The 72,089-nt window shown below is 44.6% G+C and overlaps 1 protein-coding gene, 1 long non-coding RNA gene and 1 pseudogene across 2 annotated transcripts in view; 1 reads left to right on the top strand and 2 right to left on the bottom strand.

The window, feature by feature from the left end:
- LOC140511161 (uncharacterized) overlaps window positions 1-1,304 on the bottom strand; it is a 4,398-nt gene extending 3,094 nt beyond the window's left edge. The window contains exons 1-2 of the long non-coding RNA XR_011969452.1: window positions 846-1,304; window positions 339-467 (exon numbers count right to left, since the gene is read on the bottom strand). This is a non-coding gene — a long non-coding RNA (uncharacterized lncRNA). The remainder of the gene's footprint in view (window positions 1-338; window positions 468-845) is intronic.
- An 11,405-nt stretch (window positions 1,305-12,709) lies between these two features.
- Window positions 12,710-56,697, top strand: LOC140511159 (uncharacterized). The gene is made up of 2 exons (XM_072620176.1): window positions 12,710-12,763; window positions 55,170-56,697. Exon 2 carries the CDS (start codon window positions 55,957-55,959, stop codon window positions 56,620-56,622), a length of 666 nt encoding a protein of 221 aa, XP_072476277.1. The 5' UTR covers window positions 12,710-12,763; window positions 55,170-55,956; the 3' UTR covers window positions 56,623-56,697.
- Window positions 56,698-64,422: 7,725 nt separating this feature from the next.
- On the bottom strand, window positions 64,423-68,185 carry LOC140512558 (BOLA class I histocompatibility antigen, alpha chain BL3-7-like; annotated as a pseudogene).
- Between the last annotated feature and the right edge of the window lie 3,904 nt (window positions 68,186-72,089).

Here is a 72,089-nt window from a genome sequence, read left to right as displayed (position 1 = left end):
AGTTTCATAAATTCCCATCTATCTATCTCAAAGGAAATGATCCCTCCCTCCTCATATTTCCCACCATACTTTGCCTAGATCTATCTCTTTTCCACTTGTCTCACTTTTTCTGCTATCACAGTTATTTGTGTTCTTGTCCCTATGAGTTTAAGATTCTTGGAGGTGAGGACCAAGGTCTCTCCCAGGACTGAGCACAGGGCTTACAAACGAGCAAGCTATTCATCAATAGTTGTCATTGAATTGTATTGGACAAAGGACAACTAACAAAAAAAGGAAACCCCATGATTTACAACAAATGTAGATGAGGAAACTGAGGAACCTAATCTGGTTGCTCTTACCTGTGACCGTGGGCATGCAGAAGGCAACATCAAGGCCATTGAGAGAGGAGTTGATGTGTGAATGAAGAAAACACTCAATGTCACTTTTATCACAATTACATAGAAGACATTCACAAGGATCCTTGGAATCTGGAGAGACAGACACAGATGGAGAGGATTGAGAAAATTCCCCAATTCACTTCACTTCCCTTTAGATGACCTCACCTCTTTGATCCCTCCTTGGTCTATATCATTTGAATTCTAGGAGGGAAGAATGGGTGCTGTAAGTACGATGCCAGGACAATGTCTATCAAATTGGTCACTGTTGTGTTTCCAACTGGTCTCTGCCCCAGAAAATGTGATAGAATAGGAGAGGAAATCCCTTGGGTCAACTTTTGTGTCCCCTGGACAGCGGGTGTCCTGGGAAGGAAGGGAAGTTCTTTGTATCCCCCAAGCACACCAATTACTCTACAATCACCATGTACCTCTCCAGGATACGTCAGTCTTAGTGAAATAAATTTCACTCACCAGAAGTAATGTTTAGATTGTCACAAGTGACATCGGTGAACAGTTTGGTTTGGTCATGGCTGCAGTCCAATGAAGCAGCGTCTCCATAACTCTTTCAGTGCTGGAAACAACAACTGGACACGTGGTTGGTGAGAAAATTAAAACTTGAGGAGTTAGAGAAAAGAACTCCATCTTCATTTGTTACTAAAATAACAAAGCAGCTTGTTAGAGTGGAAAGAGCCCTGGATTCACACTTAAAGAACCTGAATTCAAATCCCAACTTCTGGCATTTTACTGCCTGTATGACCTGCTTAAGCTTGTGGACCTGCTTCCTCCTCTGTAAAATAATGGGGTTGTACTAGATTACATCTAAAGGGACTTTCAGCTCTGGATTAATAATAGTATGTGTTTTTCCCCAGTAGAGGAGTCACATATAGCTGCCTCCCTCTAGACAAATTATATTTAGAGTAAGAGTTTGAAGGATGAGCATGGAATATTAGAAGACAGCGTTCTTTACAGTTAGACTATAGAAGGGAAATTGGAGTATAGAATATAGAATATTACAACTAGAAGAATTCTTATAGATCTTTGAGGTCAATCTCTTAGTTTAACAAATGACGAAACTAAGGCCTAGACAGATGACATGATTTTGCCCAAGGTCACAGAGTACCAGGATTCAAATCCAAGTCTCCTTGGTGACTTCCTGAAGTAAGTCAAAGTTAGATGGCTCTCAGTGAAAGAGTCCATTCTTTCCAGGGACAGTGCCTCTGAACTTTGGATAGCTCTAATTAGAATATTTGTCCTGACACTGATCCTCACCTGCAGCCTTGTCTCCTTCATTTTGCCGTCATAGGTCATATCTACTATATCTTCTATAAGACAATCTTATCCTTCTCTTCTTCAAGCTTAACATTCCCAGTTCTTTCAATTAATTTTTATATAGCATGATCAATCAGGAAACCAGCGACAAGTAAGAGAGAAAAAAGTGGTCTCTGAATAAATCTGCTAAGATTTATTCAGGTTTTGTATACAAATCTCCAAAGAAACTTCATCTTCTCCATTGTTCCCTCTGGGCCCCTGGAATCCTCTCAGATGGTGTAAAGAAAATGAAATTTTTGAATAAATGGAAGTCCAAGTATCTCCAACAGTGATAATATCTCTCTCAATATTATCCTTACAAACCAGGGATTCAACTTACTGGAAAAGAACATTATACTTTTCACATCTTTAAGTGCCCTTGTGAATAATGTTATCTTATGTAGGAAGAAAGATTTTTTAAAAATGTGTTTATTGTGAAAGGTACAATAATTTGTATAAAGATATAGTTAAATGATAAGATGACCATTTTGCTGGAGCCTTGAGAAGGCTTAGGAAGGGGCATTATAATACCCTCAGGAAGGTAAGACAGTTGATGTGAGGGACAGTTTGTTGGGGGGGGGGCAATGTTTTCAATGATCAGGTGCAAGTATTATCTGCCCCTTCTGGCATAACCTTGAAATGACAAAGAGGGAAGAGGGAATATTTGGAATGGTTATTATTACTAACCAGCCCCTCAAGAAAAGGGTGAAAAAGGAAGTCTTAGACTGAGGGTGCTAATTATAAATGAATTGAGATGCTAAGCCCTCTCAGCTGAACCTTAGCACAGATAGCTGACTGAAGGCATGTTTGTTATATAAGGACTAAGGACTGTTATATTGTCCTTGGTAAGTGGATTGCCAACAAACCGAAAGAAAAAACATACATATGGCCAAGTCTATATGTTTGAAAAGGGAGGGAGCAGAATGTAAAGGAGATAGAATTGCAACAGAGAAATGCCTAGAATATGGAACAGATAGAATTTCAAGTCCCATAGGAGCTAGAGATTGTTACTGACCAGCTACTGACAAAAGATTTTTATACTGATTATATAGTGCCTGGCATTTTCACAGTGACAAAAACACCTGGACCCAAAATTCTGGACCTTCAGGAAGTTTCTTCTTTTCTGAGAAAACTTAATCAACTACCATTATCGGCATCATCTCCATGGTGAAAAGGGAGACAAAGGGCTTCAGGTACTTACTAGAACCAGAACCAGCACCAAGACTATCATATATCTTTGCTCTGTAAGATGCTTACCCTAAAAGCTGGATAAACTTTTTACACTATGTCAAATCAGTCGCTTATAACCCTGGTATCTTTGCCTTCACAAGGCTTTTTCAACCTCCTATAATACCTGGCTTAGCAGACAGGATGGTGAAAATTACTTCTCTGTGCAAACAATGAGAAACAAAAGTCATTAGACACCCCTAGTCCCACCAACACCTACCTCTAGGGATAGTCAGACACTAGACTATTCAATCCTGTGACACCTGAATTCTACACAGTTTTATAGTTCTCACAATGGAATAAGTTGGGAGAGTATTCGCATCAAGTCTGAGGTATGAATATGGGGAAATGATACATTCCAAGAGGCAGGATTTGAAAAAGAAAGAAAAACCTCTAAATCTTTTCAAAAGCAGTATTTAACTCCTTTGCCATCAGGGAAAATAAACTTCTTTCCAGGTCTTATAGGAAGGTGCATTTTTTCCCTTCTGTAAAAACCTCCCCCTCTCCATCCTCAGCTAGACTTATTAAAAAAACTTCAAAATATTCTCACTTATATTTCTTGGAAGTCCTTGAATCCTTTCCAATGGAAGGTCAGGTGTGTCCTCATTTTCTCTGCCTATATGACAAAGAGGTTGGAAGGAAGGATTTTGAAATGTTAATGAAAATTACCCTACTTTGTAAGGGATAGTCAAGCAAGGTAAGGAATAAGAGAAGAAATGCAGTGGAAATACATCTGTATGTATATCATGTATGGGGAGACTGTCCTAATATTAGGAGGTAAAGAAGTTGCCACCCAAGCCATCTTGTCCTAGTGACCTGTCTCTTTAGGGCCTGGAGATATTCAGTTTGAGATGTTTCTGAGTATCCAGGTTGAAATGACTAATAGGTACTTCGTGATGTGGGATTGCAGATCAGGTCAGCGTTCTGGACTGGATATGAAATGGGAAAGTCATCTGCAGAGAGATGGTACTTAAACCCATGAGAGGTGATATTTTCACTGAGAGTGCAGAGAAGAGGATCCAAGACAGCATTTTGGGATACACCCAACACTGATTTTGGGTGATATGGATGGTAATTCAGTGAGGAAGTGATCAGACTGCTAGAAAGAAAACCAGGAGAGAGTAGTGTCATGAAAACCCAGAGAGAAGAGGGTATCCAGGAGAAGAGGGTGATCAACAGTGTCATATGTAGAGAGTTGGTAGGCAAAAGAGATCCATGAAAGAATTATGAACAGTGGGAGTGACATGATTAGAGCTATGCCTTAGGATGATGAATCAGGCTGCCATGTGAAGGATGGTTGAGAGATGAGATAATGGGAAATGAGAAATGGGAGAAACTGTATAGGAGTCTTCTACAATGATCAGTGAGTGCAAAACTGTTTAGAGTCAGGGAAATTCTATCTGTAGGCCAAAAGTGTCATGGAGTGCTCATTCATCATGTTATGAAAAAAGTATAAACCTTTCAGTGAAAAGTAGGTCTTCATTGTGATTCTGAAAGGAAGAGCCTACTAAGGTGCTAGTCAGTAGCAAACAAGTCCTGTAATAGCATCGGCATCCTTCAAATGCAACGTAATTGCTCACAATCTGTTTAATTACCATAACAGCTACTGATGTAAGAATGACTGCTCCCCACTGAAGAAGCAATTGCAAATTATCTTCTCCGATTTGATAATGCATTTTTATTTTGTTCATGCAACTAATAATTAAATTCTATTCCAGAATTCTAGTTGATATTTTTACCAATAGGTGTTAGTGAACTGCATTTTTATTGTCATTTTTCCTTATTTTTCAGTAGAACAACTCTCACATGTTCTCACTCTAGGTTATAAATGCTTCCATCCCATCAGAACTTGGTTAACAACCTCAAAGTAGAGCGGAAAGAGCACTACTGACTTTGGAGTGAGGGAATCTGGATTCAGATTCATCCTCTGATCCTTACTGACTACTTGAACTTAGGAAAGTCACTTGGCTGCGACGGGCCTGAGTCTTCTCATCTGTAACATGAGGGCATTGGATAAGGTCACCTCTCAAGTCCCTTCCAGCTCTAAAATGCAATCAGATCCTATAAATTAGTTAGTTCACTTAGAAGAATCAGATGTAGGGAAAGGTAGGGCACAAAAGAAGAAAGCCCTACAGGCAAAAAGTCATGGGATTGAAAACAGTGTTGAACTGATCAGTTGCCACAACATGGTACAGTGTTGGTAGGACACTAGACTTGGAATTAAAATGTAGACCAGTCCATTCAATCAACCAATAATCCCCTTGTTCCCTTAAAATAACTATCCTTATTAGGTGAGAATATCTCTGTGCATGGACTTAAATACCTCTATTAATCATCAACCTAGCAAAGGCATTAGACTAGGTTGTGAGATACCTAATCTTGATAACCATTAGTTGTCAAACTTTGCTGGTTTCTAGCCTCCTCTTTCTGGTTCAATGCAATGTTATCCTACTGTAACTCAGAGCACCACATGTGCCAAGTCTCTTACCCTTCCCCAAGACTTTCACCAGACATCATTTTTCTTTCCTATGTGACTGGGTAAATTCGCTGTCTTCTGATTCTTGTTGAATCAGGGAGGGTACCTGAATTGAATCAGGCAGAGTACCTGCTGTGTGGTATCCTTAAGGAAACACACTGAGTTCCAACCTTGTGAACTCCTTTGTAGTCACTTCTATGGGCATGTGGAGTTGATTGGAGGTAGGTGTGTGTGTGTGTGTGTGTGTGTGTGTGTGTGTGTGTGCCTGCGCGTGAGCACATGTATAAGGGTACTGAGTAAGACCCTTACTTCTCCTCATGAAATTTTTACCTTATGCAGAGAAGTTCTACTTTCTTATTTTACCAAGTCAGTTGTAATGGCTCTATTATTTAGAACATAATTCCTTTCTTTTGATGTTCTGGTTTTGGAGAGTTTGTCGTTAGAAGCTATTCAGATCTCTTGCTGGTTAAATGATTTTCTCTTAACCTCAAAGAACTCTTCTCAATATGAAATTTCTCTGATTCTAGTTCAGAGAAAGAGAGATCAGTGAAGTCTGGAATATTTGGACGAGGCTTTATATTGGCATGTATTATCTCTGCCCTGTCCTCATTTGAATATAAGTTCCTGCGGGGAAAGCACTATTTATTTTGTTTTTGCATACTCAGCACCAAGAATAATTCCTTGAATGTTTTTGCAAGATCAAGACCTGTAATTTTACTTGTGGCATAGGGACCTCCAAGTAAGTACATAGCTTTTACTCATATAGATAGCAACTCATCCATAGTTTGCAGACTTAGAGGGCTGCCTGTTATTGACAAATTAAATGATAGGATTAGAAATAAACACATTTTGGCCAATAACCTAAAGAGATAACTTTCAAGTAATATATGCTGTGGGAAAATCTCTAGTTATCTTATCTGCAACAATGAGTTTAACATACGCTTTTCAGGAAGCTGGGAAATATTCGTAAATTACAAATTCTCAAGTGCTCCATTTGCCAAAATGGTAGATACACTTTAAGGTATCTCAACACATACATTGAACCCAAGGAAGATAATACATTCACAACCTTTGTCACCTTTACTCTCTTCATGGACAATATGAACTTCAATCATACAACAATTTCCTGGAGCTTGTCTCAGTGTTTCAGATTTCCCCAAGGGTGGGCCATGTGAATCCAAATAAACACCTTTGGGGAAATAACCTAAAGAAAAAGTCTGAAGTAATGTATGTAAAGGGGAACCCTCCAGTTCTCTTATCCACAGCAATTACCTCAATGCAAGCTTTCAGGAACCTGGGAATGATTAGTAAAGATCACATTTTCAATTGCTCCATTTCCCTATATGGTAGATACACTAAAGATTTCTGAAGACATACATTGTTGCTTTGCTTGCATGTCTCTCATTGCTCTTCCCAGTTTTTCCTCCACCTCTCTAACTTGACTTTCAAAATCCTTTTTGAGCTCTTCCATAGCCTGAGCCCATTGATTGGGTGGGATACAGAAGCGTTGAAGTCTCTGTCTCTCCCTGATGCTAAGCATTGTTCTTCCTCATCAGAAAGAAAGGGAGGAAATACGAGTTCACCAAGAAAGTAACCTTCTATAGTCTTCTATTTTTCCCTTTTCTGGGCATCTTCCCAACCAGTGACTTGACTTCTGAACATTCTCTTCCCAACCACTTAGCAACCAGGTGAAACCAACTAGTGCTTGGGGTCTGAGATTCACATGCTGCTTCCCAGCCTCAGGGCTTTGGGCGGGGGCGGGCCTGCTATTCAGTGTGGCCTGAAGTTCAGGTGCTCAGGTGGGGTGTGGGGCCGCCTCACATGCGCAGTTCCCTCAGGGGGTTTCTGCAGAGACCTTGAACAATGGATCCAGGCTTCAGCCTGCTTGGGGAGCCCGGGTCTGCTCCCACCCCTGCTGCTCCCTCCCGAGGGGACCTGAATTATGGGGGCACCCCACTCCCCTCTCAACCCGCCAAAGAGACCCTCTCCCAACCCCTTGTCACCTGTGGGTGGTGGGACCTGCGCAGCTGCTGGAGATTCCATCCCTGAAGCCCGCTTGGATCCGCTCCTCTCGGGCGTCTCACTCCCAAGCAGGGCGGGGCTCTGCTCCATGTCCCCAGAGTGAAGGACATTTTTGCAAGAGGTTTTCAGGGCCTCCAGAACACAAATAACCTCCCCTCCCATGTTCTGTGGCTTCTGCTACTCCAGAATTTCGTTGGAGGTCTTTTCTACAGAAATTGGATGGGCTGTGTGTTCAGAGCTAGTGTATATGTGTCTTTTTACTCCACTGTCTTGGCTCCATAACCCTAACCCTAACCTTAACCCTAACACTAACCCTAACCCTAACTCTAAACCTAACCTGAAACCTAAATCTAACCCTAACCCTAAATGCAATCTCACTCTCACCCTAACCATAAACCTAACCCTAACCCCAACCCTAACCTAAACCCTAACCCTAAACTTAACCCTAACCCTAACACTAACACTAACTCTAAACCCTAACCCTAACCCTAACCCTAAATGCAATCTCACTCTCACCCTAACCATAAACCTAACGTCAACCCTAACCTTAACCCTAACCCTAACCTTAACCCTAACCCTAAACTTAACCCTAACCCTAACACTAACCCTAACTCTAAACCCTAACCCTAACCCTAACCCTAAATGAAATCTCACTCTAACCCTAACCCTAACCCTAACCCTAACCCTAACGCTAACCCTAAACCTAACCCTAACCCAAACAATAACCCTAACCCTGACCTTAACCCTAATCCTGACTCTGACCCTAATCGTTACCCTGACGCTAACCCTGACCCTGACCATAAACCTGACCCTGACCCTAACCCTAACTCTAACCCTTACCATAACCCTAACACTAACCCTATCCCTAACCCTGACCCTAACTCTAAATGCACTCTAAGCCTAACCCTAACACTAACCCTAACCCTGAAATGCACTCAATTCTAACCCTCGATTAGAACCTTAAACTTAACCCTAACCTTAACCTTAACCCTAACTCTACCACTAACCCTAAGACTAACCATAACACTCAAACTAACCCTAACCCTAACCCTAAACCTAATGTGATTCTGCACCTAACCATAACTCCATTCTACCTCTTCTAATCCTAACCCTACCCCTAAAATGCACACTAAGCCTAACCATGACACTAATGCTAACCCTAATCCTAAAATCAAACCTACACCAAACCCTAACCCAACCCTAACCCTAACCCTAACCATAACCTTAACATTAATCCTAACCCTAACTCTGACCCTAACCGTAACCCTAACCCTGACCCTGACCCTGACTCTAACTCTAACCCTGACCCTAACCCCAATTCTGACCCTAAACCTAACCCTAATCTGAACTCTAACCTTCACCCTAACCCTAACCCTGAACCTAAACCTAACCCTAACCCTAACCCTAACCCTAAATGCAATCTAACTCTAACTCTAAACCTAACCATAATCCTAACCTTAACCCTAACCCTAACCCTAACCCTAACCCTAACCCTAACCCTAACCCTCCTTTCTAACTCGAAACCTAAAGCAATTCTAAACCTAACCATAACCCCATTCTAAGTATTGTAACTCTAACCCTACCCCTAAAATGTACCCTAAGCCTAACCTTGACCCTAACACTAACCGCAATCCTAATATGAACACTAACAATAACAGTAAGCCTAACCCTAACCCTGACCCTAACCCTAAACCTGACCCTAATCCTAACCCTAAACCTAACCCTAAAATGCACTCGATCCTTACCCTCACCCTAATCCTAACCTTAACCCCAACCCTAACCCTAACGCTAAAATGACCACTAACACTAACCCTAACCCTAACCCTTACCCTAACTATAAATCTAACCCTAACTGTAACCCTAATCCTAACCCTAAAGCTGACCCTACCATTAACACTAACCCTGACCCTGACCGTGACCCTAACCCAGACCCTGACCCTAAACCTGACCCTGAACCAAACACTAACTCTTACCCTAACCCTAACTCTAATACGAACCCTAACCCTGACGCTAACCCTAACCCTAAACCTAACCCTAAACACTGACCCTAACCCTAACCCTAACCCTAATCCTAAATGAACTCTAACCCTAACCCTAACACTATCCCTAACCCTAACTACAAACCTAAACCCAACCCTAAACGACAACCCCAACCCTAACCCTAACCGTAACCCTAACCCTAAAATGTACTCGATTCTAACCCTCACTTCTAACCCTAACTCTAACCATAACCTTGACTCGAACCCTAATACTAACCCTAATCCTAACCGTAACCCAACCCTAATTGCACTCGATAACCCTAAACCTAACCCTAAACCTAATCCTTAAATGCAGTCCATTCAAACCCTCGATTCTAACCCTAATCCTAACCCTAACCTTAACCTTAACCCTAACCCTAACACTAACCCTAACCCTAACTCTAACCCTCAACCTAACCCTAACTGTAACCCTAACCCCTACCCTAACCGTAACCTAACCTTAATCCTAAAATCAATCTAAACCTAACCCTAACCCTAACCCTAACCCTAACCTTAACCCTAACACTAACCTAAAACCTAAACCTAAACGACAGCCCTAACCCTAACCCTAACTCTAACCCAAACCCTAAAGCTAACCCTAACCCTAAATGCACTCGATTCTAACCCTAAATGTGCTCGATTCTAACTCTATCCGTAACTCTAACCCTAACCCTAACCCTAACCCTAAAATTCACTCGATTCTAACCCTAACTCTAACCCTACCCTTAACCTTAACCCTAACCCTAACATTAACCCTAACACTAACTCTAACCCTCAACCTAACCCTAACCCTAACCCTAACCCTAAATGCAATCTAACCCTAACCTTAACTCTAACCCTAACCCTAGCCTTAAACCTAACCCAAACCCTAACCCTAACCCTACCACTAACACTAACCCTAAACCTAACCTTAACCCTAACAATAAACCTAACCGTGACCCTAACCCTAACCCTTACCCTGACCCTAACCGTGACCCTGACGCTAAACCTCACACTGATTCTAATACTAACCCTGACCCTAACCTAACCCTGACCATAACCACAACCATAACCCTAACCCTAACCATAACACTAACCATAACACTAAACCTGACCTTAACCCTAGCCCTAACCCTAAATGCATTCTATTCAAACCCTAAACTTAACGCGATTCTAAACCCAATCATACCTCCATTCTTCGTATTCTAACTCTAACGCTACCCCTAAAATGCACCCTAAGTTTAAGCCTGAGCCAAACACTAACCCTAATCCTAAAATGAACACTAAACCTAACTCTAACCCTAACCCTAAACCTAACCTTAACCCTAACCCTCACCCTAACCCTAAATGCGCACAATTCTAACCCTAACCCTAACCCTAACCCTAAACCTAACCATTGCCCTAATCCTAATCCTGACCCTGACCTGATCCTGACCCTGACCCTGACCCTAATCCTGACCCTGACCCTAACCCTAACTTTGACGCTAACCATAACCCAGCTTCAAACTCTAACTCTGACTCTAACCCTAACACTAACCCTAAATGCAATCTAACCCTAACCCTAACCCTAACCTTAACCCTAAAGGTAACCCTAACCCTAACCCTAACCCTATCCCTGAAATGCACTCGATTCTAACTGTCGATTCTAACCCTAACCCTAAACCTGACCTTAACCCTAACCCTAACCCTAAATGCACTCTCACCCTAACAATAACACTAAACCAAACCCTAACCCTAAACCTAACCCTAACCCTAACCCTAACCCAAACCCGAACCCTAACCCTAAACATAACCCTAACCCTAACCCTAACCCTAACCATAAATGCACTCTACCCCTAACCCTAACCCTAACCTTAAATGCACATTATCCTAACCCTAACCCTAAACCTAACCTTAACTCTAACCCTAACTCTAAATGCAATCTATCCCTAACCCTAAGCCTAACCCTAACCCTAACCTGAACACTAACCCTAACCCTTACCCTAACCCTAAAATGCACTCAATTCTAACTCTCGATTCTAACCCTAACCCTAAACCTGACCTTACCTTAACCCTAACTCTAACCCTAACCCTAACTGTAAATGCACTCAATAACCCTAACCCTAACCCTAACCCTAACACTAAATGCACTCTAAACATAACCCTAAGCCTAACTCTAACCCTAACCCTAAAAGCACTCGATACTAACATAAACCCTAACCCTAACCCTCACCCAACCCTAACCTTAACCCTTACAATAACCTTAACCCTGAACCTTACCCTAACCCTAACCCTGACCCTGACCCTGACCCAGACCCTGACCCGACCCTAACCCTGAACCTGACCCTAAACCTAACTCTGACGCTAACCCTAACCCTGATCCGAACTCTAATCCTCACCCTAACCCTAACCCTGACTCTAACCCTAACCCTAACCCTATCCCCAACCCTAACCCTAACCCTAACACTAACCCTAAACTCTAATACTAACCTTAAACCTGACCCTAACCCTAACACTAACACTAACCCTAACCTTAACCCTAACCCTAAACCTAACCCTAAAATGCACTCGATTCTAACCCTCGATTCTAACCCTAACTCTAATCCTAACCTTAACCTTAACCCATACACTAACACTAACCCTAACCCTAACCCTAACCCTAACCCTCAACCTAGCCCTAACCCTAACCCTAACCTTAACCCTAAGCCTAACCCTAACCCTAACCCTAATCCTAACCCTAACCTTAACCCTAACCCTAACCCTAACCCTAAATTCTTGAGCAGTAGAAGCCACAGAACAAGGGAGGGGACGAGATTTCTGTTCTAGAGGGCCTGAAAACCTCTTCCAAGAGCTCCTTCACTCTGCGGACCTGGAGTGGAGCCCAGACCTACTTGGGCGCAGCTGGCTTCAGGGATGGAATCTGCAGCAGCTGCGTGGCTCCCACCACCCACAGGTGACAAGGGGTGGGGAGAGGGTCTCTTTGGCAGTTCGAGAGGGGAGTCGGGTGTCCCCATTACTCAGGCCCCCTCGGGAGGCAGCAGCAGGGGTGGGAGCAGACCCGGGCTCCCCAAGGAAGCTGAAGCCTGGATCCATTGTTCAAGGTCTCTGCAGAAACCCCCTGAGGGAACTGCACATGTGAGGCGGCCCCGTCCCCTCCTGAGCACCTGAACTATATGTCACACTCAATAGCAGCCCCGCCCCCGCCCAAAGCCCTGAGGCTGGGAAGCAGCATTTGAATCTCAGACCCCAAGCGCTAGTTGGTTTCACCTGGTTGCTAAGTGGTTGGGAAGAGAATATTCAGAAGTCAAGTCACTGGTTGGGAAGATGCCCAGAAAAGGGAAAAATAGAAGACTATAGAAGATTACTTTCCTGGTGAACAGGTATTTCCTCTCTTTCTTTCTGATGAGGAAGAACAATGCTTAGCATCAGGGAAAGACAGAGACTGCAAGGCTTCTGTATCCCACCCAATCAGTGGGCTCAGGCTATGGAAGAGCTCAAAAAGGATTTTGAAAATCAAGTTAGAGACGGGGAGGAAAAACTGGGAAGAGCAATGAGAGACATGCAAGCAAAGCAACAATGTATGTCTTGAGAAATCTTTAGTGTATCTACTGTATTGGGAAATGGAGCAATTGAAAATGTGATCTTTACCAATAATTCCCAGGTTCCTGAAAAGCTCGCAATGAAGTAATTGCTGCAGATAAGAGAACTGGAGGGTTCCCCTTTACATATATTCCTTCAGAGTTTGTCTTTAGGTTATTTCCCCAAAGGTGTTTATTTGGATTCGCATGGCCTACACTTGGGGAAATCTTAAACAGTGAGACAAGCTCCAGGAAATTTTTATTAGATTGAAGTTCCTATTGTCCATGAAGAGAGTAAAGGTGACAAAGGTTGTGAATGTATTATCTTCCTTGGGTTCAATGTATGTGTTGAGATACCTTAAAGTGTATCTACCATTTTGGCAAATGGAGCACTTGAGAATTTGTAATTTACGAATATTTCCCAGCTTCCTGAAAAGCGTATGTTAAACACATTGTTGCAGATAAGATAACTAGAGATTTTCCCACTGCATATATTTCTTGAAAGTTTTCTCTTTAGGTTATTCGCCAAAATGTGTTCATTGTTAATCCTTTATACTACAATTGGGCGTAGAACAAATACGGAGATAACATCCAGGAAATATATGGAAATTGAAGCCCATTTTGTCAATGTAGAGAGTCAAGGGAAACAAGTTTGTTAATGTATTATCTTCCTTGGATTCAATGTATGTGTAGAGATACTTGAAAGTGTCTCTACCATATGGGTCAAAGGATAAATGGAGAATATGATACTTACAAATATTTCCCAGGTCACTTGAAACCCTGTATTAAAGTCATGGCTGCAGATTTAATATCTGGAGATTAACAGTTTTCATGTATTACTTCAGAGTTGGCTCTTTATGTTTTTTGCCAACATGTGTTGATTTGGAATATTTCGATCGAGAATTGGACAAATCTTAAACAATGAGGTAACCTCTAGGAAATTTGTAAAGACAGAAACTCATATTGTCCATGAAGAGAATATAGAGAACCATGGAGCTTTAATATTAGGGTTAGGGTTAGCCCTAGCCCTAAATGCACTCTAACCCTAACCCTAAACCTAACCCTAAGCCCAACGCAAACCCTAATTCTAACCCTAACCCTAACTCTATTCCCTAACCCTAACCCTAACCCTCAATGCAATCTAACCCTAACCTTAATTCTAATCCTAACCCTAACCTTAAACCTAACCCAAACCCTAACCCTAACCCTACCACTAACACTAACCCTAAACCTAACCTTAACCCTAACAATAAACCTAACCCTGACACTAACACTAACCTTTACCCTGACCCTAACCGTGACCCTGACGCTAAACCTCACACTGATTCTAATACTAACCCTGACCCTAACCTAACCCTGACCATAACCACAACCATAACCCTAACCCTAACCCTGACCCTAACCCTAAACCTAACCATAACACTAAACCTGACCTTAACCCTAACCCTAACCCTAACCCTAAATGCATACTATTCAAAACCTAAACTTAACGCGATTCTAAACCCAATCATACCTCCATTTTTCATATTCTAACTCTAACGCTACCCCTAAAATGCACCCTAAGCTTAAGCCTGAGCCAAACACTAACCCTAATCCTAAAATGAACACTAAACCTAACTCTAAACCTAACCCTAAACCTAACCTTAACCCTAACCCTAACACTAACCCTAAATGCGCACAATTCTAACCCTAACCCTAAACCTAAACCTAACCATTGCCCTAACCCTAATCCTGACCCAGACCTGATCCTGACCCTGACCCTGATCCTAATCCTGACCCTGACCCTAACTCTAACTCTGACGCTAACCATAACCCAGCTCCAAACTCTAACTCTGACTCTAACCCTAACCCTAACCCTAAATGCAATCTAACCCTAACACTAACCCTAACCTTAACCCTAAACCTAACCCTAACCCGAACCCTAACCTTAACCCTGGAATGCATTTGATGCTAACCCTAATCCTAAACATGACCTTAACCCTAACCCTTACCCTAAATGCACTCTAACCTTAACCCTAACACTAACCCTAACCGTAACGCAAAACATAAACCTAACCCTAAACCTGACCCTAAACCCTAACTCTTACCCTAACACTAAGCCTAATCTTAACACTAACCCTAACCCTAACCATTACCCTAACACTAACCCTAACTCTAACTTTAGCACTAAACCTTTTCTTAACCCTAACCCTAACCCTAACCCTAACCCTAAACCCAACCCTAACCCTAACCCTAACCCTAACCCTAACCCTAACCCTAACCCTAACCCTAACCCTAACTCTAACTCTAACCCTAACCCTAACCCTAACACTAACCCTAAATGTGCATAATTCTAATCCTAACCCTAACCCTAAACCTAACCATTGCCCTAACCCTAATCCTGACCCTGACCTGATGCTGACCCTGACCCTGATCCTAAACCTGACCCTGACCCTAACCCTAACTCTGACGCTAACCATAACCCAGCTCCAAACTCTAACTCTGACTCTAACCCTAACCCTAACCCTAAATGCAATCTAACCCTGACACTAACCCTAACCGTAACCCTAACCCTAACCCTAACCCTAAACCTAACCCTAAGCCTAAACCTAACCCTTACCCTAACCCTAACCCTAACCCCAACCCCAATCCTAACCCTAACCCTAACCCTAAACCTAACCACAACCCTAACCCTAAGCCTAAATCCTTACCCAAACTCTAACCCCACCCCTAACCCTAACCCTAACCCTAAATCCTTGCCCTAACTCTGACCACAACCCTAACCCTAACCCTAACTCTAACCTAACCCTAACCCCAACCCTAACCCTAACCCTACGACTAACCCTAACCCAAATCCTAACCCTAACCCTAACCTTAACTCTAACCCTAACCCTAACCTTAACTCTAACTCTAACCCTAACCATAACCTTAACTTTAATCCTAATACTAACCTTAACTCTAACCATAACACTAACCCTAAACCTACCCCTAACCCTAACCCTAACCCCAACCCCAATCCTAACCCTAACCCTAACCCTAACCCTATCGAGAACCCTAACTCTAACCCTAACAATAACGCCAATCCCAATCCTAACCCTAACCCTAACACTAACCCTAATCCTAACCTTAACTCTAACTCTAACCCTAATTCTAACTCTAACACTAACACTAAACTTAAATCTAACTCTAACCCTGACCCTGACTCTAACCCTAACACTAACCTTAAATCTAACCCTCACTCTAACATTAACGCTAACCCTAACCCTAACCCTAACCCTAACCCTAAATCCAATCCTAACCCTAACCGCAACACTAACCCTAACCCTAACCTCAACCCTAACCCTAACCGTAACCACAACCCTAACACTCACGCTGACCCTAACTCTACGCCTAACCCTAAGTCAAACCCCAACTGCAATCCTAACCCTAACTCTAACCCTAACCATAACCCGAAACCTAACCTCAACCCTAACCCTAACCCTAATCCTACTCCTAACCCTATCCTTAACCCTCATCCTAACCCTCACCCTAATCCTATCCTCAAACCTAAACCTAACTCTAAACCTAACCCTAACCATCACCCTAAACCTAATCCTTACTCTAAACCTAATCCTAACCCTAATGCTAACCCTAATCTCAACCCTAACCGTAACCCTAATCCTAACCTCAACCCTAACCCTAACCCTAACTCTAAACCGAACTCTAATGCTGACCCTAACCCTAACCCTAAGCTCAACTCTATCCCCAACCCCAATCATAACCCTAACCCTAAACCTAACCCTAAATCCTAACCCTAACATTAATCCTAACTTTAACCCTAATACTATCCTCAAACCTAACCATAACACTAACCCTAACCCTAACCCTTACCCTAACCCTAACCCTAACTCAAACCCTAACCCCAATCCTAACCCTAACCGTAACCCTAAACCAAACCCTAACCTCAAATCTAACCCTAACACTAGCACTATCCCTAACTCAAACCATAACACTAACCCTAAGCCTAACCTTAACTCTAATCCTAACCCTAACCATAACTCTAACTTTAACCCTAACCCTAACTCTAACCCTAACCTTAACTCTAAATCTAACCCTTAGCTTAACTCTAACCCTAACCCTAACCCTAACCCTAACCTTAACCCTTAACCTAACCCTAACCTTAACTCAAACCCTAACCCCAATCATAACCCTAACCGTAACCTTAAACCAAACCCTAACCTCAAATCTAACCCTAAGTCTATCTTTAACCCTAACACTCACCCTAACCCAAACCCTACCTCTAACGCTAACCCTAACCCCAACCCCAATCCTAACCCTAACCCTAACCCTAAACCTAAACACAACACTAACCCTAAGCCTAAATCCTTACCCTAACTCTAACCCCAACCCTAACCCTAACCCTAACTCTAACCTAACCCTAACCCCAACCCTAACCCTAACCCTAACCCTAACCTTAAGCCTAAGGATACCTCTTCCCCTAACCCTAACACTAACCTAAAGCCTAAACGTAAATCCTAAGCCTAACCCTAAGCCCAACCCCAATCCTAACCCTAACCATAACCCTAACCCTAACCTTTAGCCTAACCCGAAGCCTAAACCTAAGTCCTAACCATAACCCTAACCCTAACTCTAACCTTACCCTAACCCTAACGCTAACCCTAAACCTAACCCTAAATCTAAGCCTAACCCTAAGCCTAAACTTAAGTTCTAACCCTAATCCTAACCCTAAACCTAAACCTACCCCTAACCCTAATCTTAACGTTAAACTTAAACCTCTCCTTAACCCTAAACCTAACTCTAAACCTAATACCATAACCCTAACCCAACGCTAACCCTAACCCTAACCCTAACTCTAAACTTAATGATAAACCTAACCCTAACCTCGCGACTAACCCTAACCTTAACTCTCACACTAACCCTGACCTTAACTCTAACTCTAACCCTGACCCTGACTCTAATCCTAACACTAACCTTAAATCTAACCCTAACCCTAACATTAACTCTAACCGTAACCCTAACCCTAACCCTAACCCTAACCCTAACCCTAAGCCTAAACCTAACCCTTACCCTAACCCTAACCCTAACCCTAACCCCAAGCCCAATCCTAACCCTAACCCTAACCCTAAACTTAACCACAAACCTAACCCTAAGCCTAAATCCTTACCCTAACTCTAACCCCACCCCTAACCCTAAATGCTTGCCCTAACTCTGACCCCAACCCTAACCCTAACCCTAACTCTAACCTAACCCTAACCCCAACCCTAACCCTAACCCTACGACTAACCCTAACCCAAATCCTAACCCTAACCCTAACCTTAACTCTAACCCTAACCCTAACCTTAACTCTAACTCTAACCCTAACCCTAACTCTAACCCTAACCATAACCTTAACTTTAATCCTAATACTAACCTTAACTCTAACCATAACCCTAACCCTAACCCCAACCCCAATCCTAACCCTAACCCTAACCCTAACCCTAACCCTATCGAGAACCCTAACTCTAACCCTAACAATAACGACAATCCCAATCCTAACCCTAACCCTAACACTAACACTAACCCTAATCCTAACCTTAACTCTAACTCTAACCCTAATTCTAACTCTAACACTAACACTAAACTTAAATCTAACTCTAACCCTGACCCTGACTCTAACCCTAACACTAACCTTAAATCTAACCCTCACCCTAACATTAACTCTAACCCTAACCCTAACCCTAACCCTAAACCTAACCCTTACCCTAACCCCAACCCTAACCCTAACCCTAAATCCAATCCTAACCCTAACCGCAACACTAACCCTAACCCTAACCTCAACCCTAACCCTAACCGTAACCACAACCCTAACTCTCACGCTGACCCTAACTCTACGCCTAACCCTAAGTCAAACCCCAACTGCAATTCTAACCCTAACTCTAACCCTAACCATAACCCTAACCATAACCCTAATCCTAACCTCAACCCTAACCCTAACCCTAATCCTACTCCTAACCCTATCCTTAACCCTCATCCTAACCCTCACCCTAATCCTATCCTCAAACCTAACCCTAACTCTAAACCTAACCCTAACCATAACCCTAAACCTAATCCTTACTCTAAGCCTAACCCTAACCCTAACGCTAACCCTAATCTCAACCCTAACCGTAACCCTAATCCTAACCTCAACCCTAACCCTAACCCTAACTCTAAACCGAACTCTAATGCTGACCCTAACCCTAACCCTAAGCTCAACTCTATCCCCAACCCCAATCGTAACCCTAACCCTAAACCTAACCCTAAATCCTAACCCTAACATTAATCCTAACTTTAACCTTAATACTATCCTCAAACCTAACCCTAACACTAACCCTAACCCTAACCCTTACCCTAACCCTAACCCTAACTCAAACCCTAACCCCAATCCTAACCCTAACCGTAACCCTAAACCAAACCCTAACCTCAAATCTAACCCTAACACTAGCACTATCCCTAACTCAAACCATAACACTAACCCTAAGCCTAACCTTAACTCTAATCTTAACCCTAACCATAACTCTAACTTTAACCCTAACCCTAACTCTAACCCTAACCCTAACCTTAACTCTAAATCTAACCCTTAGCTTAACTCTAACCCTAACCCTAACCCTAACCCTAACCTTAACCCTTAACCTAACCCTAACCTTAACTCAAACCCTAACCCCAATCATAACCCTAACCGTAACCTTAAACCAAACCCTAACCTCAAATCTAACCCTAAGCCTATCTTTAACCCTAACACTCACCCTAACCCAAACCCTACCTCTAACGCTAACCCTAACCCCAACCCCAATCCTAACCCTAACCCTAACCTTAAACCTAAACACAACACTAACCCTAAGCCTAAATCCTTACCCTAACTCTAACCCCAACGCTAACCCTAACCCTAACTCTAACCTAACCCTAACCCCAACCCTAACCCTAACCCTAACCCTAACCTTAAGCCTAAGGATACCTCTTCCCCTAACCCTAACACTAACCTAAAGCCTAAACGTAAATCCTAAGCCTAACCCTAAGCAAAACCCCAATCCTAACCCTAACCCTAACCCTAACCTTTAGCCTAACCCAAAGCCTAAACCTAAGTCCTAACCATAACCCTAACCCTAACTCTAACCTTACCCTAACCCTAACCCTAATTCTAACCCTAACCCTAACCCTAACCCTAACCCTAACCCTAACCCTAACCTTAACGCTAAACCTAACCCTTAATTTAACCATAACCCTAACCCTAACCCCAACCCTAACAATAACCCTAACCGAAGCCCAATCCTAACCCTAACTATAACCCTACTACGAAACCTAACCCTAACCCTAACCTTAACCATAACCCTAACACAAACCCTAACAATAATTCTAACCTTAACGCTATGTCTAACTATTACCCTAACCCTAACCCTAACCTTAACCCTGTCTTTAAACCTAACTCTAACCCTGAAACCCTAACCCAAAGCGAATCTAACCCTAACCCTAACCCTAACCCTAAATGCACCCTAACACTACCCTAACCCTAAGCCTGAACCTAAATCCTAACCCTAACCCTAACCCTAACCCCAACCCTAACCCTAACCCTAACCCTAAATCCTTACCGTAACTCTAACCCCAACGCTAACCCTAACCCTAACTCTAACCTAACCCTAACCCCAACCCTAACCCTAACCCTAACCCTAACCTTAAGCCTAAGGATACCTCTTCCCCTAACCCTAACACTAACCTAAAGCCTAAACGTAAATCCTAAGCCTAACCCTAAGCCCAACCCCAATCCTAACCCTAACCGTAACCCTAACCCTAACCTTTAGCCTAACCCAAAGCCTAAACCTAAGTCCTAACCATAACCCTAACCCTAACTCTAACTTTACCCTAACCCTAACCCTAATTCTAAACCTAACCCTAACCCTAACCCTAACCTTAACGCTAAACCTAACCCTAAATTTAACCCTAACCCTATCCCTAACCCCAACCCTAACAATAACCTTAACCGAAGACCAATCCTAACTCTAACTATAACCCTACTACGAAACCTAACCCTAAGCCTAACCTTAACCATAACCCTAACACAAACCCTAACAATAATTCTAACCTTAACGCTATGCCTAACTATTACCCTAACCCTAACCCTAACCTTAACCCTGTCTTTAAACCTAAGCCTAACCCTAAAACCCTAACCCAAAGCGAATCTAACCCTAACCCTAACCCTACCCTAACCCTAAGCCTAAACCTAAATCCTAACCCTAACCCTAACCCTAACCCTAACTCTAACCCTAAGCCTAACCCCAATCCTAACCCTTACCCTAAGTCTAAATCCAACCCTAACCCAAACACTAACCCTAACCCTAACCCTAACCCCTAACCCTAAGCCTAAACCAAACCCTAACAATTATTATAACCCTAATCCTTACTCTAACCCTAACCCAAACCCTATTCCTAACAATTACTCTAACCCTAACCCTACCCGTAACCCTATCATTCAACCTAACCCTAACCGTAACCCTCACCCTAACCCTAACCCTAACCATAAACTTAACCCTACCCCTAACTCTAACCCTAACCCCAACCCCAATCCTAACCCTAACCCTAACACTAACCCTAAACCTACCCCTAAGCCTAACCTTAACCCTAACTCTAACCCTAACCGTAACCCTAACAATAATTCTAACCATAATCCTTACTCTAACCATAACCCTAAACCCAACCATAACCCTAAACCTAACCCTAACCTTAAATATAACCTTAACCCTAACCTTAACTCTAACCCTAACTCTAACCCTAACCCTAACCTTAACTCTAACCCTAAACCTAAGCTTAACTCTAACAGAAACCCTTCGCCTAACTCTACCCTTAACCCTAACTCTAACCCTAACCCCAATTCTAACCCTAACCATAACCCTAACCCTAACCCCAACCCGAATCCAACCTTAACCCCAACCATAACCCTAACCCTAACACTAACCCTAAATGAACCCTAACCTAAACCTAAACCTAAATTCTAACCCCAACCATAACCCTAACCCTAACACTTACCGTAAAGACACCCTAAACTAAACGTAACACTAAGCCTAAACCTAAATCCTAACGCTAACCCTAAAGCTAATCCCAATCCCAACTCTTACCCTAACCCTAAACCCAACCATAACCCTAACCCTAACCTTAACGCTAACCCTAACCCTAACCCTACCCGTAACCCTGCCTCTAACCCTAACCTTAATGCTAAACCCAACCCTCTCCCTAACCCTAACCCTGACCCTAAGCCTAACCTTAATTCTATCCATAACCCTAACCCTAAGCCTAACCCTAACCCTAAACCTAAACTTCACCCTAACACTGACCAGAACCCTAACTGTAACCCTAACAATAAAGCCAACCCCAATCCTAACCCTAACCCTAACACTAACCCTAACCCTAACCTCAACCCTAACCCTAACCCTCACCCTATACCTAACCCTAAACCTAAGCCTAAATCTAAGCCTAAACCTAAGTCCTAACCCTATCCCTACCCGTAACCCTAACCATACCTCTAACCCTAACCTTAACGCTAAACTTAACCCTCTCCCTAACCCTAACCCCAACCCTAATCCAAGCCCTAACCCCATTGTTAACCCTTACACCAACCCTAACCTTAAAACCCTACCCCTAACCCCATCCTGAACTTAACACTAACCCTAACCTTAATCCTAACCCCAACCCTAACAATAACCCTAACGTTAACCCTAACACTAACCTTAAATCCTAACCCTAACCCTAACCCTAACCCTAAACCTAACTCTAACTCTAACCTTACCCTAACCCTAACACTAATCCTAAATCTAACTCTTACCCTAACCCTAACCCTATCGCTAACACTACGCCTAACCCTAAACTTGACACTAAACCTAACCCTCTTCCTAACCCTAACCCTGACCCTAAGCCTAACCTTAACTCTATCTGTAACACTAACCCTACGCCTAACTCTAACCCTAAACCTAACCTTAACCGTAACCCTAACGAGAACCCTATCTCAAACCCTAACAATAATGCCAACACCAATCCTAACCCTAATCCTAACCCTAACCCTAACCCTAATCTCAACCCTAACCCTAACCCTGACCCTCACCGTAACCCTAATCCTAACCCTAAATATAACCCTACCACTAACCCTAACCCTAACCCCAATCCCAATCCTAACCCTACCTCTAATCCTATCCTTAAACCTCACCCTAACCCTAAGCTTAACCCTGGGCATAACCGTAACAGTAATCCTTACTTTAAATCTAAATCTAACACTAACCCTAACCCTAACCTCAACCCTAACCCTAACCCTAACCCTAACACTAAACCTCAACCTAAATGTGATTTTAACCATAACCCTAAACCTAAACCTAACCACAACCCTAACCCTAACCCTTCTCCTAACCCTATACTTAACACTAACCCTAACCCTAAAACCCTAACAACAAAGCGAATCTAACCTTAACCCTAACCCTAACCCTCACTCTAACCCTAACCCTAACCCTAATCCTAACCCTTACCCTAACTCTAAATCCAACCCTAACCCTAAACCTAACCCTAACCCCTAACCCTAATCCTAAGCCTAAACCTAACCCTAACAATTATTATAACCTTAATCCTTACTCTAACCCTAACCCAAACCCTATTCCTAACCATTACCATAACCCTAACCCTACCCGTAACCCTATCCTTCAATCTAACCCTAACCGTAACCCTCACCTTAACCCTAACCCTAATCATAAACTTAACCCTACCCCTAACCCTAACCACAACCCCAATCCTAACACTAACTCTAACACTAACCCTAAACCTACCCCTAAGCCTAACCTTAACCCTAACTCTAACCCTAACCCTAACCCTAACAATAATTCTAACCCTAATCCGTACTCTAACCAAAAACCTAAACCTAACCATAACCCTAACCCTAACCCTAACCTTAAACCTAACCTTAACCCTAACCTTAACTCTAACTCTAACCCTAACCCTAACCCTAAACCCAACCTTAACACTAACCCTAACCCTAACCCTAATCCTAAATCCTCATCCTAACTCTACCTCTAACCCTAACTCTAACCCTAACCCCAATTCTAACCCCAACCATAACCCTAACCCTAACCCCAACCCGAATCCAACCCTAACCCCAACCATTACCCTAACCCTAACACTAACCCTAAATGCACCCTAACCTAAACCTAAACCTAAATTCTAACCCCAAGCATAACCCTAACCCTAACATTAACCCTAAAGGCACCCTAAACTAAACCTAACACTTAGCCTAAACCCAAATTCTAACCCTAACCCTAACTCTAACCCTAAAGCTAACCCCAATCCCAACCCTCACCCTAACCCTAAACCCAACCCTAACCCTAACCCTAACCTTAACGCTAACCCTAACCCTAACCCTACCACTCACCCGAACCCTAACCCTAACTTTAACTGTAACCCTAACCCTTAGCTTAACTCTAACCCTAACCCGAACCCTAACCCTAATCCTGACCGTAACCCTAAACCTAACTCAACCCCTAACCCCAATCTTAACCCTAACCGTAACCCTAACCCAAACTCTAACCTCAAATCTAACCCTAACCCTAACCCTAACTCTAACCCTAAACCTAACCCTACCCCTAACCCTAACACAAACCCCAACCCCAATCCTAACACTAACCCTAAATGCACCCTAACACTAAACCTTACCCTAACCCTAACCCTAACCCTTACCCTAAGCCTAATCCTAACCCTAATCGTAACCCTAACCCTAACTCTAACCTCAACCCTAACCCTAACCCGAACCCTAAATCTAACTCTAACGCTGACCCTAACCCTACCACTAACTCTAACCCTAAGCCCAACGCCAATCCTAACTCTAACCCTAACCCTGAACCGAACCGTAACCATAACCCTAACCCTAACTTCAACCCTAACTCTAACTCTAATCCTATTCCTAACCCTATCCTTAACCCTAATCCTAACCCTAACACTAGTCCTATCCTCAAACCTAACCCTAACCCTAACCCTAACGCTGACCGTAACCCTAATCCTAATCCTTACTCTAACGCTAACCCTGACCGTAACGCTAACCGTAACCTCAACCCTAACCATAACCCTAACCCTAACCTCAACCCTAACCCTAACCCTAAATCCTAACCCTAACACTAACCCTAACTCTAAACTTACCCTAACCCTAACCCTAATCCTAAACCTAACTCTTACCCTAACCCTCACCCTATCGCTAACCCTACCCCTAACACTAAACTGAACGCGAAACCTAACACTCTTCCTAAACCTAACCCTGTCCCTAAGCCTAACCTTAACTGTATCTGTAACCCTAACCCTACGCCTAACCCTAACCCTAAACCTAACACTAACCCTAACCCTAACACTACCCCAAATCCTAACGTTAACGCTAAACCTAACTCTCTCCCTAACCCTAACCCTAACCCTAAAGATAATATTAACCCTAACCCCAACCCCAATCCTAACCCTAACCCGAACCCTAACCTCAAACCTAACACGAAGCCTAACACTAACCCTCACCCTCACCCTAACCCTAACCCTAAACTTAACCCTACCCCTAACCTTAACCCTAACCCCAACACCAAACCTAACCCTAACCCTAACCCTTACCCTAACCCTAAATGCATTCGATTCCAACCTGAACCCTAACCGTAACACTAACCCTAACAATAACCCTAACCCTAATCCTAATCCTAACCCTAACCCTAACCCTAACTGCCCTAACCCTAACCCTAATCGTAAATCCTAATCCTAACCCTAACCTTTACCATAACTCTAACCTAACTGTAACCCTAACCCAACCCTAAACCTAACACTAACCCTAACCCTAACACTACCCCTAATCCTAACGTTAATGCTAAACCTAACTCTCTCCCTAACCCTAACCCTAACCCTAAAGATAATATTAACCCTAACCCCAACCCCAATCCTAACCCTAACCCGAACACTAACCTCAACCCTAACACTAAGCCTAACCCTCACCCTCACCCTCACCCTAACCCTAACCCTAAACTTAACCCTACCCCTAACCTTAACCCTAACCCCAACACCAATCCTAACCCTAACCCTTACCCTAACCCTAAAGCTAACCTTAAGCCTAACCCTAACCCTAACCCTAACCATAACCATAACCCTAACCCTAATCCTTACGCTAATCCTAACCCTAACCCTAAACCTCACCCTAAATGCGATTTTAACCCTAACCCTTACCCTAACCCTAACGCTAACCCTAACCCTAACCCTAACCCTAACTCTAAGCTTAACCCTAACCCTAAATGCACTCTAACCCTAACCCTAACCCTAACTCTAACCCTAACCCTAACCCTAAACCTAACCCTAAATTCACTCTAACCTTAACCCTAACCCTAACCCTGGCCCTAACCCTAACCCTAACCCTAACCCTAACCCTAAATGCATTCGATTCCAACCAGAACCCTAACCGTAACGCTAACCCTAACCCTAACCCGAACCCTAACCCTAATCCTAACCCTAACCCTAACCGTAAATGCCCTAACCCTAACCCTAACCGTAAATTCTAACCCTAACCCTAACCTTTATCATAACTCTAACCTAACCGTAACCCTAACCCACCCCTAAACCTAACACTAACCCTAACCCTAACACTACCCCTAATCCTAACGTTAACGCTAAACCTAACTCTCTCCATAACCCTAACCCTAACCCTAAAGATAATATTAACCCTAACCACAACCCCAATCCTAACCCTAACCCTAACCCTAACCTAAACCCTAACCCTAACACTAACACTAACCCTCACCCTCACCCTAACCCTAACCCTAAACTTAACCCTACACCTAACCTTAACCATAACTCCAACACCAATCCTAACCCTAACCCTAACCCTAACTTCAACCCTAACTCTAACTCTAATCCTACTCCTAACCCTATCCTTAACCCTAATCCTAACCCTAACACTAGTCCTATCCTCAAAGCTAACCCTAACCCTAACCCTAACCCTAACTGAAACCCTAATTCTAATCCTTACTCTAACACTAACCCTGACCGTAACACTAACTATAACCTCAACCCTAACCATAACCCTAACCCTAACCTCTACCCTAACCCTAACCCTAAATCCTAACCCTAACACTAACCCTAACTCTAAACTTACCCTAACCCTAACCCTAATCCTCAACCTAACCCTTACCCTAACTCTAACCCTATTGCTAACCCTACCCCTAACACTAAACTTAACGCTAAACCTAACCCTCTTCCTAACCCTAACCCTGTCCCTAAGCCTAACATTAACTCTATCTGTAACCCTAACCCTACGCCTAACCCTAACCTTAAACCTAAACTTAACCCTAACTCTAAAGAGAACCCTAACTCTAACGCTAACAATAACGCCAACCTCAATTCTAACCCTAACCCTAACACTAACCCTAACCCTGACCTCAACCCTACCCCTAACCCTACCCTTAAACCTAACCTTAACGCTAAACTTAACCCTCTCTCTAACGCTATCTCTAACGTTAAACCTAATACCATAACCCTAAAGCCAACCTGAATCTAACCCTAACCCTAACCCCAACACTAACCCTAAACCCTAACCCTAACTGTAACCTAACCCTACCCCTAACCCTATACCTAACCCTAGCCCTAACCTTTAACCTAAGCCGAAACCTAAGTCCTAACAAAATCCCTAACCCGAACCCTAACCCTAACTCTAACTCTAACCTTACCCTAACTCTAACCCTAATCCTAAACCTAACCCTAACCCTAACCCTAACCCTAAACCTAACCGTACCCCTAACCCTACCCTTAACGCTAAACCTAACCCTCTCCCTAACCCTAACCCTATGCTTAAGCCTAACATTAACTCTATCCGTAACCCTAACCCTAAGCCTAACCCTAACCCTAAACCTAAGCTTAACACTAACCCTAACAAGAACCCTAACTCTAACCCTAACAATAACACCAACCCCAATCTTAACCCTAACCCTAACACTAACGCTAACCCTATCCTCAACCCTAACCCTAACCGTCACCCGAACTCTAACCCTAACCCTAAATTTAACCTTAACCCTAACCCTAAACCCAACCTTAACAATAACCCTAACCCAAGCCCAATCCTAAAGCTAACCATAACCCTAATCTGAAACCTACCCCTAACCCTAACCATAACCCTAACCCTAACCCTAACCCTAACTCTAACTCTAACCTTACCCTAACCCTAACCCTAATCCTAAAGCTACCCTAACCCTAACCCTAACCCTACCCCTAACCCTACCTCTAACCCTAACCTTAACGCTAAACCTAAACCTCTCCCTAACCCTAACCCTGACCCTAAGCCTAACCTTAATTCTATCCGTAACCTTAACCCTAAGCCTAACCCTAACCCTAAACCTAACCTTAACCCTAACCCTAACGAGAACCCTAACTCTCACCCTAACAATAAAGCCAACCCCAATCCTAACCCTAACTCTAACACTAACCCTAACCCTAACCTCAACCCTAACCCTAACCCTAACCCTCACCCTAACTCTAACCCTAAACCTAAATTCAATCCTACCCCTAACCCTAACCCTAACCTTAATCCTTACTCTAACCCTAACCCTAACCCTAACTCTAATCCTAACTTCAGCCATAACCCTAACCCTAACCCTAACCCTAAACATCACCCTAAATGCGATTGTAACCCTTACCCTAAGCCTAACCGTAACCATAACCCTACCCCTAACCATATCCTTAACAGTAACCCTAACCCTAACCCTAACCCTAACTCCAACCCTAAATGCACCCTAAACCTACCCTAACCCTAAGCCTATTCCTAAATCCTAACCCTAAACCTAACCCTAACCTTACCTCTAACCCTAACACTAACCCCAATAATAACCCTGACCTTAACCCTAAACCCAACCCTAACCCTAACTCTAACCCCAACACTAACCTTAACGATAACCCTAACCCTATGACTAACTCTAACCAAAACCCTAAACCTCACCCTAACCCTAACCCTAACCCTAAGCCTAACCGTAAGCCTAACCCTCATCCTTACTCTAATCCTAAGCCTAACCCTAACACTAACCCTATCCTTTACTCTAACCCTAATCCTAACCTTAACTCTAACTCTAACCCTAACTCTAACTCTAACCCTAACCCTAACCTTAACTCTAACCCGAACCCTTAGCTTAACTCTCACCCTCACCCTAACCCTAACCCTACTCCTTACACTAACCCTAACCCTAACTCAAACCCTAACCCCAAGCTTAACCCTAACCGTAACCCTAACCGGAAACTTAACCTCAAATCTAACCCTAACCCTAACCCTACTCCTAACTCTATCCCTAACCCTAACGCTACCCCTAACACTAACCCTAACACCAACGCCAATCCTAACCCTAAACTTAACCCTAACCCTAACCCTGACCACAACCCTAAACCTAACCCTAAACCTAACCGTACCCCTAACCCTACCCTTAACGCTAAACCTAACCCTCTCCCTAACCCTAACCCTATGCTTAAGCCTAACATTAACTCTATCCGTAACCCTAACCCTAAGCCTAACCCTAACCCTAAACCTAAGCTTAACACTAACCCTAACAAGAACCCTAACTCTAACCCTAACAATAACACCAACCCCAATCTTAACCCTAACCCTAACACTAACGCTAACCCTATCCTCAACCCTAACCCTAACCGTCACCCGAACTCTAACCCTAACCCTAAATTTAACAATAACCCTAACCCTAAACCCAACCTTAACAATAACCCTAACCCAAGCCCAATCCTAAAGCTAACCATAACCCTAATCTGAAACCTACCCCTAACCCTAACCATAACCCTAACCCTAACCCTAACCCTAACTCTAACTCTAACCTTACCCTAACCCTAACCCTAATCCTAAAGCTACCCTAACCCTAACCCTAACCCTACCCCTAACCCTACCTCTAACCCTAACCTTAACGCTAAACCTAAACCTCTCCCTAACCCTAACCCTGACCCTAAGCCTAACCTTAATTCTATCCGTAACCTTAACCCTAAGCCTAACCCTAACCCTAAACCTAACCTTAACCCTAACCCTAACGAGAACCCTAACTCTCACCCTAACAATAAAGCCAACCCCAATCCTAACCCTAACTCTAACCCTACCCCTAACTCTAACCTTAACCCTAACCCTAACCCTAACCCTAACAATAATCCTAACCCTAATCCTTACTCTAATCCTAACCCTAAACCTATGCCTAACCATTACCCTAACCCTAACCCTAACACCAATCCTAACCCTAACCATAACCCTAACCCTAACCCTAACTCTAACCTAACCCTAACCCTAACCCTAAGCCTAAACCTAAGCCTAAACCTAAGTCCTAACCCTATCCCTAACCGTAACCCAAACCATACCTCTAACCCCAACCTTAACGCTAAACTTAACCCTCGCCCTAACCGTAACCTCAACCCTAACCCAACGCCTAACCCCATTTTTAACCCTTACACCAAACCTAACCATAAAACCCTAACCCTAATCAAAATCCGAACTTAATACTAACCCTAACCCTAACCCTAACTCGAACTCTAACCTTACCCTAACACTAACCCTAATCCTAAACCTAACCCTAACCCTAACCCTAACCCTAACCCTAACCATACCCCTAACCCTACCCTTAACGCTAAACCTAACCCTCTCCCTAACCCTATCCCTGTCCGTAAGCCTAACCTTAACTCTCTCCATAACCCTAACCCTAAGCCTAACCCTAACCCTAAACCTAACCTTAACCCTAACCCTAATGAGAACCCTAACTCTAACCCTAACAATAACGCCAACCCCAATCCAAAACCTAACCATAACACTACCGCTAACCCTAACCTCAACCCTAACCCTAACTGTCACCCTAACTCTAACCCTAACCCTAAATTTAACCCTAATCCTAACCCTAACCCCAACCCTAACAATAACCCTAAGCGAAGCCCAATCCTAACCCTAACTATAACCCTACTACGAAACCTAACCCTAACCCTAACCTTAACCCTAACCCTAATCCAAACCCTAACAACAATTCTAACCCTAACGCTATGCCTATTACCCTAACCCTAACCCTAACCCTAACCCTGTCTTTAAACCTAACCCTAACCCTAAGCCTGACCCTAACCCTACTGGTACCCATAACCCTACACTTATTGCTAAACCTAACTTTCTCCCTGACAATAACCCTAACCCTAAAGCTAACATTAACCCTCACAGTACCCTAACCCTAAACTTAACCCTACCCCTAACCTTAACCCTAACTCCAACACCAATCCTAACCCTAACACTAACCCTAACCCTACCCCTAAAGCTAACCTTAACCCTAACACTAACCCTTACCGTAACCATAACCATAACCCTAACCCTAATCCTTACTCTAATCCTAATCCTAAGCCTAACTTCAACCCCAACCCTAAACCTCACCCTAAATGTGATTTTAACCCTAACCCTTACCCTAACCCTAACGCTAACCCTAACCCTAACCCTAACCCTAACTCTAAGCTTAACCCTAACCCTAAATGCACTCTAACCCTAACCCTAACCCTAACTTTAACCCCAACCCTAACCCTAAATGCGATTCTAACCCTAACCCTAACCCTAACTCTAAACCTAACCCTAAACCTAAACCTAACCCTAAATGCACTCTAACCATAACCCTAACCCTAACCCTAACCCTGGCCCTAACCCTAACCCTAACCCGAACCCTAACCCTAATCCTAACCCTAACCCTAACCGTAAATGCCCTAACCCTAACCCTAACCGTAAATCCTAACCCTAACCCTAACCTTTACCATAACTCTAACCTAACCGTAACCCTAACCCAACCCTAAACCTAACACTAACCCTAATCCTAACCCCAAACCCAATCCTAACCCTAACCCTAACCCTAACCTCAACCCTAACACTAAGCCTAACACTAACCCTCACCCTCACCCTCACCCTAACCCTAACCCTAAACTTAACCCTACCCCTAACCTTAACCCTAACCCCAACACCAATCCTAACCCTAACCCTTACCCTAACCCTAAAGCTAACCTTAAGCCTAACCCTAACCCTAACCCTAACCATAACCATAACCCTAACCCTAATCCTTACTCTAATCCTAACCCTAACCCTAAACCTCACCCTAAATGCGATTTTAACCCTAACCCTTACCCTAACCCTAACGCTAACCCTAACCCTAACCCTAACCCTAACTCTAAGCTTAACCCTAACCCTAAATGCACTCTAACCCTAACCCTAACCCTAACTCTAACCCTAACCCTAACCCTAAACCTAACCCTAAATTCACTCTAACCTTAACCCTAACCCTAACCCTGGCCCTAACCCTAACCCTAACCCTAACCCTAACCCTAAATGCATTCGATTCCAACCCTAACCCTATCCGTAACGCTAACCCTAACCCTAACCCTAATCCTAACCCTAACCCTAACCCTAAATGCCCTAACCCTAACCCTAACTTTTACCATAACTCTAACCTAACCGTAACCCTAACCCACCCCTAAACCTAACACTAACCCTAACCCTAACACTACCCCTAATCCTAACGTTAACGCTAAACCTAACTCTCTCCATAACCCTAACCCTAACCCTAAAGATAATATTAACGCTAACCACAACCCCAATCCTAACCCTAACCCTAACCCTAACCTCAACCCTAACCCTAAACCTAACACTAACCCTCACCCTCACCCTAACCCTAACCCTAAACTTAACCCTACACCTAACCTTAACCCTAACTCCAACACCAATCCTAACCCTAACCCTAACCTTAACCCTAACCCTACCCCTAATGCTAACCTTAACCCTAACACTAACCCTTACCCTAACCATAACCATAACCTTAACCCTAATCCTTACTCTAATCCTAACCCTAACCCTAACTTCAACCCTAACCCTAAACCTCACCCTAAATGCGATTTTAACCCTTACCCTAACCCTAACCCTAACCCTAACCCTAAATGCATTCGATTCCAACCCGAACCCTAACCGTAACACTAACCCTAACCCTAACCCTAACCCTAATCCTAACCCTAACCCTAACCCTAAATGCCCTAACCCTAACCATAATTGTAAATCCTAACCCTAACCCTAACCTTTACCATAACTCTAACCTAACCGTAACCCTAACCCAACCCTAAACCTAACACTAACCCTAACCCTAACACTACCCCTAATCCTAACGTTAACGCTAAACCTAACCCTCTCCCTAACCCTAACCCTAACCCTAAAGATAATATTAACCCTAACCCCAACCCCAATCCTAACCCGAACCCGAACCCTAACCTCAACCCTAACACTAAGCCTAACACTAACCCTCACCCTCACCCTCACCCTAACCCTAACCCTAAACTTAACCCTACCCCTAATCTTAACCCTAACCCCAACACCAATCCTAACCCTAACCCTTACCCTAACCCTAAAGCTAACCTTAAGCCTAACCCTAACCCTAACCCTAACCCTAACCATAACCATAACCCTAACCCTAATCCTTACTCTAATCATAACCCTAAACCTAAACCTCACCCTAAATGCGATTTTAACCCTAACCCTTACCCTAACCCTAACGCTAACCCTAACCCTAACCCTAACCCTAACTCTAAGCTTAACCCTAACCCTAAATGCACTCTAACCCTAACCCTAACCCTAACTCTAACCCTAACCCTAACCCTAAACCTAACCCTAAATGCACTCTAACCTTAACCCTAACACTAACCCTGGCCCTAACCCTAACCCTAACCCTAACCCTAACCCTAAATGCATTCGATTCCAACCAGAACCCTAACCGTAACGCTAACCCTAACCCTAACCCGAACCCTAACCATAATCCTAACCCTAACCCTAACCCTAAATGCCCTAACCCTAATCCTAACCGTAAATCCTAACCCTAACCCTAACCTTTACCATAACTCTAACCTAACCGTAACCCTAACCCAACCCTAAACCTAACACTAACCCTAACCCTAACACTACCCCTAATCTTAACGTTAACGCTAAACCTAACTCTCTCCCTAACCCTAACCCTAACCCTAAAGATAATATTAACCCCTAACCCCAACCCCAATCCTAACCCTAACCCGAACCCTAACCTCAACCCTAACACTGAGCCAAACACTAACCCTCACCCTCACCCTCACCCTAACCCTAACCCTAAACTTAACCCTACCCCTAACCTTAACCCTAACCCCAACACCAATCCTAACCCTAACCCTTACCCTAACCCTAAAGCTAACCTTAAGCCTAACCCTAACCCTAACCCTAACCATAACCATAACCCTAACCCTAATCCTTACGCTAATCCTAACCCTAACCCTAAACCTCACCCTAAATGCGATTTTAACCCTAACCCTTACCCTAACCCTAACGCTAACCCTAACCCTAACCCTAACCCTAACTCTAAGCTTAACCCTAACCCTAAATGCACTCTAACCCTAACCCTAACCCTAACTCTAACCCTAACCCTAACCCTAAACCTAACCCTAAATGCACTCTAACCTTAACCCTAACCCTAACCCTGGCCCTAACCCTAACCCTAACCCTAACCCTAACCCTAAATGCATTCGATTCCAACCCTAACCCTAACCGTAACGCTAACCCTAACCCTAACCCGAAGCCTAACCCTAATCCTAACCCTAACCCTAACCCTAAATGCCCTAACCCTAACCATAATTGTAAATCCTAACCCTAACCCTAACCTTTACCATAACTCTAACCTAACCGTAACCCTAACCCAACCCTAAACCTAACACTAACCCTAACCCTAACACTACCCCTAATCCTAACGTTAACGCTAAACCTAACTCTCTCCCTAACCCTAACCCTAACCTTAAAGCTAATATTAACCCTAACCCAAACCCCAATCCTAACCCTAACCCTAACCCTAACCTCAACCCTAACACTAAGTCTAACACTAACCCTCACCCTCACCCTAACCCTAACCCCAAACTTAACCCTACCCCTAACCTTAACCCTAACCCCAACACCAATCCTAACCCTAACCCTAACCCTAACCCTAACCCTAAAGCTAACCTTAAGCCTAACCCTAACCCTAACCCTAACCATAACCATAAGCCTAACCCTAATCCTTACTCTAATCCTAACCCAAACCCTAACCTCAACCCTAACCCTAACCCTAAACCTCACCCTAAATGCGATTTTAACCCTAACCCTTACCCTAACCCTAACGCTAACCCTAACCCTAACTCTAAGCTTAACCCTAACCGTAAATGCCCTAACCCTAACCCTAATCGTAAATCCTAACCCTAACCCTAACCTTTACCATAACTCTAACCTAACTGTAACCCTAACCCAACCCTAAACCTAACACTAACCCTAACCTTAACACTACTCCTAATCCTAACGTTAACGCTAAACCTAACTCTCTCCCTAACCCTAACCCTAACCCTAAAGATAATATTAACCCTAACCACAACCCCAATCCTAACCCTAACCCGAACCCTAACTTCAACCCTGTCACTAAGCCTAACACTAACCCTCACCCTCACCCTAACCCTAACCCTAAACTTAACCCTACCCCTAACCTTAACCCTAACCCCAACACCAATCCTAACCCTAACCCTTACCCTAACCCTAAAGCTAACCTTAAGCCTAACCCTAACCCTAACCCTAACCATAACCATAACCCTAACCCTAATCCTTACTCTAATCCTAACCCTAACCCTAAACCTCACCCTAAATGCGATTTTAACCCTAACCCTTACCCTAACCCTAACGCTAACCCTAACCCTAACCCTAACCCTAACTCTAAGCTTAACCCTAACCCTAAATGCACTCTAACCCTAACCCTAACCCTAACTCTAACCCTAACCCTAACCCTAAACCTAACCCTAAATTCACTCTAACCTTAACCCTAACCCTAACCCTGGCCCTAACCCTAACCCTAACCCTAACCCTAACCCTAACCCTAAATGCATTCGATTCCAACCCTAACCCTATCCGTAACGCTAACCCTAACCCTAACCCTAACCCTAACCCTAATCCTAACCCTAACCCTAACCCTAAATGCCCTAACCCTAACCCTAACCTTTACCATAACTCTAACCTAACCGTAACCCTAAGCCACCCCTAAACCTAACACTAACCCTAACCCTAACACTACCCCTAATCCTAACGTTAACACTAAACCTAACTCTCTCCCTAACCCTAACCCTAACCTTAAAGCTAATATTAACCCTAACCCCAACCCCATTCCTAACACTAACCCTAACCCTAACCTCAACCCTAACACTAAGTCTAACACTAACCCTCACCCTCACCCTAACCCTAACCCCAAACTTAACCCTATCCCTAACCTTAACCCTAACCCCAACACCAATCCTAACCCTAACCCTAACCCTAACCCTAAAGCTAACCTTAAGCCTAACCCTAACCCTAACCCTAACCATAACCATAAGCCTAACCCTAATCCTTACTCTAATCCTAACCCTAACCCTAACCTCAACCCTAACCCTAACTCTAAACCTCACCCTAAATGCGATTTTAACCCTAACCCTTACCCTAACCCTAACGCTAACCCTAACCCTAACCCTAACCTAACTCTAAGCTTAACCCTAACCCTAAATGCACTCTAACCCTAACCCTAACCCTAACTCTAACCCTAACCCTAACCCTAAACCTAACCCTAAATTCACTCTAACCTTAACCCTAACCCTAACCCTGGCCCTAACCCTAACCCTAACCCTAACCCTAACCCTAAATGCATTCGATTCCAACCCTAACCCTATCCGTAACGCTAACCCTAACCCTAACCCTAACCCTAACCCTAACCCTAACCCTAACCCTAACCCTAACCCTAAATGCCCTAACCCTAACCCTAACCTTTACCATAACTCTAACCTAACCGTAACCCTAACCCACCCCTAAACCTAACACTAACCCTAACCCTAACACTACCCCTAATCCTAACGTTAACGCTAAACCTAACTCTCTCCCTAACGCTAACCCTAACCTTAAAGCTAATATTAACCCTAACCCCAACCCCATTCCTAACACTAACCCTAACCCTAACCTCAACCCTAACACTAAGTCTAACACTAACCATCACCCTCACCCTAACCCTAACCCCAAACTTAACCCTACCCCTAACCTTAACCCTAACCCCAACACCAATCCTAACCCTAACCCTAACCCTAACCCTAAAGCTAACCTTAAGCCTAACCCTAACCCTAACCCTAACCATAACCATAAGCCTAACCCTAATCCTTACTCTAATCCTAACCCAAACCCTAACCTCAACCCTAACCCTAACCCTAAACCTCACCCTAAATGCGATTTTAACCCTAACCCTTACCCTAACCCTAACGCTAACCCTAACCCTAACCCTAACTCTAAGCTTAACCCTAACCGTAAATGCCCTAACCCTAACCCTAATCGTAAATCCTAACCCTAACCCTAACCTTTACCATAACTCTAACCTAACCGTAACCCTAATCCAACCCTAAACCTAACACTAAACCTAACCCTAACACTACCCCTAATCCTTACGTTAACGCTAAACCTAACTCTCTCAATAACCCTAACCCTAACCCTAAAGCTAATATTAACCGTAACCCCAACCCCAATCCTAACCCTAACCCTAACCCTAACCTCAACCCTAACACTAAGCCTAACACTAACCCTCACCCTCACCCTAACCCTAACCCTAAACTTATCCCTACCCCTAACCTTAACCATAACCCCAACACCAATCCTAACCCTAACCCTTACCCTAACCCTAAAGCTAACCTTAAGCCTAACCCTAACCCTAACCCTAACCATAACCATAACCCTAACCCTAATCCTTACTCTAATCCTAACCCTAACCCTAACTTCAACCCTAACCCTAAACCTCACCCTAAATGCGATTTTAACCCTTACCCTAACCCTAACCCTAACCCTAACCCTAACCCTAAATGCATTCAATTCCAACCCGAACCCTAACCGTAACACTAACCCTAACCCTAACCCTAACCCTAATCCTAACCCTAACCCTAACCCTAAATGCCCTAACCCTAACCATAATTGTAAATCCTAACCCTAACCCTAACCTTTACCATAACTCTAACCTAACCGTAACCCTAACCCAACCCTAAACCTAACACTAACCCTAACCCTAACACTACCCCTAATCCTAACGTTAACGCTAAACCTAACTCTCTCCCTAACCCTAACCCTAACCCTAAAGATAATATTAACCCTAACCCCAACCCCAATCCTAACCCTAACCCGAACCCTAACCTCAACCCTAAAACTAAGCCTAACACTAACCCTCACCCTCACCCTAACCCTAACCCTAAACTTAACCCTACCCCTAACCTTAACCCTAACCCCAACACCAATCCTAACCCTAACCCTTACCCTAACCCTAAAGCTAACCTTAAGCCTAACCCTAACCCTAACCCTAACCATAACCATAACCCTAACCCTAATCCTTACTCTAATCCTAACCCTAACCCTAAACCTCACCCTAAATGTGATTTTAACCCTAACCCTTACCCTAACCCTAACGCTAACCCTAACCCTAACCCTAACCCTAACTCTAAGCTTAACCCTAACCCTAAATGCACTCTAACCCTAACCCTAACCCTAACTCTAACCCTAACCCTAACCCTAAACCTAACCCTAAATTCACTCTAACCTTAACCCTAACCCTAACCCTGGCCCTAACCCTAACCCTAACCCTAAATGCATTCGATTCCAACCCTATCCCTATCCGTAACGCTAACCCTAACCCTAACACTAACCCTAAACCTAACCCTAACCCTAACCCTAACCCTAAATGCCCTAACCCTAACCCTAACCTTTACCATAACTCTAACCTAACCGTAACCCTAAGCCACCCCTAAACCTAATACTAACCCTAACCCTAACACTACCCCTAATCCTAACGTTAACGCTAAACCTAACTCTCTCCATAACCCTAACCCTAACCCTAAAGATAATATTAACGCTAACCACAACCCCAATCCTAACCCTAACCCTAACCCTGGCCCTAACCCTAACCCTAACCCTAAATGCATTCGATTCCAACCCTAACCCTATCCGTAACGCTAACCCTAACCCTAACCCTAACCCTAAAGCTAACCTTAAGCCTAACCCTAACCCTAACCCTAACCATAACCATAAGCCTAACCCTAATCCTTACTCTAATCCTAACCCAAACCCTAACCTCAACCCTAACCCTAACCCTAAACCTCACCCTAAATGCGATTTTAACCCTAACCCTTACCCTAACCCTAACGCTAACCCTAACCCTAACTCTAAGCTTAACCCTAACCGTAAATGCCCTAACCCTAACCCTAATCGTAAATCCTAACCCTAACCCTAACCTTTACCATAACTCTAACCTAACTGTAACCCTAACCCAACCCTAAACCTAACACTAACCCTAATCTTAACACTACTCCTAATCCTAACGTTAACGCTAAACCTAACTCTCTCCCTAACCCTAACCCTAACCCTAAAGATAATATTAACCCTAACCACAACCCCAATCCTAACCCTAACCCGAACCCTAACTTCAACCCTGTCACTAAGCCTAACACTAACCCTCACCCTCACCCTAACCCTAACCCTAAACTTAACCCTACCCCTAAACTTAACCCTAACCCCAACACCAATCCTAACCCTAACCCTTACCCTAACCCTAAAGCTAACCTTAAGCCTAACCCTAACCCTAACCCTAACCATAACCATAACCCTAACCCTAATCCTTACTCTAATCCTAACCCTAACCCTAAACCTCACCCTAAATGCGATTTTAACCCTAACCCTTACCCTAACCCTAACGCTAACCCTAACCCTAACCCTAACCCTAACTCTAAGCTTAACCCTAACCCTAAATGCACTCTAACCCTAACCCTAACCCTAACTCTAACCCTAACCCTAACCCTAAACCTAACCCTAAATTCACTCTAACCTTAACCCTAACCCTAACCCTGGCCCTAACCCTAACCCTAACCCTAACCCTAACCCTAAATGCATTCGATTCCAACCCTAACCCTATCCGTAACGCTAACCCTAACCCTAACCCTAACCCTAACCCTAATCCTAACCCTAACCCTAACCCTAAATGCCCTAACCCTAACCCTAACCTTTACCATAACTCTAACCTAACCGTAACCCTAAGCCACCCCTAAACCTAACACTAACCCTAACCCTAACACTACCCCTAATCCTAACGTTAACGCTAAACCTAACTCTCTCCCTAACCCTAACCCTAACCTTAAAGCTAATATTAACCCTAACCCCAACCCCATTCCTAACACTAACCCTAACCCTAACCTCAACCCTAACACTAAGTCTAACACTAACCCTCACCCTCACCCTAACCCTAACCCCAAACTTAACCCTACCCCTAACCTTAACCCTAACCCCAACACCAATCCTAACCCTAACCCTAACCCTAACCCTAAAGCTAACCTTAAGCCTAACCCTAACCCTAACCCTAACCATAACCATAAGCCTAACCCTAATCCTTACTCTAATCCTAACCCTAACCCTAACCTCAACCCTAACCCTAACTCTAAACCTCACCCTAAATGCGATTTTAACCCTAACCCTTACCTAACCGTAACGCTAACCCTAACCCTAACCCTAACCTAACTCTAAGCTTAACCCTAACCCTAAATGCACTCTAACCCTAACCCTAACCCTAACTCTAACCCTAACCCTAACCCTAAACCTAACCCTAAATTCACTCTAACCTTAACCCTAACCCTAACCCTGGCCCTAACCCTAACCCTAACCCTAACCCTAACCCTAAATGCATTCGATTCCAACCCTAACCCTATCCGTAACGCTAACCCTAACCCTAACCCTAACCCTAACCCTAACCCTAACCCTAACCCTAACCCTAACCCTAACCCTAAATGCCCTAACCCTAACCCTAACCTTTACCATAACTCTAACCTAACCGTAACCCTAACCCACCCCTAAACCTAACACTAACCCTAACCCTAACACTACCCCTAATCCTAACGTTAACGCTAAACCTAACTCTCTCCCTAACGCTAACCCTAACCTTAAAGCTAATATTAACCCTAACCCCAACCCCATTCCTAACACTAACCCTAACCCTAACCTCAACCCTAACACTAAGTCTAACACTAACCATCACCCTCACCCTAACCCTAACCCCAAACTTAACCCTACCCCTAACCTTAACCCTAACCCCAACACCAATCCTAACCCTAACCCTAACCCTAACCCTAAAGCTAACCTTAAGCCTAACCCTAACCCTAACCCTAACCATAACCATAAGCCTAACCCTAATCCTTACTCTAATCCTAACCCTAACCCTAACCTCAACCCTAACCCTAACCCTAAACCTCACCCTAAATGCGATTTTAACCCTAACCCTTACCCTAACCCTAACGCTAACCCTAACCCTAACCCTAACTCTAAGCTTAACCCTAACTGTAAATGCCCTAACCCTAACCCTAATCGTAAATCCTAACCCTAACCCTAACCTTTACCATAACTCTAACCTAACCGTAACCCTAATCCAACCCTAAACCTAACACTAAACCTAACCCTAACACTACCCCTAATCCTTACGTTAACGCTAAACCTAACTCTCTCAATAACCCTAACCCTAACCCTAAAGCTAATATTAACCGTAACCCCAACCCCAATCCTAACCCTAACCCTAACCCTAACCTCAACCCTAACACTAAGCCTAACACTAACCCTCACCCTCACCCTAACCCTAACCCTAAACTTATCCCTACCCCTAACCTTAACCCTAACCCCAACACCAATCCTAACCCTAACCCTTACCCTAACCCTAAAGCTAACCTTAAGCCTAACCCTAACCCTAACCCTAACCATAACCATAACCCTAACCCTAATCCTTACTCTAATCCTAACCCTAACCCTAACTTCAACCCTAACCCTAAACCTCACCCTAAATGCGATTTTAACCCTTACCCTAACCCTAACCCTAACCCTAACCCTAAATGCATTCGATTCCAACCCGAACCCTAACCGTAACACTAACCCTACCCCTAACCGTAACCCTAATCCTAACCCTAACCCTAACCCTAAATGCCCTAACCCTAACCATAATTGTAAATCCTAACCCTAACCCTAACCTTTACCATAACTCTAACCTAACCGTAACCCTAACCCAACCCTAAACCTAACACTAACCCTAACCCTAACACTACCCCTAATCCTAACGTTAACGCTAAACCTAACTCTCTCCCTAACCCTAACCCTAACCCTAAAGATAATATTAACCCTAACCCCAACCCCAATCCTAACCCTAACCCGAACCCTAACCTCAACCCTAACACTAAGCCTAACACTAACCCTCACCCTCACCCTAACCCTAACCCTAAACTTAACCCTACCCCCTAACCTTAACCCTAACCCCAACACCAATCCTAACCCTAACCCTTACCCTAACCCTAAAGCTAACCTTAAGCCTAACCCTAACCCTAACCCTAACCATAACCATAACCCTAACCCTAATCCTTACTCTAATCCTAACCCTAACCCTAAACCTCACCCTAAATGTGATTTTAACCCTAACCCTTACCCTAACCCTAACGCTAACCCTAACCATAACCCTAACCCTAACTCTAAGCTTAACCCTAACCCTAAATGCACTCTAACCCTAACCCTAACCCTAACTCTAACCCTAACCCTAACCCTAAACCTAACCCTAAATTCACTCTAACCTTAACCCTAACCCTAACCCTGGCCCTAACCCTAACCCTAACCCTAACCCTAACCCTAACCCTAAATGCATTCGATTCCAACCCTAACCCTATCCGTAACGCTAACCCTAACCCTAACCCTAACCCTAACCCTAACCCTAACCCTAACCCTAACTCTAACCCTAACCCTAACCCTAAACCTAACCCTAAATTCACTCTAACCTTAACCCTAACCCTAACCCTGGCCCTAACCCTAACCCTAACCCTAAATGCATTTGATTCCAACCCTAACCCTATCCGTAACGCTAACGCTAACCCTAACCCTAACCCTAACCCTAATCCTAACCCTAACCCTAACCCTAAATGCCCTAACCCTAACCCTAACCTTTACCATAACTCTAACCTAACCGTAACCCTAAGCCACCCCTAAACCTAACACTAACCCTAACCCTAACACTACCCCTAATCCTAACGTTAACGCTAAACCTAACTCTCTCCATAACCCTAACCCTAACCCTAAAGATAATATTAACGCTAACCACAACCCCAATCCTAACCCTAACCCTAACCCTAACCTCAACCCTAACCCTAACCCTAACACTAACCCACACCCTCACCCTAACCCTAACCCTAAACTTAACCCTACACCTAACCTTAACCCTAACTCCAACACCAATCCTAACCCTAACCCTAACCCTACCCCTAATGCTAACCTTAACCCTAACACTAACCCTTACCCTAACCATAACCATAACCCTAACCCTAATCCTTACTCTAATCCTAACCCTAACCCTAACTTCAACCCTAACCCTAAACCTCACCCTAAATGCGATTTTAACCCTTACCCTAACCCTAACCCTAACCCTAACCCTAAATGCATTCGATTCCAACCCGAACCCTAACCGTAACACTAACCCTAACCCTAACCCTAACCCTAATCCTAACCCTAACCCTAACCCTAAATGCCCTAACCCTAACCATAATTGTAAATCCTAACCCTAACCCTAACCTTTACCATAACTCTAACCTAATCGTAACCCTAACCCAACCCTAAACCTAACACTAACCCTAACCCTAACAGTACCCCTAATCCTAACATTAACGCTAAACCTAACTCTCTCCCTAACCCTAACCCTAACCCTAAAGATAATATTAACCCTAACGCCAACCCCAATCCTAACCCTAACCCGAATCCTAACCTCAACCCTAACACTAAGCCTAACACTAACCCTCACCCTCACCCTAACCCTAACCCTAAACTTAACCCTACCCCTAACCTTAACCCTAACCCCAACACCAATCCTAACCCTAACCCTTACCCTAACCCTAAAGCTAACCTTAAGCCTAACCCTAACCCTAACCATAACCATAACCCTAACCCTAATCCTTACTCTAATCCTAACCCTAACCCTAAACCTCACCCTAAATGCGATTTTAACCCTAACCCTTACCCTAACCCTAACGCTAACCCTAACCATAACCCTAAACCTAACTCTAAGCTTAACCCTAACCCTAAATGCACTCTAACCCTAACCCTAACCCTAACTTTAACCCTAACCCTAACCCAAAACCTAACCCTAAATTCACTCTAACCTTAACCCTAACCCTAACCCTGGCCCTAACCCTAACCCTAACCCTAACCTTAACCCTAAATGCATTCGATTCCAACCCTAACCCTATCCGTAACGCTAATCCTAACCCTAACCCTAACCCTAACCCTAACCCTAATCCTAACCCTAACCCTAACCCTAAATGCCCTAACCCTAACCATAATTGTAAATCCTAACCCTAACCCTAACCTTTACCATAACTCTAACCTAACCGTAACCCTAACCCAACCCTAAACCTAACACTAACCCTAACCCTAACACTACCCCTAATCCTAACGTTAACGCTAAACCTAACTCTCTCCCTAACCCTAACCCTAACCCTAAAGATAATATTAACCCTAACCCAACCCCAATCCTAACCCTAACCCGAACACTAACCTCAACCCTAACACTAAGCCTAACACTAACCCTCACCCTCACCCTAACCCTAACCCTAAACTTAACCCTACACCTAACCTTAACCCTAACTCCAACACCAATCCTAACCCTAACCCTAACCCTAACCCTACCCCTAATGCTAACCTTAACCCTAACACTAACCCTTACCCTAACCATAACCATAACCCTAACCCTAATCCTTACTCTAATCCTAACCCTAACCCTAACTTCAACCCTAACCCTAAACCTCACCCTAAATGCGATTTTAACCCTTACCCTAACCCTAACCCTAACCCTAACCCTAACCCTAAATGCATTCGATTCCAACCCGAACCCTAACCGTAACACTAACCCTAACCCTAACCCTAACCCTAATCCTAACCCTAACCCTAACCCTAAATGCCCTAACCCTAACCATAATTGTAAATCCTAACCCTAACCCTAACCTTTACCATAACTCTAACCTAACCGTAACCCTAACCCAACCCTAAACCTAACACTAACCCTAACCCTAACACTACCCCTAATCCTAACGTTAACGCTAAACCTAACTCTCTCCCTAACCCTAACCCTAACCCTAAAGATAATATTAACCCTAACCCCAACCCCAATCCTAACCCTAACCCGAACCCTAACCTCAACCCTAAAACTAAGCCTAACACTAACCCTCACCCTCACCCTAACCCTAACCCTAAACTTAACCCTACCCCTAACCTTAACCCTAACCCCAACACCAATCCTAACCCTAACCCTTACCCTAACCCTAAAGCTAACCTTAAGCCTAACCCTAACCCTAACCCTAACCATAACCATAACCCTAACCCTAATCCTTACTCTAATCCTAACCCTAACCCTAAACCTCACCCTAAATGTGATTTTAACCCTAACCCTTACCCTAACCCTAACGCTAACCCTAACCCTAACCCTAACCCTAACTCTAAGCTTAACCCTAACCCTAAATGCACTCTAACCCTAACCCTAACCCTAACTCTAACCCTAACCCTAACCCTAAACCTAACCCTAAATTCACTCTAACCTTAACCCTAACCCTAACCCTGGCCCTAACCCTAACCCTAACCCTAAATGCATTCGATTCCAACCCTAACCCTATCCGTAATGCTAACCCTAACCCTAACCCTAACCCTAACCCTAATCCTAACCCTAACCCTAACCCTAAATGCCCTAACCCTAACCCTAACCTTTACCATAACTCTAACCTAACCGTAACCCTAACCCACCCCTAAACCTAACACTAACCCTAACCCTAACACTACCCCTAATCCTAACGTTAACGCTAAACCTAACTCTCTCCATAACCCTAACCCTAACCCTAAAGATAATATTAACGCTAACCACAACCCCAATCCTAACCCTAACCCTAACCCTAACCTCAACCCTAACCCTAACCCTAACACTAACCCTCACCCTCACCCTAACCCTAACCATAAACTTAACCCTAAACCTAACCTTAACCCTAACTCCAACACCAATCCTAACCCTAACCCTAACCCCTAACCCTAACCCTACCCCTAATGCTAACCTTAACCCTAACACTAACCCTTACCCTAACCATAACCATAACCCTAACCCTAATCCTTACTCTAATCCTAACCCTAACCCTAACTTCAACCCTAACCCTAAACCTCACCCTAAATGCGATTTTAACCCTTACCCTAACCCTAACCCTAACCCTAACCCTAAATGCATTCGATTCCAACCCGAACCCTAACCGTAACACTAACCCTAACCCTAACCCTAACCCTAATCCTAACCCTAACCCTAACCCTAAATGCCCTAACCCTAACCATAATTGTAAATCCTAACCCTAACCCTAACCTTTACCATAACTCTAACCTAACCGTAACCCTAACCCAACCCTAAACCTAACACTAACCCTAACCCTAACACTACCCCTAATCCTAACGTTAACGCTAAACCTAACTCTCTCCCTAACCCTAACCCTAACCCTAAAGATAATATTAACCCTAACCCCAACCCCAATCCTAACCCTAACCCGAACCCTAACCTCAACCCTAACACTAAGCCTAACACTAACCCTCACCCTCACCCTAACCCTAACCCTAAACTTAACCCTACCCCTAACCTTAACCCTAACCCCAACACCAATCCTAACCCTAACCCTTACCCTAACCCTAAAGCTAACCTTAAGCCTAACCCTAACCCTAACCCTAACCATAACCATAACCCTAACCCTAATCCTTACTCTAATCCTAACCCTAACCCTAAACCTCACCCTAAATGTGATTTTAACCCTAACCCTTACCCTAACCCTAACGCTAACCCTAACCCTAACCCTAACCCTAACTCTAAGCTTATAACCAAATAACCCTAACCCTAAATGCACTCTAACCCTAACCCTAACCCTAACTCTAACCCTAACCCTAACCCTAAACCTAACCCTAAATTCACTCTAACCTTAACCCTAACCCTAACCCTGGCCCTAACCCTAACCCTAACCCTAAATGCATTCGATTCCAACCCTAACCCTATCCGTAATGCTAACCCTAACCCTAACCCTAACCCTAACCCTAATCCTAACCCTAACCCTAACCCTAAATGCCCTAACCCTAACCCTAACCTTTACCATAACTCTAACCTAACCGTAACCCTAACCCACCCCTAAACCTAACACTAACCCTAACCCTAACACTACCCCTAATCCTAACGTTAACGCTAAACCTAACTCTCTCCATAACCCTAACCCTAACCCTAAAGATAATATTAACGCTAACCACAACCCCAATCCTAACCCTAACCCTAACCCTAACCTCAACCCTAACCCTAACCCTAACACTAACCCTCACCCTCACCCTAACCCTAACCATAAACTTAACCCTAAACCTAACCTTAACCCTAACTCCAACACCAATCCTAACCCTAACCCTAACCCTAACCCTAACCCTACCCCTAATGCTAACCTTAACCCTAACACTAACCCTTACCCTAACCATAACCATAACCCTAACCCTAATCCTTACTCTAATCCTAACCCTAACCCTAACTTCAACCCTAACCCTAAACCTCACCCTAAATGCGATTTTAACCCTTACCCTAACCCTAACCCTAACCCTAACCCTAAATGCATTCGATTCCAACCCGAACCCTAACCGTAACACTAACCCTAACCCTAACCCTAACCCTAATCCTAACCCTAACCCTAACCCTAAATGCCCTAACCCTAACCATAATTGTAAATCCTAACCCTAACCCTAACCTTTACCATAACTCTAACCTAACCGTAACCCTAACCCAACCCTAAACCTAACACTAACCCTAACCCTAACACTACCCCTAATCCTAACGTTAACGCTAAACCTAACTCTCTCCCTAACCCTAACCCTAACCCTAAAGATAATATTAACCCTAACCCCAACCCCAATCCTAACCCTAACCCGAACCCTAACCTCAACCCTAACACTAAGCCTAACACTAACCCTCACCCTCACCCTAACCCTAACCCTAAACTTAACCCTACCCCTAACCTTAACCCTAACCCCAACACCAATCCTAACCCTAACCCTTACCCTAACCCTAAAGCTAACCTTAAGCCTAACCCTAACCCTAACCCTAACCATAACCATAACCCTAACCCTAATCCTTACTCTAATCCTAACCCTAACCCTAAACCTCACCCTAAATGCGATTTTAACCCTAACCCTTACCCTAACCCTAACGCTAACCCTAACCCTAACCCTAACTCTAACTCTAAGCTTAACCCTAACCCTAAATGCACTCTAACCCTAACCCTAACCCTACCTCTAACCCAAACCCTAACCCTAAACCTAACCCTAAATGCACTCTAACCTTAACCCTAACCCTAACCCTGGCCCTAACCCTAACCCTAACCCTAACCCTAACCCTAAATGCATTCAATTCCAACCCTAACCCTAACCGTAACGCTAACCCTAACCCTAACCCGAACCCTAACCCTAACCCTAACCCGAACCCTAACCCTAATCCTAACCCTAACCCTAACCGTAAATGCCCTAACCCTAACCCTAACCGTAAATCCTAACCCTAACCCTAACGTTTATCATAACTCTAACCTAACCGTAACCCTAACCCACCCCTAAACCTAACACTAACCCTAACCCTAACACTACCCCTAATCCTAACGTTAACGCTAAACCTAACTCTCTCCATAACCCTAACCCTAACCCTAAAGATAATATTAACCCTAACCACAACCCCAATCCTAACCCTAACCCTAACCCTAACCTCAACCCTAACCCTAACACTAACACTAACCCTCACCCTCACCCTAACCCCAACCCTAAACTTAATCCTACACCTAACCTTAACCATAACTCCAACACCAATCCTAACCCTAACCCTAACCCTAACCCTAACCCTCCCCCTAACGCTAACCTTAACCCTAAAACTAACCCTTACCCTAACCATAACCATAACCCTAACCCTAATCCTTACTCTAATCCTAACCCTAACCCTAACTTCAACCCTAACCCTAAACCTCACCTTAAATGCGATTTTAACCCTTACCCTAACCCTAACCCTAACCCTAACCATAACCCTAACCCTAATCCTTACTCTAATCCTAACCCTAACCCTAAACCTCACCCTAAATGCGATTTTAACCCTAACCCTTACACTAACCCTAACGGTAACCCTAACCCTAACCCTAACCCTAACTCTAAGCTTAACCCTAACCCTAAATGCACTCTAATCCTAACCCTAACCCTAATTTTAACCCTAACCCTAACCCTAAACCTAACCCTAAATGCACTCTAACCTTAACCCTAACCCTAACCCTGGCCCTAACCCTAACCCTAACCCTAACCCTAAATCTAAATGCATTCCATTCCAACCCTAACCCTAACCGTAACGCTAACCCTAACCCTAACCCGAACCCTAACCCTAATCCTAACCCTAACCATAACCCTAAATGCTCTAACCCTAACCCTAACCGTAAATCCTAACCCTAACCCTAACCTTTACCATAAGTCTAACCTAACCGTAACCCTAACCCACCCCTAAACCTAACACTAACCCTAACCCTAACACTACCCCTAATCCTAACGTTAACGCTAAACCTAACTCTCTCCATAACCCTAACCCTAACCCTAAAGATAATATTAACCCTAACCACAACCCCAATCCTACCCCTAACCCTAACCCTAACCTCAACCCTAACCCTAAACCTAACACTAACCCTCACCCTCACCCTAACCCTAAACCTAAACTTAACCCTACACCTAACCTTAACCCTAACTTCAACACCAATCCTAACCCTAACCCTAACCCTAACCTTAACCCTACCCCTAACGCTAACCTTAACCCTAACACTAACCCTTACCCTAACCATAACCATAACCCTAACCCTAATCCTTACTCTAATCCTAACCCTAACCCTAACTTCAACCCTAACCCTAAACCTCACCTTAAATGCGATTTTAACCCTTACCCTAACCCTAACCCTAACCCTAACCCTAAATGCATTCGATTCCACACCCGAACCCTAACCGTAACACTAACCCTAACCCTAACCCTAACCCTAATCCTAACGTTAACGCTAAACCTAACTCTCTCCCTAACCCTAACCCTAACCCTAAAGCTAATATTAACCCTAACCCCAACCCCAATCCTAACCCTAACCCTAACCCTAACCTCAACCCTAACACTAAGCCCAACACTAACCCTCACCCTCACCCTAACCCTAACCCTAAACTTAACCCTACCCCTAACCTTAACCCTAACCCCAACACCAATCCGAACCCTAACCCTAACCCTAACCATAACCATAACCCTAAACCTAATCCTTACTCTAATCCTAACCCTAACCCTAACCTCAACCCTAACCCTAAAAATCACCCTAAATGCGATTTTAACCCTAACCCTTACCCTAACCCTAACGCTAACCTTAACCCTAAACCTAACCCTAACTCTAAGCTTAACCCTAACCCTAAATGCACTCTAACCCTAACCCTAACCCTCACTTTAACCCCAACACTAACCCTAAATGCACTCTAACCCTAACCGTAACGCTAACCGAAACCCTAACCCTAACCCTAATCCTAACCCTAACCCTAACCCTAAATGCCCTAACCCTAACCGTAAATCCTAACCCTAACCCTAACCTTTACCATAACTCTAACCTAACCGTAACCCTAACCCAACCCTAAACCTAACACTAACCCTAACCCTAACACTACCCCTAATCCTAACATTAACACTAAACCTAACTCTCTCCCTAACCCTAAATCTAATATTAACCCTAACCCCAACCCCAATCCTAACCCTAACCCTAACCCTAACCTCAACCCTAACACGAAGCCTAACACTAACCCTCACCCTCACCCTAACCCTAACCCTAACCCTAAACTTAACCCTACCCCTAACCTTAACCCTAACTCCAACACCAATCCTAACCCTAACCCTAACCCTAACCCTACCCCTAACGCTAACCTTAAGCTTAACACTAACCCTTACCCTAACCATAACCATAACCCTAACCCTAATCCTTACTATAATCCTAACCCTAACCCTAACCTCAACCCTAACCCTAACCCTAAACCTCACCCTAAATGCGATTTTAACCCTAACCCTTACCCTCACCCTAACGCTAACCCTAACCCTAATCCTAACCCTAACTCTAAGCTTAACCCTAACCCTAAATGCACTCTAACCCTAACCCTAACCCTAACCCTAACTTTAACCCCAACCCTAACCCTAAATGCGATTCTAACCCTAACCCTAACTCTAACTCTAACCCTAACCCTAACCCTAAACCTAACCCTAAATGCACTCTTACCTTAACCCTAACCCTAACCCTGGCCCTAACCCTAACCCTAACCCTAACCCTAACCCTAAATGCATTCGATTCCAACCCTAACCCTAACCGTAACGCTAACCCTAACCCTAACCCTAATCCTAACCCTAACCCTAACCCTAAATGCCCTAACCCTAACCCTAACCGTAAATCCTAACCCTAACCCTAACCTTTACAATAACTCTAACCTAACCGTAACCCCAACCCAACCCTAATCCTAACGTTAACGCTAAACCTAACTCTCTCCCTAACCCTAACCCTAACCCTAAAGCTAATATTAACCCTAACCCCAACCCCAATCCTAACCCTAACCCTAACCCTAACCTCAACCCTAACACTAAGCCTAACCCTCACCCTCACCCTCACCCTAACCCTAACCCCAAACTTAACCCTACCCCTAACCTTAACCCTAACCCCAACACCAATCCTAACCCTAACCCTAACCCTAAACCTACCCCTAACGCTAACCTTAAGCCTAAGCCTAACCCTAACCCTAACCATAACCATAACCCTAACCCTAATCCTTACTCTAATCCTAACCCTAACCCTAACCTCAACCCTAACCCTAACCCAAACCTCACCCTAAATGCGATTTTAACCCTAACCCTTACCCTAACCCTAACGCTAACCCTAACCCTAACCCTAACCCTAACTCTAAGCTTAACCCTAACCCTAAAGGCCCTAACCCTAACCCTAACCGTAAATCCTAACCCTAACCCTAACCTTTACCATAACTCTAACCTAACTGTAACCCTAACCCAACCCTAAACCTAACACTAACCGTAACCCTAACCCAACCCTAATCCTAACGTTAACGCTAAACCTAACTCTCTCCCTAACCCTAACCCTAACCCTAAAACTAATATTAACCCTAACCCCAACCCCAATCCTAACCCTAACCCTAACCCTAACCTCAACCCTAACACTAAGCCTAACACTAACCCTCACCCTCACCCTCACCCTAACCCTAACCCTAAACTTAACCCTACCCCTAACCTTAACCCTAACTCCAACACCAATCCTAACCCTAACCCTAACCCTAACCCTATCCCTAACGCTAACCTTAAGCCTAAGCCTAACCCTAACCCTACCCATAACCATAACCCTAACCCTAATCCTTACTCTAATCCTAACCCTAACCCTAACCTCAACCCTAACCCTAACCCTAAACCTCACCCTAAATGCGATTTTAACCCTAACCCTAACTCTAAGCTTAACCCTAACCCTAAATGCACTCTAACCCTAACCCTAACCCTAAATGCGATTCTAACCCTAACCCTAGCCCTAACCCTAACTCTAACCCTAACCCTAACCCTCTTTCTCAGTGACTTTCATGCCTGCCTCATAGTCTCCTCCTCTGCCTCCTCCTGCCCTTCTTCCAAGAATGACAGTGCATGTGTTGGTCCAGTCTTCCTCAGTTCCTCCCTCAGCTCCACTATCTCCAGGGTTGGTCACACCCTTCCTTTCACCCTCACTCACAGGTATACTTGCTTATTCAAGGACTTTGAAGGTCATTCCAAATCACATCTCCTTCCAACTTTTCCTGGGCCTTATTGCTCCTGAGCCTGTTGACCTCTGCCCCCTGGACCTTCTAGGGCTATTAGCAATGGTCCGACTCCCTTCTCTTTCCTTCTTGATCCTGCTCCCTTGTTGACATAGTTCAGCACTTTCTTCTTTTCTTGAATCCCTTTTCTCCTGGTCCAACCACAGCCCTGGATGATTCCCTCCATCTGAATCCCTTGCTGCTCTTCATGTGTTACTGAATGGGATTTCAGGAAGGTGTGCAGCCATTATGATTGGGCCTACTATGTTCTATTGGGCTCCTCTTCCTTTCAGTGCCCTCCCTCTTGGTCATTCCCCATTATCCTGTCCACAGCTGACTTTGTCTGGACTTGTTTGTACGTTGCCTCCTCCATTAGATGGGAAGCTCCTCGAAGGCAGGAACTGTCTTTGGCCTCTTTTCATATCCTCAGATCTTAGCACAGTGCCTGGCACACAGTAGGTGTTTCATCAATGTTAATCGACCCACACTGCATCAGCTCAGTCCTACTTATGCCTGATTGATTCTCCACACCACTCACCCCAACAGCTCGTCCTTGGGCCTCCCTCCATGCTGTCAGCAGTCAAGGCCATTCACCACAAGCCACCTCTTCTTCCCATCTGTTCATCTCACATCTCTCTAACATCCTGCACCATGATCTCTTCCTTTATTCCATTCCCCTCCTCACTCAATCTCATCCTCTCCTTCTGCTCCAGTACATTGCTCCCTTCTTTACCTCCCCCACAATTAACATCAAGAGGCTGATTGGATTCAAGTGAGGCAGAGCTGTGCAAAGTCATCAGCCTCACTCCTCCAGAGTCCTCAGAGTACAGGGGCAAGCCATAAATTAAGACTACTGCCAACGACCCAAGATGCAGTGGGAGAACTTGGCCTTTTTAAGCTAAAGTCTTTCCCAGGTCTTTGTCTGAGGCAGTGTCCATTGGTGATTAAAGGCTAGGTTAGAATTGAGTCAGAAGATGGCCTTGTTTGCCTTACAAAAAAGAATCAGTCTGGGAGGGGAAGATGCTCAGAGGTGGTATCTCATACAGATTAGGTTGGCATGATAGGGTCAGATCCGAAATCCTCTTTTTTGATTGGTAAAGCTCTTCCTACCTTACCCCCTAAACATACCTTTTCAGTCTTCTTACACTTTTATGCTTTCCCCTACACACACTCTCAGATCCAGTGACAATGATCTCCTTAGCGTTCCACAAACAAGATCCTCCATCTATTGGCTTCGGGTATTTTCTCTGGCTGTCTCCCATCCTTGGAGTCCTCTCCCTCTTCATCCCTACCTCTTGGATTCTTTCCATCTAACCCTAAGATCTTGTCTCTTACAGGAAACATTTCCCCAACTCATCTTAATTCTAGTGTCGTCCCTCTCGTAACCAGATCTTGTTTATTCAGTTTGTGCTTTACTTGTTGGAGCCCCCATTATTCAGTTGTGGGCTTCTGGAGGGCAGGAGCTGTCTTTTGCCTTTCTTCACATCCCCAGTGCTTAACACAATGCATGGCATGTAATAAATGCTTAAAAATGCATATTGACTTACCCCATTCTCCATCCTTACATCCTGCCTTTTATAGCTGTTAAATTTTAATCTTTGTTTCATAAGACAAGTAGATCCCCAAGTCCCTTTTGTCCTTTAATGTCACACCCTGAGTTCCCTAGTGTGCAGACACATGGAAAGGAAAATGTGATATTCCGACTCAAATGTTCTTGTTTTCATTATCCTAAACATAAGGAAGATTGGGAATCAGAATCTGAAATTGGCAGTGAAACAGAGACTGTCCAATCAGCCTTCCACTTAATGTCAGAATCCTCTCGAAGTTCTCCCAAACTGATAACCACCCGGCATCTACCTAAATGTCCCCTCCACTGCGTGGAAGCAGCACTGTGTGGCAAAAAGACCAGAGGGACAGAAATGACAGTTGAGATCGTGTTGTGTTTTAGGTATTAGTTATTTGATTCTCTTTGAGCAAATCACAGAACTTGTTCTGAGCCTCAGTTTTCTCTTATAAACTATAATTGCTCCTCATCCTCCCTCTCAAGATGGTGGTGTCAACGGGAAACCTTGTTTAGACTGGAAGTGACTGTGCCAACAAGTCAAGGCTGATTCATTCCCTTCTTTAAAATTGAACAATAATTCTGCAAAAGGCACAGAACCAGGGCTAAGTGTACAGCAAGTGGGTGCTGGGGACATTTCCATCTTCTTTCTTCTTTCTTTTTTTCAGATTGGGAGACTACATCTGAAAACAAGGAGTCACCTCCCAAACTGCACATTTCTGTGAAGTAGTTCTTCCAGGACAGATTCCCAAAGGATGGTCTCTGTGTCTCCAGCTGGAGAGAAGACTGGGACTGTGATGCCAGAATAGAAAGGCAGCAGAGCATAGAGAATAAAAATTCTCTGCAAGGAAATACCATCCAAAGGAAAACTCCTAGTAAAGTGATGAACTGTGCAGGTGATAAATCTGTCTAAAGTATCAGTTTGGAACCAAAGCTTTTTGTGCAACACAGAGTATCTCTAGAAAAGAATCTTCCCAAATACAATGCAGGCACAGAGACCTTCATTTTATCTTCAGAACCAAGAAAAGGTCATAAACTTTACTCTAGGGAGATAGTTTCTACATCTAAATCAGACTTCATTGCATATCATAAACTTTATTCTGGAGAGAAACCTAATGAGCCTAATGAACGTGGGAAATCCATCTTCCTAAGCCCAACCATCAGTTCACATCAGAAAGTTGTTAGCGGAGGGAAAACTCCCAGATGTCATCATTCTGGAAAGGCTTCCTCCAAAACCATCAAATTAAATGAAATTCAGCAAGTTCACAAAGGAGAGACACCTTCTGAATATAGTGAACATGGGAAACCTTTTAACCACAAGTCACCCCTTCCTTTCCATCCAAAAATTCACCCTGAGAAGAAATCGTATCAGTTTTTTAAGTCCTTCCTCCAGGATTCACAGCTTCCTCGTCACCAGAAAATTCATAATGGAGAAAAGCATTATCAATGTGATGAATGTGGGAAGACCTTCAGCCAGAGAGGATACCTTCCTGGACATCAGAGAATTCTACTAGAGAGAAGCCTTATGACTGTAAGGAATGTGGGAAGGCCTTCCGCCTAAGAGAACACCTTACTCGACATCAGAGGATTCCTACTGGAGAGAAACATCATAGCTGTAATGAATGTGGAAAGGCATTTAGCCAGAGAGGACATCTTACTGTACATCAGACGATTCATACTGGGGAAAAACCTTATGAATGTAATGACTGTGGGAAAGTATTTCGCCTCAGAGGTCTTCTCACTAAACATCAGACGATCCATACTGGAGAAAAACCTTATGAATGTAAGGAACGTGGAAAGGTCTTCTACCTGAGCACAGAGCTTACTCGACATCAGAGGATTCATACTGGAGAGAAGCCTCATAAATGTAATGAATGCAGAAAAACCTTTAGCCAGAGAGGACATCTTACTGTACATCAGACAATTCATAGTGGAGAAAAACCTTTTGAATGTAATGGCTGTGGGAAGGTTTTTCGCCTCAGACGACTTCTTAGTAAACATCAGATAATCCATACTGGAGAAAGACCTTATGAATGTAATGAATGTGGGAAGGCTTTTAGCCTGAAAGGACACTTAACTTGTCATCAGAGTAACAAAAAGCATCCGTTTCTTGTAAACTGACCTACCTGGGCCTCTTGGGGCTTGTATAAAGACAGCCATATTGTGGAGATCGGAAATAAAACAACTAAATAACTGGAACATATTTAACTTTTGTGGATTTGTCAGATTAGCATAATAAGAAGCATAATTCTAATGAAATTAATTTATGAAACGTAACACCAAAATTCCATAGGGTTCTTTTTTTCCCCATAGGAATAGATACAGTTATATTAAAAAAAAAGCAATTATATAGTGAAACAAACAGGCCAGAATTAGACTGGAATACCAAATTTTAAACATGCTGATTGATTACTCAAGTATTTAGAGTCTATGTGCTAAGCATTCTCTGTGCTGAACATACAAAGAAAATATTTGAAGCTATTTTTGCCCTCAAAAATTTGACAGTCTATTGAGAGACATGACATGTTATAGCATTTATGTAGCATCTGTTGGGAGCCAAGTACTGTGCTAAGCACTTTGCAGTTATCTCATTTGAACTCCATTATTCAAAAGTTGAGGAAACTGAGGCAAACAGGTGATTTACTCAAATCATGCACTAGTAGGTGTCTGAGACTAGGTTTGAACTCAGGTCTTCCTGACTCCAGGCCCCATGCTCTATCCACTGTGTCACCTAGCTGCCAATATATTGCATGTCTATAGATAGATATGTCATAGTAAATGAAAAATAAATGCAAATTGTTAATTAGAAGCTAATTAGGGAGGGTGGCCATAAAAGGGAAAGATCACGATTCCCAGTCATACTTAAAGCTTTGGTTATTGCCCCATTCATTATCCTTATATTGTTTAGGACAAAGTTTAATTTTAATCTTTGTCTCATAAGACATGTAGGTACTCAAGTCCCTTATGTCTTTAAATGTCACACACTGAGTTCCCTCGTGTGCAGACACATGGAAAAGAAAATGAGTTATTCAGACTCAAATGTTCTTGTTTTCATTATCCTAAACATAAGGAAGATTGGGAATCAGAATCTGAAATTGGCAGTGAAACAGAGACTGTCCAATCAGCCTTCCACTTAATGCCAGAATCCTCTCAAAGTTCTCCCAGCTTCTACTTAAATGTCCCCTCCATTGTGTAGAAGTAGCACTGTGTGGCAGAAAGACCAGAGGGACAGAAATGACGGTTGAGATTGTGTTGTGTTTCACGTATTACTTATTTGGTTATCTTTGAGTAAATCACAGAACTTGTTCTGAGCCTCAGTTTTCTCTTGTAAACTATAATTGCTCCTCATCCTCCCTCTCAAGATGGTGGTGTCAACGGGAAACCTTGTTTAGACTGGAAGTGACTGTGCCAACAAGTCAAGGCTGATTCATTCTTTTCTTTAAAATTGAACAATAATTCTGGAAGAGGCACAGAAGCAGGACCAGGTGTACAGCATGTGTGTAGCATGTACTGGGGACATTTCCATCTTCTTTCTTTTTTTCAGATTGGGAGACTAGGTGTGAAAACAGGAAGTCAGCTCCCAAACTGCACAGTTCTGTGAAGCAGTTCTTCCAGGACAGATTCCCAAAGGATGGTCTCTGTGTCTCCAGCTGGAGAGAAGGCTGGGACTGTGATGCCAGGGGAGAAAGGCAGCAGAGCTTGGAGAACAAAAATTCTCAGCAACGAAATGCCATCCAAAGGAAAACTCCTAGTAAAGTGATGGACTGTGCAGGTGATAAATCTGTTCAAAGTGTCAGTTTGGAACCAAAGCTTTTACTACAATACAGAGTATATCTAGAAAAGGATCTTCCCAAATACAATGCAGGACCAGGGAGCTTCATTTTATCTTCAGAACCAAGGAAAGGTCATAAAATTTGCTATAGAGAGATAGTTTCTACATCTAAACCAGACTTTACCGAATATCATAAACTTTATTCTGCAGAGAAACTTGATGAGCCTAATGAATGTGGGAAACCCATCTTTCTAAACTGAATAGAAAGGAAACTCATAAATGCCATCAATCTGGGAAAGCTTCCTCCAAACCAAAGAATTAAATGAAAATCAACAAGTTCATATTGGAGCCTTCCAACCAGAACCTCTTTCTTATAATAGGATTTATCCTGAGAGGATAAATTTTTCCTGAGAGGAAATTTTATCAATGTAATGAAGATGGGAATGTTTTCTTCCAGAGTTCACAACTTTTTCTCCACTAGAGAATTCGTAATGGAGAAAGGCTTTATAAGTAATGGATTTGGGATAGTCTTTAGCCTGCGTGTACATATTACTCAGGGGCCATCTGAAGTCATCCTGATCTATACCTTGCCAGGAGCCAGATGACTCCAGAGGGGAAGGTGAAGCTGGTGGCATTGCACAGCCCTCCCTCACTTAAATCCAAATTCACTTGCAAGTCCTGGCATCACGTTCCTTGATGTCATGGTACTCTTCAAGAACAAAGGATAAACAACATCAGAAATGCAGACTGGCTGAAAAGTTATGAACTGAAGGCCTTCAGCAGGAGAGGGCAGCTTATTGAACATTTAAAAATTCAGATTTGAGAAATTTCATAAATATAGTGATTATGGGAAGCCTTCCGTTAAGGGTTTAGCTAACGTCAGATTGTTCCTACTGAAGAGAAAACTTTATGAGTGTAAGCATTATGGCAAGGCTTCTGTCATGAACATTAAAGAATATGCTAGGTACTCAAGGTACTCAGGACACAGTAGGCAGTAAATATAGCATTTACTGTTTGATCAACCCAAGGACCCCAGTTTCTGGGATAAGAACTCACTGTTCAACAAAAATTTCTGCGAAAACTGGATGAAAGTGTGGCAGAAACTAGGCATAGACCAAGGCCTGACACCATACACAAGAATAAAATCCAAATGCGTACATAATCTAGGTATGAAGAGTGATACTATAAAGAAATAAGTGAAGCAAAGAGTAGTGTATTTTTCAGATTTATGGAGAAGGGAAGAATTTTTGACTAAAGAAGAGATAGAAAGCATTATGAAGTGCAAATTGGATAATTTTGAATCCAATTTAACTAAGATTAGGAAGGGAGCAGAAAACGGGGAAAGAATTTTTGCAACTAAGTCAAATGTACAAAAATACAAGTCTTTCCCCAATTGATAAATGGTCAAGGTATATGAACAGGCAGTTTTCAGAGGAAGAAATTAAAGATATCTATAGTCATGAAAAAATGCTCTAAATCACTTTTGATTAGAGAGATGCAAATCAAAACAACTTGAAGATACCATATCACACCTATCAGATTGGCTAACATGACAGAACAGGAAGATAATAAATGTTGGAGAAGATGTGGGAGAATTGGAACACTAATTCATTGTTGGTGGAGCTGTGAGCTGATTCAAACATTCTGAAGAGCAATATGGAACTATGCCCAAAGAGCTACAAAAATGTGCATACCCTTTGACCCAGCAATATCACTTCTAGGACTGTATCCCCAAGAGATCATAAAAATGGGAAAGGGTCCCACATGTACAAAAATATTTATATCAGCATTCTTTGTGGTGGCCAAAAACTGTAAATCAAGGGGATGCCCATCAACTGGGGTATGACTGAATAAATTATGGTATATAAACGTAATGCAAAGCTATTGCACTTTAAGAAATGATGAACAGGAAGACTTCAGAGAGGCCTGGAAAGACTTATATGATCTGATGCTGAGCGAAAGGAGCAGAACCAGGAGAACTTTGTTCACAGCAACAACCACAGTGTGCAAGAATTTTTTCTGGTAGACTTAGAACTTCATTGAAATGCAAGGACTTGAAAAATTCCCAATGGTCTTTTAAGGCAAAATGCCTTCCACATCCAGAGAAAGAACTATAGAATTCAATCACAGATCGTAGCAGATCATTTTCTTTTGTATAATGTTTTGGTATGTCATGTGATTTCTCCTGTTCATTTTAATTCTTCTATACAACATGACTATGGTGAAAATGAATTTAATAGGAATGTATGTGTAGAGCCTATTTAAATTTGTATTCTGTCTCAGGGAGAGTGGGGAGAGGTGGATGGGAGGAAGGGGGAGGGAGGGAAAGAAAAAACCTAGGTTGTATGGTAGTGATTGTGGAACCCTGAAAATAAATAAAACAAACATTAAAAAAATAAGCAGTTGCTACCTGCCAGACTCTCTATGGAAGGATCCCTGGGCTGCACATTGGCTTAGAAAACCACATATTAACATTATTTATGTTTTATTGCATCTTTATTTTGTAAACTATTTCCAAATTACATTTTCAAGTGGTTTCAGTTGTATTTGACACCAGTACTAGATGAAGATTTGAGGTTCAGTTCATCCAAATGAGAAAGAGAAAGTCTAGAATTTCTACTTTTTTTCATCCTCCTCATTTTTTTTTTCCTTTTTCTTTTGGTTACTCTTTATTGAAGCAAGGTATTTTTTCTTCATTTCTTGTATTTCCTGGGTCAGGATAATTGTCCAATCAAATCCTGAAAATTAGAAAATGATGAAATGTCTTTTAGAAGATCCCTGGGTTTGGGGGGGAGTGGTGTGGGATGGAACCAGGGGTTTCTGGTTTCCCCAGAAAAAAGGTTAGTTTTCCCTAAAAGGCAACAAAGCTGTCCCTAGGATCTGATTGGCCTTTGTCTCCCATGAAGTAGCTTCCTGGTGACCTAAGGGCACCTAAAGTCCCATCCACGAGGAGCTGTGGCTTCTTCCACATGGTGGCTTCTTTGGAGTCATCTTGCCCTGTCCCGTTGACCAGACAAGTTTCCTCCTGGACATGAGAGGAGCCCTATCCAGAAAAGTGTCATCATTTCCTTGGTTACAGCTAGTTGGTGCAGTGGCTAGAGCACCAGTGCAGGAGTCAGGAGGACCTGAGTTGAAATCTCACCTCAGACACTTGACACTCACCAGCTGTGTGACCTTGGGCAAGTCACTTAACCCCAATTACCTCATCCTGGGTCATTTCCAGTTATGCTGATGAATATCTGGTCACTGGATTCAGAAGGCTCTGGAGGAGAAGTGAGTCTGGGGACCTGCACAGTCCTCCCTCACTCAAAACAAAGTCAAGTGCAAGTCATGTCATTATTTCTCTGATAGTATGGTCTTCTTTGGCAATGAAGGATGAACACACCATGTCCTTGGTGCACATCCTTGCTGTTTTAGGAGCAAGTCAACCTCCTTTCTTTAATGTTCAGTGATTTGTGAGGGCCTCATTTCATCCCAGCATTGAATCTAAACCTAAGCTAGCTGTTGCTAAGCATGTCCCTAACAAGAGGAGGGGACCAGATCCTGAATACCTTTGAAAACAAGGACCCCAGGAGAGTACAGGGAATCACTGGAAAGGATGCAAAGACCAAAGTCAGGCCTCTTGGCTCAGGTCTTTCCCTTATGACCTCTTTGTCCTCTCATCTCCTCCCTTTATCCTCATTCAGAGTGGTCCTGGTGACCTGGGCTCCTGACAAGCTGAACAACCCAAGACCACCAAAGCTGTGGCCTCACATGTGGTGTAGTCACTGATGCCCAGCTTGAAGTTGAGAGGAACTAGTTGTAGCTCTGATTTTTCTGTAATTTTCTGTATTTTATTTTGAATTTGTGAAATAAAAATAATATTTTCCATAACATAGAAGAAAAAGAGATTACCCATGGAACTGCAAATCTATTACGTATAACGTGGTATTCCTAGTAAATTATCATATAATAAACTTACCATGTAATTTTTCCTTTTTTTCTTCCCCTCCCCCAGTCCTAGAGATGGATACCATTAGACAGAAGTATGTGTGTTAGAGTGTGTGTGTGTGTGTGTATGTGTGTGTGTGTGTGTGTGTGTGTGTGTAAAATCATTCTTCGTATGCTTCTATTTGTCCATTCTTTCTCTGGATGCATACAGCTCCTTCCTTCACAGATCCTTTGTAGTTCATCTGGGTGCTTATAGTAGTCAAAGTGACTTAGTCACTCAAAGTTGTTTCAGTATTGCTGAGAACGTATGTGACATTCTCTAGGTTCTGCCCATTTCGCTCCTCATTATTTCCTGCCAGTCTTTCCATGTTTTCATCATGTCTTATAGCACAGTATTATTTTATAATAACCATGTAACACAACTTGTTCAGCCATGCCCCAATTAATGGGAATCCCTATGATTTCCAGTTTGTTGCCACCACAGAGAGAGTGGCTATAAATATTATAGACCACATGGATTCTTTTCCTTTTCCCCCAATCATCTTTGCAAATAGGTCTAGTAGCAGTATTGCTGGGTCAAAGGTTACAGGCAGTTTCATAAATCTTATCTATGAATTAATTGGTTAGTGGTTACTGTCTGTCATGCACATATATGTATTCATAGGTATGAGTGTATGTATACATGTGCTCTTAGGCACAAAAAGTGCTGAAAGGTACCTACACACAGTTGGATTTCCCTCATCATTCTGATATAGCCTAGATCAGGCCATTTTAAATTTTTGTGTCATCTGGTGAAGCTTTTAATAAATGTCTTCTCAGAACACTAGTGTGGTTTTTGAAAATTTAATAGTCAAAGGAATGATGACATTTCAATAAGAAGTTAGTCAAAATAAAGATGCATTTCTTCCCATCCAAGTTCACAGGTCCCCTGAAAACTCTCATCGATTGCACGGGGGGTCAGTGTACACAGCTTATCTGATACAGATAAATACATCTTCTACTTGGAAGCTGAAGTCCCCTTCTCACTGGCACCTTCCCTGGGTGTCCCAGACTAGCTTCTCTGAACACCCATGGCTGACCTAGCCTGGGCTTCAGAAGCTGCACCTCAACGTTATCAGGCAGGTTTTACTTTCATAGAAAAGTCCTAGAGATCAGAGGAATGGATTTGGGGATTGGAGCCAGGCAGGCCATAGGTACTGTCTTAAGCAGCTGGACCCGAGGGCCTCGAGGCCTCTTCAGACTCACATTGATGAGCCTGGGAAGTCCCCAAGCTCGCCAAGAAGTCTGGAGGCTTCAGGGGCTGGAGTGTCAGAGGATGGCACACATCCCCCTTCACGCTCATCATTTCTAAAGGGAGGATACTCTAATTCTAAATCCTGTAATACCACGAATATCCACCAGGTGGCAGGAGGGTAACTGCTTAGGAGATAAATGACTGACCACACTGGGAGGAATTCTTAGGGCTCTGAAGGATGAAAGTCATTCAGAGTATTATGATTAAATGTCTGGAATCGGCAGAATCAGGAATCAGCGCTTGAAAGCAATAATAAAGACAGCGTTCATTTCCATCATAAGCCTTTCTAAGCCCTTTGTATTTATGATCTCAGTTGATCTGGGAGGAGGGGCTATCATGATGACCCCCACCCCCCCACCCCTATTCCTGAGGTGGGAGGTTAAGTGACCTGCTCAGGGTCACAAAACTATTAAGTGACTGAGATGGGATTTGAACTCAGGTCTTCTTGCCTGTAAGTCAGAGGCTCCACTGAGTCACCTTGAAATTTAGACCCATTTTCTGCTGCAAATGAGGAAAGTGAGCCCCCATGGAAGATGTGTCCTCTCTTCTCACAAGACTTCCTGTCCCCAGGACGAAAATACTGCTTTTATATCCCTAGTGAAAATGACAAAACAGAGAGAACTGGACCTCTGTGAAGGTCAGTGCTGAGGGGCAGCCTATAGGTGGGCTGCCCATGGGTTAGTGACCCAGCATCTTGTCTGGGCATGGCTCCAGAGCCAGGAGGAGTACGCAGCCTGGGCTCTGTCTGAAGCCCTGAAACAAGTCCCAATAGACCACATCCACACATACCCCCAAGCAGTACAAATCAAAGACAAATGTCTGCCCTCTCACCATATACTGTCCCTCCCCGCAGGCTCCTTCCCCTCTGGGCCCAGCCCCCAACTGCACTCCCAGACTTGGCAGAGCAAATAAAAGTCTTCTCAGCTCCAAACTCTCATTTATTTCCCCCTTCATGTGGCCAGAACACTCCACGTGGCCATCCTGTCCCCCACAATCCCCCACCCAATGGGAAGCTGAACTGAGACTGTGGAGAAAAGCTGCAGACTGCAGAGCAGCGATTCATCAGGCTGTTTTAGCGGTCAGACAGAGACCCCAGAAGTCAGGGCAGGATCAGATGTGAAGGAGGCTCATTCCCAAAGCAGAGACACAGGAGGGAGGAGGGAGGGAGGCCTTAGAAAGCAGGGTGAGGGCCCTGATGAGGCTGTCCTGGGCTTGGGCCAGTAGAGTCCAGGAAGGATGGCAGGGGCCAGTGCAGGGGAGAGAAGCCAGGGGTCACCAGGAACAGTAGGGGGACTGCAGACTGGTTTTCTGTCAGGTCCATGCCAGGCAATTCTCTCAAGCTGAAGAAGGAAAGACAGATTCAGGGGGATCCTCCAAGTGCCCTCTGGCCTCCAACCTGTCATCATTCTGAAGGGCTGGCCTCACCACCCAGCCCAGCCTCAGCACAACCTCCCACAGACCGTTCTCCTCTTTGCTTGGCCCCTCCCTCCTTCCAGCCCCCCAGAGTCTCACCTTTAGCTGTGAGAGAAACATCGGACCCCTGTGCACTGTCATTGCCTGGAGACAAAGGAAGGAAACAACCCAGTCAGAGACATGCATTCCAGAACCAGGGTATGGGAAGGGGAGCGGACACCAAGGGAAGGCTACTGGGCTAGGCCTTTCCTCTACCTTCTCATGGTCAAGTCCCACAGCACCATGGGCTGGCCCCTTCTTTCTACCCTCCATGTCTACCCTTCACTTACCTGCGGCTGGAACATAATCACCTCCTTTTATACCTGGAAAAGAAAACAAATTTCCAGTGAAGAATCCAGGAGAGAAGACCACACTAGGGTCTCAGAAATTCCAAGATTTGTCTTAAAGACACAACAAATAACCAAGACTGCACCCCCCATACCCTACACCACTCCAGCCTCTAGATCCAAGAGAAACAGAGAAAGGGCCCCCAAATGGGCACTTCCCCCCCTCCAGGCCTGCCCCTGGAGGTTCCCACAGCTGGTCTACAGCCCCTAGCTGGGGAGACACCCAGGACCTGTTCATGTCTGAGCTGAGTCTGAGGCAGATTCCGCACTCAGTCAGCCTGTTGACAGCCCTGCCAGGCATCCTCCAGAGAAATGGCTTCCAATCACAGATTTGTTCATCTACACTCTTAGGGCTCATCTAACCGTCCCTTAGATGAAAAGGAGAGGACTTGAGGACGGAGAGACAGGCTGCTGGGTCAGGGGAAGCTGGCCTGATCCCTAATGACCCCTCTCCCAGTGCAGTCTACCTGAATGCTTCCTTCCCCATATCCCAACTCCAGCAATGACCGCAATGAGGATGAGGAGGGCAGCAGCAATGCCCCCCACAATGTACCAGGTGAATGAGGACTCTGGCTCTGAAATGGAAAAGGGAAGTGAGAGGCCCTGATCCCTGTCTGGCCTGAGTCACTAACCCCTCCCCCACCTTCCCCCAGTAACTCCCCCTCTCTCAAGTCCTGTGGGGTGTGGGGGTGGCCTTTTCCCAGCCCCTCCTCACTGTCCTTACCCCACTGCAGGGTGAGGGGCTCAGACAGCCCCTCGTGCTGTACTCGGCAGGTGTATCTCCCTTCCTGGCCCAAGGTCACATCCACAGCTGCCCACTTCTGGAAGGTGTCATCTCCTGCAGGCCTGGTCTCAATGAACTCCGTGTCCTGGGGCTGTTCCTCCCCATCTCTCAGCCAAGTCAGGGAGATCTCCTTAGGGTAAAAGTCATGGGCCCGGCACGTCAGAGTCACCTCCCCATGGGGGGCAGCGTGGCGGGTCACTCGGGCAGAGGGTGGGTCTGGAGGCAAAGGTCAGAGGCATCACCAGGCCCCCTTTCCCCCTTCCCCTCGTCGGGCACATGGCAGGTCAGGGCAGGAGGAACACCCCGCAATCTGAACCATGGGGTACGAGGGGTTCCTGGGGTTGGGGGACACAGACGAGCTGAGGAGTGGCTGAGAAGGATGGGTTGGGGTCCTTGAGTGCCGAGCACACTTGGGTGGGTCTGCAGCCAAAGGGCAGGGGCATTTCCAGGCTCCCCTTCCCCCCTTCCCTCTAAGGGCACAAGGACTGGTGGGGGGAGGGGAACGTCCTGGAGTACAAGGGGTCCCAGGGCTGAGCAGAGGTGGAGAAGGGCCGCCCAGGGCCCTGGACTGCCGCGCACACTGGGGCGGGCCCCGCCTTACCTGCCCTCATCAGCGCCTCCTTCCCCATCTCCAGGTACTTCTTCACCCACAGCACGCACTCTTCCTCCAGATAGGCTTTCGTTCTCTCTCCGCGTAGCTCCCCGCCTCCCACTTGCGCTTGGTGCTCACGGCGGGGGGCTCGGCCGCCGTCCAGGTCAGGGTCTCGGTGTCCAGGGCGATGTAGTCCTGCCCGTCGTGGGCGTCTTGGTAAAACCCTCGCTGGAAGGTGAGGTCGGGGGACACCTCGCAGCCGTACAGGAGCTGGAGGGTGTGGACGCCTGCCCCGCCCCCACCCCGCCCGAGGTCAGGGAGGCCGGACCCTGGCTGACCCCGGCCCCGCCCCTCACACTCCGGGGGGCTCCTCCCCCCTCCCCAGGGGGCCCCGGGCGGACCCGCTCCCCCGCCCACGCCCCCGTCACGCACCCCCTGCGCTCTGGTTGAAGTAGCCGCGCAGGGTCTCCAGGCTCCCTCGGAAAGTCTGTGCTGTCTCCCTGACGATCCGCGTCTGCCCCTCCCAGTACTCGGGGTCCTCCTGCTTCACCCGCTCCATCCACGCCGCCCGCGGCTCCGGCCTCTGACCCGGGCTGTCCGAGTCGAAGCGCACGAACTGCTGATCGTCCATGTAACCCACGGAGAGGAACCGCGGCTCCCCGAGCCCGGGCCAGGTCACAGCGGTGTAGAAATACCTCATGGAGTGAGGGCCTGGGACGTGGGGACGGGGCCGGGTCAGGGCGGGGGACGCCTGGGGTGACTGCACCCTTCCACGGCCGGGAGTGACCCTCGACCCCGTGTCCCCAGCCCGCTATCCCGAGATGCCTCGGCCCCCCCCTCCCCCGCGTCCCGCCTTGTTCTCCAGGCCTCAGGGCTACTCCTGGACGCTGCCTCCCTCTCCCCGCCCCCACCTCTGGTCGGGGTCCGGGGTCCCCCACACTGCTCACCCCCAGCCCCCACCTCGTGTCCTCACCTGCTCCCCCCACCCCGATCCTCCGGGAAGCTCTTTAACAAAGCTGCCCCTGGTTCACCCTTGGGGGGTTCCGGGGGGGTATCGGGGGGATCCCAGACAGCTCCGCTCCTTACCGCCCCCAGGACTGTGGCTCCCATTCTCCCTCCCCTTGACCTCACACCCCTACCGAATCACTCACACACACCCCCCCCCGACCTTAGGGACCGACACAAAAACACCCCCCCCAAAGCCCCTCAGGGGCGGCGGCTCCCGGTCCAGGCTGATTCCGGCTTCTCCCTCTCACCCCTCCCGGACCGCACTGACCAGAGGAGCCGGGTCCAAGGAAACCCCTGGGCTGGGGTCCGAGGAGCTCCGTGTAGGGACCCCCATCCCGGCCCCACGGCTACCCCTGGGTGCCGCGTCCAGTCTCTCCTTACCTGCCCAGGTGTCCGGCAGGGCCAGGGTCCCCAACAGAAGGAGAGCGCCCAGGGAGCGCTCCGCAGGAACAGGAGTTGCAGATCACAGAGACGAATCCCTCACTTCTGATTGGCTTCCGGGAGGATCTGCCAGCCAATAGCGGGTGGGAAACAGTAAACGTCACTGGTGACTGGGCAGAAGGAGCCTGCACACGTTGGGAGACCAAAACTGAAAGAAACTGACCTGGAGGAAATCCCCGGCTTCATAGACCTTGGCTCGGTCTCTGTCATTCCCAGAACAGCCTCGGATTCTGTGGAGCAGCCCAGGCTCCCTCCCTCCCATCATCACTCCATGAGCCCCTGGCTCTTGTGCTCCCAGCCTGAACCAGAGAAAAAGAAGGGGTAGGACTAGAGTCCACCCTCCTCTCCAGCCCTCCTCAGTGCCACCCTTTCCCCTCCTTAGAAGTTGGGGAGAAAATGCCGCCTCCCCAGACTGAGAGGGTCTAAGGACTGAAGAAATCTGCAGGCTGACTTGAGACCAGGGGCTGCACCTCAGATTTAACGACCTCCATCCCAGCTGTGACTAGGCCAGTCTTGTAACCTCCCCAGGCGTTGTAGATAAACAAGCCAGGACCCAAGAATGCAGAGGAAACCAGAGTCCAGGAAATGGAACTGGGAATCCGAGTAGAAGAGGGGCAGGGATGTGGCACGGTGGATGGAGCCAAGGGCCTGTAGTCAGGAAGAACTGACTTCCAATCCAGGCCTCAGACGTTTACTAGCTGTGTGACCCTGGGCAAGTCACTTAACCCTGTTTGCCTCAGTTTCCCCATCTGGAAATTGATCTGGAGAAGGAAAGGGCAAGCCACTCCAATTTCTTTGGTTAGAAAATCCCAAAGGGGTCACAATGAGTCAGACACAGCTCAGTAACAAAAAGGAAAGGTCTTAATTATTAAAATAGACGGGAGTGCCATTTCAGCCTAAGGCTGGCTCTGCACTGCCTGAAATATGAAGGTGTGAATACCTGGTAACTTCTTTTTTCAGAAACAATGAACCTGGGCACATTTGGCAGGATTTCCCCTCTTTCTTGTCTCATCTCCCCAACTGGGAAACCATGAAAGTAAAGATTTCACTGAGAGGATCAAGTTTCCCTGGAGAGGATCTTAGAGATAATCTCCTTTATTTTCCAGATTGGGAAACTGAAGACCAACAGTGCACACTTACATAGCCTTGAACACCCAGCTCTGGTTTCTTCTCTTTACCAAATGTGGTAGCCATAATATTGACCCTAGTCTGGAGCCTCATCCTAGTTCTGCAAAAGTCCAGACATCTCCTTACCTACCGCTATCAGCAACTCTACTGCCTCCTTTTTCAGTCTCGGGCCCAAAGAATTGTGTCCTCTTATTTCAGCACTCTATTATTGTCATGCACAAATTTTACCCCTTCACAAGATATGGCAAGATTATTTTCCCATGACTTTCTCTTAGTGTGGCTTGGAGACCTGTTTTCAGGTCGTTTGTGGTTTCCAGGACTTTAGAAATATTCATATCCTTTCAGCGCTTATCTGTTGGCAATGGCTCTTGGTTCATATTGGTGTCAGGTCTCTGTGTGGATATAAAGGACTTATTTTGGTCAGATTTGATGTATCCATTTGACGTATGTGCTACTAACAATTTTTCATGTTCGATCTTCATTTATTTTAGTGAAACCTTTTAGATTTTATGTGGTTAGGATTATCTATTTTTAAAAAATAATATCTTAGATTAAGAATGCTCATTGACACAGTTGTAGACATTAAATGAATGGATTTTCTTCTGATTTTTTCACTCAGGAAAAACTCCATTTACCATGCTCAGCCTTCTTAAATTGAGAGATAAAGGAAAAACCTCTGTTATAAAGTTGTATACTCAAGGGCAGCATTCCAGCATTGTTCTTGCAGCCCCAAAGAAACAAAAGCATGTACAAGTGTTCTGCACCCTGAATCTTTCGTCTCCATCAGGAAGTGGGGGGCATCTCTCATCCCTTGCCCTCTGCAGTCCATCCTTTGATCCGTTCAAGTGAGATTGCTGTTCTGTTGTCAGATTCTTACCCCTCTAGACCCTGCTCTGGTGCACAGACTTCTGCTTCATCTGAATTATGGGAGATCCTTGTCTCTCACCTTCCCTCTCCTCAGAAGCCTTTGTCTTCTGGAATGTTCTCAGCTGTCTGCTCCTTGTTAAGTCTTTCTTTCTGGACGTTTGCTGTACTTTTTTTCTTTGACCTTAAGCTCTGGATTTGGGCTAGGAGGATCCTGGGAGTTTTCACTTAGGGTTCTTTCCAGAGATGGTTTCTTTTGGGTTCTTTTTATTTCCATTTTGACCTCTAGTTCTAAAGACATCCAGTAGTATTTTTTTAATGTTTCCTTGAATTAAGATTTAAGGCCATGGTTTCAATGACTCTTAAATTCTCCCTCCTTAATACTATTTTCAGGACTATAATTTTCTGTACAGGTTCTTCTGTTTTTCAGTCTTTTGATTTCATTTGGATCTTGCTCATTGTGTCATGGAGTCATTCTAATTTTCCATACATTTGTTGCTTGGACAAGGTTCTGCAGCTCTTTGGGCAAGCCTGCAAAGATTGAGATGAATCCTGTATCATTTCTTATTGATCATATTTACAGTTTATTGATTTGATTCTGAAACTACTTTCATCCTGTAATTGCCTGAGTTACAGTTCTTTGTCTCTAAACTTGGTTCAGAGTTCAGCTGGTCTGGAATACGTTAAGCTGAAAAGTCCAGCTCTCCTGCTCAAGGAATTTTGCTAACCTTGGGAAATGGGTGAGAAAGAAAGGGGATTTGGGCCCAACATCTTTACACCACCAAATTGTCCTTCCAAGATGTCTGGTTTGCTGTCCCAATGTCCGGGCCACTCTCCTGCACCTGGACTCAGGCCATGAACATGTTTTAGTCTCACAGGAGGAGAAGGAGGAGTGTTGCTCCCCTCCATTACCAAACTTTCAACCAATCAGCTTGTTCCCTGACCTCAGCACTTTAACTAGGCCTTAATCCCACGATATCACCTACCCTGCTCTGCTCTTTCTTCTGTGCTCCCCAAAACTTACAGAAGGGGAAGTATCCTTTTACTCCAGGCCTCTGGCTCATTTATTGATAGGGAGCATTCCTTGCTAATAGATGTTATCTTGCTCAGATATCTGCCTCAGCTTATCCTTCTGTTAAAATTCAGTTGTGACAAGCCCTTTATTCCACTTCTGATTTTTTCTTCCACAGCAGTCGTTTAAATTCCAGTTCTTTCCTCGGTGAAAAATATTATCACTAGCTTCTTTTTACTCTTTTACCTATTTGCTCTCCAGAAATCCTAGTTGAATTCTGCCCACTCTGTGTTTTTCTTTGAGGCTTTCTGTATTGATGTTTTGAAGTCATTTTCTTCTTCTGGGTTTGTGTCTTCAGCATCCCTGTCCCCAAGGTAAAATTGGTGGTGGGATCCTTTCTTGTCTGCCAATTCTTTCAGTCTTCTTCCTTATCATGGACCTGATATCAGAGCCAGGCTCTCTCCACATCCTGAAGGGCATGTCCAGAATAACTTTATTGCAGCTTTCTTGAGGTTCTGAGTTGTATGCTATTCCAGGAACTCAGGGAAAGTTCACTCCAGGGACCTGTAAGTTTTCAGTGCTCCCAGGATGGTCTGATTCCCTATCCACCATTCCGCCATCATAGATCTGCAAATTCCTGAACTATGTTTAAGTCTAAGCAATACATCCGTGGGCTGGGCCCATGTACAGATTACTGATGAATTCAGTCATTATAAGCCAGCTGGAAAGCTATGCTGCTAGAAAGTGACAGAACTTTAGAGTCCCCTTTCATCTAAGACTCCTTCCTTGGCTATTTTTCTGTAGACTTCAGACTGGGCTGGAAGAGACCTGAGACCTCACTCTGCTCCTGGGATTGGAATCACAAGCTGCTGTTTGCCTTGAATGTGTTTCCTGCTTAAGACCCAGCCTAGGTCCTGGCACTGGCCCCTCATCTGGGATCTGCTCTTCTAGGGGTAGATCCCCT

This window comes from Notamacropus eugenii, chromosome 6 (assembly GCF_028372415.1).
Source record: "Notamacropus eugenii isolate mMacEug1 chromosome 6, mMacEug1.pri_v2, whole genome shotgun sequence".
NCBI lineage: Eukaryota > Metazoa > Chordata > Mammalia > Diprotodontia > Macropodidae > Notamacropus > Notamacropus eugenii.
This window is presented reverse-complemented; position numbering and strand designations above follow the sequence as displayed.

What these genes read in the sequence shown, in the direction of transcription:
- LOC140511159 (XM_072620176.1), top strand. Translation starts at nt 55,957, where the DNA reads ATGTGGGAAGACCTTCAGCCAGAGAGGATACCTTCCTGGACATCAGAG.